The 55,910-nt window shown below is 42.1% G+C and overlaps 1 protein-coding gene across 1 annotated transcript; it reads left to right on the top strand.

Annotated features, from left to right (window-relative positions):
- The first annotated feature begins 11,142 nt into the window (after positions 1 to 11,142).
- On the top strand, positions 11,143 to 24,462 carry LOC104596214 (homeobox protein knotted-1-like 7). The gene is made up of 5 exons (XM_010257282.3): positions 11,143 to 12,095; positions 12,216 to 12,336; positions 20,748 to 20,938; positions 21,061 to 21,192; positions 24,066 to 24,462. Exons 1-5 carry the CDS (start codon positions 11,763 to 11,765, stop codon positions 24,204 to 24,206), a joined length of 918 nt encoding a protein of 305 aa, XP_010255584.1. The 5' UTR covers positions 11,143 to 11,762; the 3' UTR covers positions 24,207 to 24,462.
- Positions 24,463 to 55,910: the final 31,448 nt, after the last annotated feature.

Raw genomic sequence — 55,910 nt, 5'->3', positions numbered from 1 at the left:
CAAATGGGTTCTAACAATATGGCATTCATGACTCACTCATGAGAGCGCGCTCACCAAATCATAACTCGTAAAAAGGAATATAAATTAGATATGGTTTACTTTGAAGGTTGTTAAAATAGATGTTACAAACAAGAAAAATCTGTAAGCAACCGAATGTCAACGGGGCGGAGTTGGGTTTGGCATGCCTTTTCTCTGAATCCAAACTCAAATATCACACACCCTGTATCTAAATGGAGTTAAAAATCTCAATCAGTTTTACTTGTAAACTTATTTATTATTTATTTTTAAACTTACCTACAAATATATAATATAATAGAGTTATCCGAACTATTTTGGATTAAATATACAAATATTGTTTTGCTATTCCACTACATCTTTGAGATAGTGACTTGTGTGCCCTTGGGTGTTTTTTCAGCAATACAACCAATGCTCTTTTCACTCAGTTGTTTGTAAGACTTGTTAAAAGCAAGGCTATACCAAATACAGCAAACATCTTTCTCCATTTCTCACATACTGATTGCTTATTTATTAACAAGAACTAATCATGCATAGAAGGAAGAGACCCACTTTAATATAACGACTTTAGGCTATAATAATTAGCCTAGCTAGTATAATGTAGCGTCTTATCAGCGCTATATAGGAAAAAAATGGTGTTCCAGAAAACAGTCATATGTTTGGAATCGTTTTTCTAAAGAAAACGGTGTTTTAAGCCATGTTTTGAAAATCAGAAAGGCATGGCTTAGAGTAAAGTAAATTTAGCATTTCTTGGAGCTGCATCTTGTTGTTGCCAACAGGGCATTGATGTGGCATTGGTACCAAACAAAAAAAGTTGCTGTTGCTCTAAGAAACCTCCTACCTGACAGCAACGATTCCAAACAAAAAAAAAAGGCACTGTTTTTTGAGAAAACAATGCTTCAAGCCACACATCAGCAGCATGCTACAACTGCAACATCGATGCCAAACATATACATAATCAATGAAGAGGGTCAAACTCATAACAATGGCTATAGATGGTTGTCTGAGATGACACTGAATCTATTCCTCACACATGGCATCTCACACCGACTTGTACATCCCATCGTGTATTGGAAATATATTTTGTATTTATGTGTTATTATTTACGGGAGATATTCCCAATGCATGGTGGGATGTGCTTGTGAGGTCGTTGTGAGGTGCCCTATGTGAGGAGCATATTCCAATTCGTCACAGATTTCCTTGTCCATCGTTATTATATACAGGGTAAATTTCTTAAACTACTCTTATGGTTTACTTAATTGACTAAGTGTACCTTACTACTTGAAAAATGACTGATGCTACTCCTACTATTTCTAACAATTGACTAGTTCTACCCTTAACGTTCGCATCATTAATAAAATATTAACAAAAGACTGAAATGTTTGTTTTACCCTTGAAAGCTCCTCCAATTCTTCTTTTGTCTGGTCTTCGCTGCCCAAGTCGAGTCTAGTCATCATTGATCAAAATCAACGGGGCCCATGCAACTTCTGGCAGTGATCTTCTTCCTCCACTCCCTTCGCCTCTTCGTTTTCTCCCTCCACCTCCCTTGTATACAATCCCATCTCAGGTGAGGTTTTATCAGTAGCAGATCTGAGCGGATCTGGACAAGTAACAAGATGATTCAAAAGATTAAAGAAAATGGACGGGAAGGAGACTTGGATGAGCAGGACCTATGAATGGATTCAAAGGATCTTTGAACAGTAGCAAATATGAGTGGATCTAATTGCAGACTTAGATGGACGAGACCTTTGAATGGATTCGACGGAACCATCTCCATCAGCTTTCTTCCCCAACCTCCAATACTAACTACAGAAGGAAATACAAAAGGAATGGATCGTGGATCTGGTCATAGATTTGAACGGTGGTGACCGGTAAAGAGATGTTTGAGCAACACTCAACTCGACACTAGCAACATAATTGTTTGTTCCATTTTGACGAAACCATCTCCGTTAGCCTTCTTCCCCAACCTTGAATACTAACTACAGAAGGAAATACAAAAGGAATGGATTGCGAATTTGGTCATAGGCTTGAACGGTGGTGACTGGTAAGGAGATGTTCGAGCGGCACTGAATTTGGGAACATGGTTGTTTGTTCCATTTCTTCTTCCCTTTACAAAGATGGCCGATTGTGATGAAGGGTGATTTGGCCCGACCTAGTAAGAGGGGGACACGTGGACACGACCTAACTAGCAGGATAATAGCTCATCCTGACACGCCAACGGATCGAGCTCGGATAACCAGACCACCTCGGGACAAGTCTACCTCGGGACGAGTATACCTCGGCGCAAGGTCACATCAGGACCACCTCGGTCCCAAGGCACTTTGGCATTCATATAAGGTCGGATCTAAAGAGCACGAGCTCAGGCAATGCTGACCGACCACCGCATGGCAACCCCAGAGATCTCATCACCGTACTCCGCGTCTTACGGGATCGTACCTTGTAACGGCTAAATATCATCTCCCCACTCCCCAATTCAGGCGGAAATGGTCAGCCTTACCAGTTGGTAGCGTTATCCCCAACTAACACGGAAACGGATCCTGTCGCAGCGAGAATTCTGAAACTACTCCACCGAACCCACAAGGACTCTAGTATATAAAGGCTTCACCCCCCAGGGGTGAAGAGGACGCGTAATCTCTGCTCTCTAGCTCTCTCACAATCTAATATCATTTTCAGCTCGCAAACCAAGTGCTAACTTAAGCATCAGAGCGACCCCGCCGGGTAAACAACCCCGAGTTCTCTGATTCATCTCTTGCAGGTTCATCGAGCCCGTCGTTGCCGGTAGCCAGTTCATCTCCTGCAGGGAGCAGCTAGATTGCGCTACATCAGATTGAAAAGTCGATGGAGTTCCCATTAGTTATGTGAACCTACCTTTTTTTTTTATGAAGAAACAAAACCTACCTTAGTTGTGTGAACCTTGTTTTTGATAATGGAGATCCCATTTATCAAATCAAAGATTACCGGAGGAGTCGTCTGGTGCAGATCGAGATTGAACAGAGGTCTCTCTCAATCAAATCCAGGGGTCTCTCTCAATCAATGGATTATCGGAGTAGTCATCTGGCGCAGATCGAGCTTTTCTGGATTATCGGAGGATTTCTTTATTATTGCAGAATGAAGATTGGAATAGATGATGAGCGAATCAAAATGGGTGGTTCATCACTGGTATTAAAGCCAGATTTAGCGCTGATTATACTTGAGAAAGAGGAGAGAGAGATAGAGAACTCCGCTACCGTCGATCTCTCCGGTGGCGTTGCTTACACATCAATGGCTTCTGCTATTGAATCGAAGAGAGCTTGGAGCCAGGCCATGATTTGCAAGGTTCGAAACCGATAGTGATCTGGCGTTGATGGGGACAGTTGGAGGAAAACCATAAGAATTGGATTTTTAAAAAATTGGAGGGTAAAATTGGATTTTTAAAAAATTATGTCATGTGCCTATGAATTTTGATGAAATTTTAACAGAATCTAATGATAAGGGTAGAGTTAGTCAATTATCAAAAACAGTAAAGATAGTATTAATCAATTTTCAAACAATAAACGCATACTTAATCAATTAGCTAAACCATAAGAATAATTTAAGGAATTTACCCAAATATATGTCACCCCAACTCCCAATGCCCGTGAAAGTTTAATTCAGATAGATTCGTATTTGGTGGTTATGGGATGTCGGGCCCAGGTGTGGTTACCCACCACTACATATACGTCAAAGTCCTAAATTCCCCCTAGGACGAAGATATACAAGAAGTTGATCCAAATGCCCGATTACAGGGCCCACAAAACCCATTCTTTTTCTGTAGGAGGGGGGAGGGTGTTGAGCAGCTGGGTTAGAGAGAGAGAGAGAGATTTCCTGCTCTTTTTCTTTGTGGGCCTTGGACCTTTCTTGGATTGAACTAATCATTTGTTCCAAGTTACAAGTGATGTTGCAATCAATAGTAGGAGTTTGATGTGCTGATTTACTTTGCAGCTTTTAAGTATCAAGAGAACTTATCAGATATCAAATGAATAGGATATCATAACTGGGCATGTGAGGACAGGATCAACTAAGCTCTGTGGTCATCATGACCACAGGCTTTTCCTTTAATGGTTGTGCCTGTTGCCATCTTTGCAGTGGTAATAGGATTAGTTCAAGTTCAAATTTAGTTCCATATCAAAAGTAAAAGAAGAATAACTATATAGTCATGGTGGGTGGGACTGGGATATACTACAAAACAATATTCACAATTTTGACATGCATCCCATCCTGTCTGTGGTCTGTGGGGAGAAGCACTTTGTATCTAAGAGTTGCATAAACTCGTTGTTTACTAGCATTCCTCAAAAGAAAACATACAAGCTATAGTCACCAACTGTTTTCACTACAGTTGCATATATATGGTGATAGTGCAAGTGCAGAATCGAAAGGATTTTGTACTCTGGTTCAGTTTATTTTTGCAGTTGTTTGATAAGAATAGGTCTTTGTATATTGAAAATGAAAGAAATTTTGTTTTACTTGACATTTTTTTTGCATTCAAAACATGACTCGAAGTTGGTCATTGTAAAACAGGTAGATTCCAGCCTTGAAATTCGTTTTTTGTACTCATTACAACCAAACACAATACATAGTTTATCAATGCAAAACCAAATCGAGTCTGAATTTGTACTTTTGTGCAAAATTGCATTTACATCAATGCATATGCCTTTTGTATTCTACAAAATTTGTATTTACATCCACACATACCTTTTGCACCCATTCTCTTGCCAAATGTTGCCTACATGTCAATGCGGATACCATAATAGTAAGGGATGTGTTTTGAATGAGTTTACTTATGCTGCGGCCATCACCACAGCAAATTTTGAATTTAAAAAGCAGACCTCCCAATATTTTCAATTTAAAACTTTTAGTCCATGTTTTATTGTCGGTCACAAGAAAATGCTACGGTGATGGTTACAGCAAACCGGACTGGATAAAGAACCCTTACGGGAACTGGTTCTCGTATTGAACAGTCTGATCATTCAGTTCGAATGGACAGTCCGTTTTGACTTAAAAAAATTAAAAAAAATGTACAAAAATTATTATACAGGTTGACAGCCCAGATCAGTGGATCGCTGATCAAATCAATAGTTTTTGACCAAAAAACAATTTTAAAATGAAACGGAACTGATTACTTAACCAGTTCCCAAATTTTCCAGTCCGATCGTCCCGTGGCCTTGAAAATCATGGTTACAGTAGGATATAAATGAATCATTTTATGGGGTGCTCGCCAATATTTATGAATTTTCTTTTCAAGACAAAAATAATTGCCATGTCAGCAAAAAACAATAAGATTTTGCTGATGTCGTATTTTGGCCATACCCAATATCTCAACTGTGGGGGCACACAGACGTACAGAAAATAAGAAAATGATAACTGAAACATTTGGATACTTACATTTTTTTTTTTTTTGCTTAAAAGGACTATATTTTTTTTACTATTATTAGGGGTGTGTACCATTTACCCAAAAAAAAAGGGCCCAAATCATCACCTTTTTGAGATGCAAGTGAAAATCCCTTTTAACTGTCCAACAAAAGGAAAAAAAAAAAACAAATCAAATTCCTAGATTTGGAGTTTGATATGAAGAAGACAGAACCTTACACCTTTTAAGTGATTCCACAATAAATTTCATTGAGGAGAATCAATCATGATTAAGACAGTGAAGAAAAAAGCTGGTGGGCATAATACCCAAGAGGACCAAAGTTGTTTGGCCCATTCGAATTTTAGAATGAATCAAAATTGACAAAATATGTCAAGCTCGTTCTTCCTTTTTACACGATAATTAGTATTCCGAGGACAACCGTGGCTAATGGCACCACCATTGTTTCTCAACAATTATTAAAGGATCGGATCCTCTTGGAGTTATCTAACCATATTCCTGAAAGCTAAATATCAATATGGCTTTTCTCTTCTTCCTTTCAAACGCATCCTCCCCTATAACCTCTATCACTGTTTGAGTTAATCTAATTTAATACCCATTGGGAAGGGCTTTCCTGTGATAGATCTTCGACTTCCATGGATCTAAATGCATGGAAAGCTGAACAACTATGTTTGGTGAAAGCAGTAAAAGCCATCCAGCCCCAGCCTCTCAAACACTATTTCTAGTAGGAATATGGCAATGGGGCGGAGAGGGGACGGGAAGTCTCTCTCCATCCTGTTTCTACAAAAATCTCCATCCCTGTCTCCGCTAATGGAGACAAGGTTATTCCCATCTCTGTCCCCACGAGGATTCCCATCCCCGTGGGGATCCTTATTCCCCGTAATTTTTTATAATGTTAATCATTTTACTTTTTATTTTATTTTATTTAAAAAAAATAAAAATAAAATAATTAAAATTTATAATCCTATTAAAAAAAATTTAAACATATTCAACCATATATAACGTATATATATATATATATATATATATATATATATATATATATATATATATATATATATATATATGTATATATTAATGGGAATCACACGGGTCCGGGATCAAGGTCCCCTGGAGTGGGGAGTGCTCTCCTTGTCCCTACCCCATCCCTGCTAATTATGGGATAAAAATTTCCCCATCTCTGTCTCTATGAGGGAAATCATCCCCATCTCTGCCCTATTCGGAGTGAATCCCTACATGAATCGAAGAATAGGAAAAATTACCCTCCCTAATTTCTAGTTTTAAGCTAAGCCATTAGCTATACTTGATTAATTGAATATGCTCATCATTCTATTTCACTAAAATTATGTCCGTAGTCTGTATTTGTCTTCAGGCAAAAGCTTTGGGGTGTGGGGCTATAAATGCAGTCTAAAGCCCTGTCACCTGCCACATGTCTTGTCCAACAAACTGAGTTAGCATTTGGTAACTTTTTTAAAAGAAAAAAAAATGATTATGTTGTATTAATTTTCAAAACGAAAAAATCTTCTGAAACTTACACCTTCCATGTGCAAGGAACGTAGAGGGCCTCATAATAATTTTTTGTGTTATACTAGATTACTAATGTATCGGATCACTACTGTTCATTCTATAGGATATAGATTATAGAAACATCTAAGCCTCTCATTTCATAGGAGCTGAGGTCATAAGGTGGCATGTATACCAATACAAGAGGGGGTTGTGGGGTTACAACCACCTTAATAATTTATTAAGTTGGGCCATAGTAATAAAAATATAGATTCCTATCTATAGGTCTAAATCGGGCCGGGCCGCATTTGGACCAGCCTGGCTCAGCCTGGCATGACGGCTAATGGGCCATGCCAAGCTCGACATGGAGGTTCGTGCTATGTTGGGCCAGGGATTCAAGGCCCATGGGCTGACATGGCATGGCACGATAGTACGTGTCATGCCGCCTGTAGCCCGCATGCCGGCATGGCACGAACTATAGCTCGCTACGGGCCGGTATGGCATGGCTTTCCAGGCTCGTAATGGGCCACGCTCGGCCCGCCCGAGAATATAACCGTTGGGCCCAACTTTTGGGGGGGGGGGTTTACAGAAATACTCCCCTCCCCCCACCCAACAACTATAAACAGCCATATTAGGGGGGTATTTCTGCATTTTGCTTATGGGGACTTGAAAAAAATGACATAAATGACCCCCCAACAACTATATAACAACTAGTTTAGGGGGCATTTTGAGTGAAGTTATAAATAACTTTACAATGACAAAAATACCCCTCCCAACCTGGCACGGTCCAAGCCCACGACACGGCCTACAGCTCGGCCCGGGCCAGGACCGCGTGTCGGGACAGCACGACACAGGCCCGCTTGGACCTGGGTTATGGGCCGTGCCGAGCCGACCCCCAAAATTTCCACTGGGGAGGATGGCACGGCCCATGGCAGCCCACAGGCCAGCATGACACGGCCCACCTTTAGGGCGGGCTGCTCACGGGCCACGCCGTGACGGCTCGGCATGGCCCACTTTACACCTCTATTCTTATCTCATATCAAATTGATTTCATCAACAACCATTTTATTTCACGTGTGATTTATAGTTAATCATCATCATCATCATATTAGCCATGTCCTAATTATATAGAATCAGATATATGAATTCTATTTCACTATTTCATTTTGTTTAAAATCATATTTATTGTTAAATTATGAGCATTATTTAAATAATTTCTTACTACTTTTACATGATTGAGAATCTCATGGTCTATTTGGTTCGTGAGAATGGAGGTTTGGAATAAGAATTAGATTGGGCCATTTTAATTCCAATTCCAATTGTTTGGTTGGGTGGGATTAGAATCTCATTCTCATTCCTAGTAGAATGGCACTCCCCAATTTGAGGGAATGAGCATTCCCTCTCTCTCCCTTGATAATGAAATCTCATTCTAGCTGATTCTAATTCCTACATGAACCAATTAGACTATAGGAATAGACCATTTCAATTTCAATTCCGATTTAGCCCTAATATCTATGAGCTTAGGGATGCAAACGAATTGGATCGGATTTGAATTAGGGTATACTTGAATCCAGTTCGATGTGAAAACAGTAGACCTGATCTGATTAGATCTCACAAACATTGAATTGAATTCAAATCCGACAAGGAAGTCGGATATGATCTGGTCAATTTATTTATTTTTAAATAAATTATTAAAAGAAAAACAAAATATAACAACTTAAATAAAGGAAAACAAAAATGCAGGTATCTTTTCAATTATTTTAATCACATATATACATATTTTTATGAAAAAATAAATAATATAACAAATTTACAAAAATACAATATAAATAACATATATATTGGATCGAATAGGGGATTGATCCAAATTTGATCCGATTTCTGTTTGAATCCTATTATCCAATCCAAAGATTCGAAATAGGAATATTCGAATATGATAGAATAGGAGCGGACTTCGGATATCCATTTGTATAAAGCTTCTTACTGCATTTTAGGGTCTTTTTGGTTCGCAATCGGATTCAGAACCAAAATCCTTTAGAATTGGAATAGGAATGGTCTATTCTTATAGTCTGTTTGGTTCAGATAGGAATGAAAATGAAAATTAAAATCACTAGGGATAGAATTAGAGGTGGCAATTTTCCCCATCCCCGACGGGTACTCGGGCTCCCCGACCTAATGGGTTGCATATGGGGGACACTTTGGCAGGGTCGAGGTCGGGGATGGGGCGGTCCTTGAATCCTCGATTGGGTTCGGGGACGGGGATGGGGATTGCAATCCCCGCCCCGCCCCGCCCTGCCCCCGATTAATATTATAATTGTATAATATATATATATATACATATATATATTATATTATATAATTATAATAATTATTAATTTATTTGTAAAACAGTAAAACATAAACACTCGAAGAAAACCCTTCGACTAAAATTCTAAAATTTGACTGAGTCTTCAACAGAGAGAAGAGACAAGAGAGGCGATTGAACCAATAAACCCTACCTTCGTCTTCGTCGCCAATTCACCGACCACCAACTGTCGTCATTGACTGTCACCACTGCCCACTCGCCCGTCGGACATCGAACAGAGGGGAGGAAGAGATACTTGAGTCTCGACAGAGACCAGAGAACTGAGAGAAGAGATACTCAAAGAACAAAGATCTTCCTTCAACCTTCATCAACGTCGCCGACCGCCATTACCCTTCGGACTCTCTCTCATCGTCGACCTAAACTCTCGCAACAGTCTTCTCTCTCTCTCTCTTAGTTTCAGTCTTTCATACTCTCAGTCAATCGAACCCAAATGAAATGCTGAGAGTATGAGCCGAACCCAAAGGGAGAAACTTGAATGGGAACTCAAGGATGATGGTGAGCTTCAATGGGAAGGGAAGGTTTGGTGTAATAGATGGGGAATTTGGGGATTCGGGTCTCCGATGGGGAATTCATCCCCGTTGAGGTCGGGGATGGAGGGGGGATTCCTTTCCCCATCGGGGATCGGGGATGGGGATGGGGGGTGATTTGGGGGTCAGGGTCGGGGATGGGGATTGTAATCCTCACTTCGAACCCGCCCCGTTGCCATTCCTAGATAGAATTTCATTCCCAAGAGAAGGGCAGGGAATAGCCATTCCCTCAAACGGGGGAATGCCATTCTAGCAATAATGAAAATGAGATTTTGATTCCACCCAACCAAACAGTTGCCAATTGAGATCGGAATAATTCATTTTGGTTCCGATTCCATACCCTATTCCTGCGAACCAAACAGGGCCTTATAAAATAAATCAAAGTTTTTTATTTTTTTAAATTCTGGGGCGGGGGCCCGGTCGAGGGGTGTCCACAAGGCTTTACAGCCGCACATCCGATTGTGCACAGGGTGTAGTCAGCAGATCCGAGCTCATGGGAGGTGCAGTATTATGATCGAGTAATACACTGGATCTTGCTTGTTGGGTACTCAACCACCTTTCTGGTGATTTGTTGGAGATTCTAGATGATCCTTTCCTTTGTGTTTTTTATATATTTATAATAAATATGAATAAATGCTTCCTTGCTTGTACCGCAACTCCACGTAGAAGTTAGATGTTAGAACAAAAGGATTAAAACAAAGAAGAAGAAAATAAAATAAACAAAAAAAAAAGTGTAAATTCTATCTTTATTCTTTAATAAAGGTTTGTTTACGCCTCAAATTAAACAATTTTAGGTGTGGTATGGGCCCACCAACTGGAAGGAAGAAAAGTACCAAAATGCACATTGTGCACGTGCAGGGACTGCAAGGATCTAATATTCAACCAGTCCTTATTCCTTTTAACCGTTTGCTCTTAATCCTGCCACGACTTTTTAAATGTGATGTATCAAATGGTTTGGATCATTCGCACAACTGGGTCCCATCCCAGCCACGTCGGAAGGTATAAAGTTGGTGGTGAGTCATTTAATAAGTTCCAACAAACGATATTTCCTATTGCTTTCCTTGAGATATCAAAATTTCAGACTTTGAGAGAGAGAGAGAAGCATCATACGCCAGCCAAAGAGAGATAGCTCAACCCTCAGCCGACTCTCATTTTTCTTCTTTCTTGTTTGGTAATGAGCCGACTGTTGATAATAGATGTAAAATAAATAAAAGGAAGAGAAAGAGAGAGACCCACATAGACTTACGAAGGCCTGATCAATTAAAGAGGCGTGTAGCTAAGCATAGGTTGGGTTAAGGTTAAGAGATACCCAGCACCAGATCCTATAAAGAAAAAGAAGGAAATATATAGGAAGCAATCAAAATGTCAGGACTGAGAATGGGGACAGCCTTGTCTGCTTAGCTCGACTCATCTTCTTTCTTCTTACTAATAATCATTCAGCTTCATTCTAGTTTCTCTTTCTCTCACCCTTTTGTTCTTCTCCTAGACCTCCCCCTCTTCCTCCTTTTCCCAGCCCCCCCCCCCCTCTCTCTCTCTATCTTGTGTTGGTTTGCGTCAGGTTTGATCTGTGTCCTGAGTTCTGAGACGAAACAAAAACAATAAAAAAATTGAGAACCCAATTCAATCAAGCCCTCTCTCTCTCTCTCCACTGTATAAGTGTCCAGAGTCCAGAGGTTGTACAGAAAGTCGTGTGCTCGGATCCCAATACAGGGTCTCTGGTGAGATCGCCAATAACGAGAAAACTGCCTGCTTTTTCTCCCCACTCACGCTCAAGTATAAAGGGCTGTGGTCCTTCAAACCCATCTTTCCTTTTAGCTTTCGTAATAATATTTTCTCAGTCCCTTCCAACCCTTTTTCCTTCTCCCTTTGTTTCCCTTTCAGCTGTTGCATTACACAGCTTTTGTACAAAGAAAAGCTCCATACTCCCCATACACAGCAGATTGCTGGGTTTGAGCTTGGGCTTCTACTAATGCAACAACCGGGTTTAGGAATGTTGGGTCATGGGGTTGGTGGTGGAAGCATTGGTGGGTTACACGACGACGTTTCTGTGTCGGTCTCGGTAGCTGTTCCCGCCGATCAACAGCGGCAGCTCAAGGCCGAGATCGCTACACATCCTCTCTATGAGCAGCTATTAGCCGCTCATGTCGGGTGTCTCCGCGTTGCTACACCAATCGATCACTTACCTCTCATCGATGCACAGCTCGCTCAGTCTCACCATATCCTTCGATCCTATGCTTCCCGACATCAACAGCAACACCATGTCCTCTCTCCCCACGAGAGACAGGAGCTTGACAACTTCTTGGTAGGTTATTCTCGAAAGTGATATTCCAGTTTCCTTTTCTTCATATTCAACTGTTATTTTTTACTCTCCCCCCTAATCTCCCCTTACCCTTAACACGGTTTCATCTGGTATTATTTACAGGCTCAATATTTGTTAGTTTTGTGTTCATTCAAAGAACAGCTCCAAAACCATGTTCGGGTCCATGCCGTCGAAGCTGTTATGGCTTGCCGTGAAATAGAACAGTCCTTCCAAGCTCTCACCGGTATGCCCTCTCTCTCACTCTCAGGGTCTCTGTCTTTCTGTCTCATAATATTATTAGAAGTTTAATTTTAGAGATAAAGAAGTCTGATGGGTTCTTTTTTTTTTAGTTGCTGTTTTCTTGTTTAATCTGTTTGTTCTTTTAATGTTGGATGGATTTGGTGGGTGGAAAGATAAGGGGGAAAGCTATATGGGTTACTTGTAAGTCTGTGTTTCCGTGGGAGAGAGGTGGGTGGAGTGGGACCACGGAGGAAATAGTTTATAGTTAGGAGAGGTTTAGTTAGTTGGGTGATGGAGGGAGGGAACAAAGAATGACAACAGCCGGTGATGTTTCATTTGAATATTTAGCCTTTCTAGAGGGTACTTGTATTCTGATTGTTTTTTATTTGTTTTGTTAGATAACCCATGAACCTTCTTGCTTACATTCCTCTTGATTTGCTGAGTTTGGAATCTTTGGACATGTACTGGAGTGCTTGGGAAACAACCAAAGTTGTTGATAACTTTATATTTCAAATATTATTTTTTTAATATCTTTCTTATTTAGTGCTACAAAGTTATGAGATAATCAGCTGCCATTACATGGATATTCATGTAAAAAAGTTCACAAATATGGAAAGTGAATGATGTATAATAATAATAATAACCGTGTTCATTTTTTTGGGATTTTGGTACGGAAAGCTAGTAAGTACTAGTTAATGCAGGTGGCAGCTTCTTAGACTGGTTTTAAGGTCTGGACTTGCGGATAGAATTAGTGCAATTCCTTTCGGCAGATGCATATCACATGCCAGAAAGAAGGCAAAATAATCAAAAAGTTCTGGGCAGGAAATGTTGAATGAGATTCCCCAAACATTGACTGATAATATCAAGGTAGATCGAACACTTTTGATCAGACCAACAAACGTCAAGTCTTCCCATTACATTATTTGGTTGCAAACGATTATTTCATATATAAAGGGAATTTTTTCAACTGTTAAAAGTTCCATGCATGTATAAATAAAATTTCACACATAAATCTGAGGAAAAATTCTTTTTCCCCTTGAAAATCCCCTCCATTTGGTTTGGGGTGGTCTCTTTTCTTATGGAGGGATGCTCATTTTCTATAACCATAGGTGTACTCAGTATTTCCTTTTTGAGCCACAACTCCAAGCTAACAAGACAGTAGAAAGTGAAATATAACGCTCAAATGATGAGCTTTTTATTCTACCAAAAACAAAACAAGTATGCATCCATCTTTTGAAATTGAAGGCTTCCTTTGACTAGAGATTAATTTGTATTGTGAACAAACTGGATTAGTTATTACTTTGGCAATTTCCCATGCCACTATACCACACACTATTTTTTTCCAACTCTTGCGAAGAGAAAAAAAAAAAAAATTAGCAAAAGCTTTTTCAAGTTGTAAAACTGAGGCAGAATAAGAATAATGACGGTTGGATAAATTAAAAAAAAAGGAGAAAACAAAAGAATATTGACGGTTGGGGAGAATGATGATGAAATTATCTGAACATGAACACTTTATTTGATATATATAGCTAGTTTGAAAAATATGAAATTTCAATTGCAACAAATCTTTACCTTCTCTAAGATTATAAAACAACAGTTGTCGACTAGCTATAATTTATCCAACAGAATCTTCAACTAACAAACCACTATTATTCAATTCCCAATATATATATATGATTGGATGTAAACAATGAATATGTAAGAATTGAGTCTTCTATCAATAGTTGGATTTCCTCTCTTCATCCGTCACCCTGAAACCACTAATTTCATAGAAGAGAGGAAATCCAACTATTGATAGAAGACTCAATTCTTACATATTCATTATTTACATCCAATCATATATACGTGCACTTAATTGTAGTGCTAACTTCTAGTTCTATATGTACTAGATAAACCATTAGGCATAAAATAATAGGTTTGGCTGATTGATTTAGATCTTATGACATAATTATTAACCAATAGAAAATGTGCATCATTCATGACATTTAGCATGTAAATTTCTTTATCTACAAGTATCTCCGAACTCCAACTCTTCAAATTTCTTATTATTTTTATTCTAGCTTTTAGCTTCATTGCTAGTTGGTAAATAATGTTCTTAATTAGTAATAACCAAAATGCATTTAGGACCAAGATCAAAGACTAAAAGCCACTCCTTAACATATATGGATAGCCCTTAGGAAGGGATAAAACATTCGCCCATCTAGAGGAAATGGCTAAAATACAATAAGCCCTTTATGTCTTTCAGAACAATGCCAAAGGTTAACTCGTTAACATCTGGGTAACCCTTAGGTCTGTATCCAGTTCATCCCTCCCACTCCCAAACATCTGGATATATAGCTCTTATATGAAGGGATAAACCATTTTTCAATAAAATATTCATCTTGACATATATGATATGGATTACAAGTACACTCTTACAGCATTATGTTTTTATGTATTGCAAAAATACAAACAACAGAAATGATTGTGAGTTAACTCATTCAACTAAAAAAATCATACTACCCAACTTCCTTCAGGATCTTAGGCCTAACAGCCAAAGTACAAGGAACCCATTTCGGATTTGGTCCTCACAAGACCGTGTTCACATTGTTTGCACAGTCCCTTGAGAATATCTTCCCATGAACAAAAAAGCAGACAAATACGGAGATATTCTCAATACAAGGCTGTAAGGGGCTGCGCGAATGGTGTGAGCAGTCTTGTAAGCACTGAAGCCGATCTCTTGTTATTGTTTGTTTAAATTGTAAGAAACTGGAGATTGTAAACTATGATTATTCCTACTATTTTCAGCAAGTATTTTAAAGTTATTTAGTAGTATAAATTATTCATATTGGTTAGATGGATTTTTAAGTGAATAGATCCAGAATCTTCAGCATTGGAGTTCGGTAGCTAGACTAGTTTTTACTTGTTTGCAAACTTAGTTAATTACCTGTTTTTTTTTTAATTTTTTTACTTTTGGTAAACAAACGTACCTGATTCTTATGTAGTAGTTTTCAATCCATCCAATAACCCCTTCTACATACAATATTCCCTTTAGCAATACATACATACAGAGAAGGGGGGGGGGGAGGAGGTAGATAGATAGATGGATAATATACAAAGAATGGACCTATTGCTGCATTTGTTCCAAGATCTTTCAGCCCATCTATTGATAGTTTAGTATGAGTTGTCTTAAAGACGGTTGTATTGGGTATTTTATTATTGAGCTGAGCATCATTTTTGTAGAATTTGTCAGGGGCCATCGATGAGCATTTGTCCTATTCTATTGAGTCTTTGGGTTCTTTCTATTTACTCATTCAATGACTTTGAAATATATGTTTATAGTTATCAATCTACAAATGTACATTTAACTTAAATATCATGTATTATGGCAAGAGAAATCCAATAATAGTTTATAGGGCTTATCTGGACTAGAGCACTGAAAACTTGTCAAATGCAACTTATTACATGGAAACTTGACCCTATTGGCCATGTCATCCCTCAAAATGATCATATATATCTGTATGCACAAACATGTGTATATATGTATCTATATTCCTAAGGTGATTACATCAGGAAATTAAAGAAGTTTTCCTTGGACAAGCTAAGGATCACTTTAGAATGATTCTGGCGTTTCCTTGTGACAATAATTCCTTGGCAAAATAATATGCTTGGAAGACAAGAGATCATATTTCTCCTTAGAAACAAGTTGTTCCTTGTTTTGATTTTAGGAGGGGAAAATTTTGCCTTTTAACATGCCAAATTCATAGCCTTTTGAGTTCATAGTTCATACAACATCTTTTCCATACATAAGAATATTTTCATGAATATAAAGAGCAATTTAACATTTCTGCTTCATAAAAATTAAGTGCATGCAAGTCCGACCTTTAAGGATGATTAGAATAACTCTTTATTGCATATTTGTTGATGAAAATTATGGTTACATTGCAAAAATGTCAGAACAGGTTATTCCTAATAAAGAATTATTTTTCCTTAATTTTGGGAATGAAAAATAGATGGTTTTGGAAAGCAAAGAACGAGGACTGCTTTTTTTTTTTTTTCTTTTGGAAACTTACATTCTCTCCCATGAAGAAACATAGGCTCGAGAGGCACTTTCTCGCTTTCAATTTTCTTATTTATGCCTATATATATATATATATATATCCAAATTTCATTTTATATAAATATAATTCTATTATTAAATAATAATTATCGGAATAGTCAAATTTAACAATTTTTAGATAGCACCATATCTTCTGTCACTTTCCATTTAAAATGATGTTTATTCAAGGATAAAAGCTATTAAAAAACAAGACTTAATGGTCTTTTGAAAAGCTTTATTTTTTCCATAAAATTACAATTTTCTTGAAGTCAAGTTTATGAAAATAAATATCAGATTGTTAGAGATGTAAACAAGAATATCATAGGGGAGAATATGTGTTGCAGGTCTGCTGTGTTGGAAAGAACAAAATCTACCCATATTTTTATAACTAAAATTTGGTCAACAGACCTATTTTACTAGTTTAGTTCCAAGAATGGAAGGGTAGAAACCAGGGGTGAGCATGGGTCAGTTCGGTTCCATGGCAGAACCTGGAACCTACCTTGTAGGGGTCAGTTCTAGGTTTTTGGAACTGGAACTTATCCTGTGAAGGTCGGTTCTGGCCTTGGTGGTTCTGGGGTCAATTCCAGGGTCTACCCCCCATGGAACCTATTCTTTCTTTACTCCCTCCTCCCCTAAAGAAAAAAGAAAAGAAAAAGAAACATGCTCATTGAAAACTTGATTTTTAATAAATATAATATATTGTTTAAAACTTATATTAACTTCATTGATTAAATTGAGAAACTTAATGCATAGATTATCATTATATGGTTTAAAACTTATAATTTAAATTTAAATTTTGTAAATATTACTTTTTACATTACTTATTGCACACATTCAAACATTAACATGAAAACAAATGATCAAATAACTTAACTCAATGGTTAGGTGAAACCATGGCCTTTGTAACTATGAGTTTTTTGGTTCAAATCTTCACATCCCCAAAAGTATTTTGGGATTTATTTCAAGGCAAGTTCAGTTCTAAGGCAGGTTCCACCGAGGCCAATTAAGGTCAATTCATCAAGTTGGTTCAGGCACGGTAAACCCCTAGACCTTGAAACCAACCTGGGTTGGGGCCAGTTTCAATAATTTTTGGAACCAGACTGTACCTATAACAGATTGGATAGATCGGTTCAAGGCCAATTTGAGGTCGTTCCATTTGATTCTGGGTAGAACCTACCCATTTGCTCATCCCTGGTAGAAGCATAATAAGAATTGACTGAACATATTGATAGTAAACTTTAATTTCAAGAGTTGTAGACAGTGATTCTATAGGGAAGAAAAGTTCCCTCCTTACATTTTAACCTTTAGTTTATAATTTGCGCTGATTTAAGGACTTATTGTGCTCAAATGACATCTTTTGTATGTGTGAGGAACAATGTTGAGGAATTGGTATAGCATGGATGATTCTTTTTTTTTTTTCCTACAAAAAAATAAAAACATTCAACCTCAGCTTAAAAGGTTGATTTTCCCCCGTGAGGATCTGCCCCATTCCCCCAATCCCCGTGGGGATCCGCCCCGAATGGGGATGATTTTCCCCACGTGGGGATAGGGATGGGGAAATTTTCATCCTCATTAGTAGGGATGGAGAAATTTTCATCCTCATTAGTAGGGACGGGGAGAACACTCCCCGCCCTGTGGGATCCCCACTAATATATATGTATGCATACGTTATATATGTACACATATGTCTATATATTAATATTTTTAAAAATATGGTTCAACATGTTTGAATCATTTCTAATAGGTTATAAATTTTAATTATTTCATTTTTATTTTTTTAAATAAAATAAAAAATAAAAACAAAATGATTAACATTATAAAAAATTACGGGGAATGGGAATCCCGTAGAGACGGGAATGGAAATAACCTTGTCCCCGTTAGCAGGGACAGGGATGGGGATGGGAATGGGAATGGGGATTTTCACAGGAACAGGAATGGGGAGAGGCTCCCCGTCCCCGCCCCGTTGCCATTCCTACACATTCCCTTGTATCTATTTGCGTTAGTTACTAACCCAGTGTCAATTCCACTATTAGGTTCTTTGAATTCTGAAGGCTATTAATTAAAGATCATGCCAATAACCAGCAAGGGGCAACAATGGTTGCAACAAGCTTTTAATTATGTTTTGTTTTAAGCTTTTTGTTTTTGCTAGACCAAGGTTGGAAATGGGCTGGATCTTCCTAAATCCTAATAATGTGTTAAAGTCTAAAAATGGCCCCGGCCATTTTCTTTAATTGTTAGCCCCAGTCAAACTTTTGAATTCGTTATTTACCAGTTAACACTTTTGAAATGTTTCCATGTTAATGTATAAGAAAAACTCAAGGGATGGCTCTTGATGTTTTGAACCAAAATAGACTTTTTTCTTGGTCTATGTTTGGTTTGAAGGAAAATGCAGGGAAAGGTAGAGAAACCTTTTATAGATTTCCCTGTCTTTCCTTTCCTTTCCCTACCTTTTCCTTCAAACCAAACATAGCGTTAATGTAAAGGATAAGGGTTATCTTATTTATTTTTGAACCAAACTTGATGGGCCATCAGGTGTTCTGGACAGCTTTAGCTTGTTGAAACGAATTTGAGAAATTGGAACACCACAGGTGATAAAATGTTTCTTGATGCATCGGAGCACAACCTAGCGGCCAGAAAACAAAATAAAATAAAATAAAATCTTTTTCTTTCTTTACATGAAAGATAAGAAATAAACAGGATTTAAATTATACATGGTTCTTTCTTTATTTCTTAAATTGTGGTAGGCTAGAAAGATTGTTAAGTTAGGCCTAGCCTACATTTTTGAGAGAAAGTAAGGTACCCAAAACACTAAGGATTTCGTGTATCAGTGACAAAAATTGTGCTCCTTGAAATGAGATATATTGGACTTGGGCTGTTATGTCCTAACTCACCCCATTCCATATACAAATGGCATAACAGAGCTCAATTAGATGACATCATTGGAGATGGACCAACCTTTTGGATGGATGACATGGTTTGTCACACCATTCTCTATGTGGCTAAAAATGATTAGATACTAGGAGCTACTTTGATCCATGTATCATTCTTCTATATCTTCCCAAATTACTTCCATCCAAATAATTATGCAATAAGAATTTTATCTATGTAGGTCCCTTGAAAATTCTTCTGAGAATGCTGTTTGAATCAATGGTAAAAAGCACCTTCTTGTAATCGCATCCTATTTGATTGCTGAGAATTAGAGAACTTGAGGCTTTGAATGATTTAAGTCCAAGTTGTAGAATCAGACGAAGAAACAGATGATAATTAAGAAAAACGATGCAGTTACATTTATGACTGAAAGTTATGGTCAAGATAAAGTCAAATCAGATGATAATGATGAAGATCATGATTTTTTTTTTTTTATCTCAAACCAGACCGTAGGTTATACTGATTTTGACCAAAGTGAAGAGTTTTTTTCATTAAAGATTGGTAATAGTCATGAACTCTTGGAATGCACAGAAGCGTAGAACCATAGACCAAGAGCTGCCACTCTGGCCATGTTATATTTCAATTGATTGTCTGTGGTTGTATATTTACTTCTAGATCAGTTTCTATCCATTTTATCATTATCTAAATTTACTTCATCTTTTATATGGTTTCCTAGAGTTTATATAAGCTTCACAGTACATAGTCTGCATTCCATTATTTTAGCTCCTTATGGCCTACACATTTGCATTTTAAGATCCCATGTCTTTTTCAGTTCTGGTTAGTTGTTTAAACTCGAACATTTTTTTTGGCAGAAAGTATTCTGTTGTTCAAAACTGTGTATAAATTTGACATGCAGTCTTGGTGTTAACCACAATCACTTGAGGCAGTGGAAGAAACAAGAAGAAAAAAAAGAAACAAGAAAAATATCTATAAGGGAAAGCTTGTGTTGCTTTTGCATTAGATATTTTAAGATCCCATGTCTTTTCTAGGCAACTGTCATGAAATCTACTCTGAACTGCCTTGTGTTGCTTTTGCATTAGACATATCTATAAGGGAAAGCTTAAATTAAACTGGTATAAAGAGAGCATAATTAAAATGGATGTAGGAAATTAATAGTTCAATCAAGGTTCAAAATATTGATACTACTGGCGTATTGGCCTGTACCGGTACTGTTTTTTGTGTTTTTTTTTTCCAAAACTGGTTCAGAGGGGCCAGTTTAAGGCCGGTCTACCCTCTGAACCACAGCTCTGATACGATACCTATCGGCTGTGATGAAATTTTGATCCATGAGTTCAATCTTCAATGTAACATTTTCCCATCCATGACTGTTCACAAGTTACAGTGGCAGCTTGGTTTACCATTTAATTCTATGTACAAGATTTGACAGTCACATCTGCTCATTATTCCAGGAGTAACTCTTGGGGAAGGAACAGGTGCTACAATGTCCGATGATGAAGATGAACTACAGATGGATTCTGCATTAGATCAACCAGGTTCTGATGGGCATGACATGATGTCATTTGGTCCACTGCTTCCAACTGAATCTGAAAGATCTCTGATGGAGAGGGTTAGGCAGGAGTTGAAGATAGAGCTGAAGCAGGTAAAGTACTTGATAGTTGCTGGAAATCTCCCAATTCTTTCGTTTTTCTGAAGCTCCCAATTCTTTTAGTAGACATGACCAACAAAACAGCAAGCTGATGTGTCATATTTCCTGCCTTTCAGGGCTTTAGGTCAAGAATTGAAGATGTAAGAGAGGAAATCTTAAGAAAAAGAAGGGCAGGGAAATTGCCTGGTGATACAACTACGATCTTGAAAAATTGGTGGCAACAACACTCAAAGTGGCCCTACCCTACAGTAAGCAATTGCAACTTTTTGTTTCAAATTCTTAGCATACTCATAAATATAATTTACAATACTGTGCTGTGGCTTATTTCACTTCTATTTCTTTTTCTTTCAAATGTATTACATGTGGAAAAAGCAATAAAAGCTTCCTAAGTTCTTTAGTTTTCATTGTTATAATATAAGTTTGTCGAGGGCATGATTTTTTACTTGTCAAAGAAGTCAATGTCTAGTGAAAGATGACAATCATAAACAATAACTGAAATATTCTAAAATATTATATGCCAAATGAAAACCAAAACATAGTCTGAAAGAAGATCGATCCTCCTGGACGTTTCTCTAGTGTTTTTTTTTTTATTATTATCAAGTCTATCAGCAAGGGGATCCTCTTAGGTTGTTGATATCTTCATAATCTATTAGTCTCATTTTCTAGTTATTTATAAAATTTCATTACTTCTTGATCTCTTGCTCTCCAATAAGGATGTGCTATTCATGATCTTTTTTTGTCATTTCAAGTAGTTTGTCATTGATCAAAGATCTTGGAGTTGTGCCAAAATGCTGACCCAGTTTGTTGTATAGACATATGCTTCATGAAAAAAAAAATGGAAGATTGATCTCAAAATAGAAGCCTCAAAAGCTAGTTGTTCTTCTATTCCAAGAATTTCCTAGTGGAGTCCATGTTTTTTTCTATCAGTAACTGATCAATTTTATTAAAGTTTAGATAAAGAATGATGTACAATCAGTATATGCTAGGTATCCCTGATAATGGGCTAACCCTGCTACTTACTCCTATTTACACCCGTTTATGACTCTTAATTTACGTTACATGTTTCCTCCTCAAGAAGACACCCCCAAGAAAATAAAAAAGTTGGATACTACTATTCCCTTCTTGCCAAGGTATCATCCATGCCATTGGCTGACCTCTGAGTCCATCTAAAAGGTAGCTCTTAACTCCCTATCCAGCAGTTTTACCTCTCCTTATGGCATGTCTATGCTTCCAAGGCCCAATGCAATTAAACTTAGTCACCCCACAACCACCCATGAATCCCCTTCTGCCTCCAATCATAGAAATATAGAACTTTCCCCAATCTAAGTCCTTAATTCCCTAGTGAAATTCATGTTGTCTACTCCCTCTGAAATCCTCCTTATATTCTTCTTACCAAGACCTCCTGCAACTTATGTTTTTGGGTGCATTACAATTCTAAACAAGTGCCAAACAACTAAGAATCAATGGTAGAACGAGTTGATGCAGTTTGATCAGAATCGCATCTAATAAATACTTCTTTTGATTGGTGAAACTAACAAACACTTGGCAACTTAAGATTCAATTACATCCTGAAGTTTGAGCTATACACCCCTAAAAAGAGCAAAAAATTTAGGAACTTCACCATGCAATGGAACCCAAAGGGAATGGTGACAAAGAATTCAGAAACAATGAAGAAAGCTGCCAAGTAAAGGAGAGAGAAGGAGATGAGCAAAAAGAAAAAGAAGAATGATAGGAAGAAGACGCAATTGCAAACTCCATAAGATAACCTTTTAACTCATTCTTGTATCCTTCTTATATGAACTTACATTCTTAGATCCCTTATTTGATTTACCCCAGTTGGTTCTAGATTCAAGAGCCTAGACTCCTTACTTCATCCTTCAGTATTACTGAAGAAAACACTTTCAAGACATGAGTTTGAATATTTGTGAAGGAGAGGAAGAGTAGGCAACAGTTTCTGCCAAGGAACCAACACTGGGACAGCAATAGACTTATCCTTCTTAAAGTTATTGGCTTTGAAAAACAGCAATTTGACATGCATGAAGACTGGAATAAAGGGATAAGGTGAAGGTTGGAAATTATATAATTTGAAATGCTATGAAGATAAATGATGCCAAAGTTTTTCCCTTTGTGAATGTTTTCCCTATTCATATGCATTTTCTGATTTGGAAAAGGAAAGTGGTTTTAAACATTTTCAAAGTTAAGGGATTATAACATACATTGGGGCCTAGAAGAATCTCAATGATCAGTAGCTAGCAGACAAGCTTTGCAAGCCCCATTAACATTTTCTTTTTATTATTTAGGAAGACAATAAGTAATAGTAATGGAACAGTTTTTAGTTTAATCAGATCCCTAAGAAAGCTGGGCAGGTGAAAACAATTTTTTCTTCACTCTAATTTAGTGTGGAGCATGTATGGAAACACTTTGCAGAGCTGTTTGTGCTGCATTGTTTAGTTCCCAAGGTTGATAGACTTCTATTTACTCGAGTGTTGTTTTGCAGTCACTTCTTTTTGTTAAGCAGTCTGGTAGCCACTTAAGTGCAAGAAGTATACAATTTGGAAATTAATCCCATTCACCATTCTATGTAGCATTTTGGAGAGATGTCCATACCTTTGAGGATATTAACCTTATTTTGATCAATTTTGAGGATGTTAACCTTCAAGAGGAAGTGAAGTACTATGTCTATTCATCAAAAAAAAAAAAAGAGGAAGTACTATGTCAGCTAAGAACCATCTATGCATAGCAAAAACAAGTAGTTTAAATTTCACTTGGCAGTGAAATTTTACTGAGAAAACAGAGACGAAAGAACCATACGAATAGCTACCTGTTCAAACAAGTACCAGAAAGCAGAATACCTACCTGTGTTTTCTTATTTTACCTACACTTCTGAGGAATGCCTTTTCCTCACAAAGGCACAGGAAAAGTATATCTTATTATATGTTGCAAAGACAACATCATTTTTTTACACTAAAATGAAAATGTATTTCTCATAAAATCTGCACTTCTCTGAACTGACAAGCCTGCTTTTTGCCATCCAGTTAAATTAGGACTAATGATTCTACTCTTTTATGTAATTAGAGTCCCAGTTTAATTGTTTACACATGTACCTGTATGACATTTACAGGAAGATGATAAGGCCAAACTTGTGGAGGAGACAGGCTTACAGCTAAAACAAATTAACAATTGGTTCATCAACCAAAGAAAACGGAATTGGCACAGCAATTCTCAATCAGTGACAACTTTAAAATCCAAGCGCAAAAGGTAGACACATTGATCTCATTTGTTGCAAAAGATGAGCCGTAAGTGAAAATACTTTATGGAGATAATGTCTTCTATGTAAGTTCAAAATTAGTTGGTTCTAGTCAAACATCTCTGACAAAAGGGAAAGAAGTCTTAGCAGAGTAGCAGTTAGGTAACTTTTGAATTCAAGTATGTAATATAAGCAGTTGATGATGCACCATTCATATAGGTGCAGGTTTTTGTTTCACTATCACGTTTTCATAACCAGATCTTTGTCAACACATTCTTTTACCATTTGATGGCTGTTGCTTTTGTGAAAATTAGAAAAAAGGACATAATAACACCTGAAATATGCAAATTGCATTTTATAGAATAAATATGATTTTTTTGTGCTCACTGGACAGTATAGTTGAAATTATATAATACATGTCACAGGCGAGCAAATAGAACTTGGCCCTGAGAACAAATTTTTAAGAATGCTACTGCATTTCATGGCAGTGAAGTCAGTAACCAAACCCATTACCTTTCTAATGTTAAAAATTAAAAAATTTCTTTTAGTTTCAAAAAAAAAAATGCATGGTGAAAAAAAATCATAAATTGATGATTTTCCAGATTCCAGATGAACAAGTTTTCACCTTGTATTTATTGACAACCACCTGTATCTGTACCCTTTCTTTTGTTGCCATATGGATAACTTTGACATATTTTCACCTCAAACAAGTTACCATCTGGATAAAAAAGAACCAGAAACATAGACCTCAACAAAGCTGAATGCAGATCATTGCATACAGTTTACTTCATCTATTATGTGAAATATGCCAAATTACCTTGTGGAAGTTTGCAATGTAAAAAAGGATGCTCTTTGAATATGATTTACATGACAACTATGTAACTACAAAATTATTGCTAAAAGAAAAAGATACATGTTTTTCCAACAAAACAGTTTAAAGAACAAGAGAAAAAGTTATATGGAAGATTATATTTTGTTTAAGGGTCTGACTATAATGTGGGAAAGACATGATACTGGAAAACTTACAACCAATCAATCGGCATTATAAAAGTGGTAACGAATCAGGTGGGTATTCATCAAAATTAACAGGGGGTTTTGATTGGTCAAAACTCCTGGTATCATGTCTTTCTGGCATCATAGATTTTCCTTTGTTTAATAGTAGAACTGGTATGTCTATAACGCATGTACATGACATGTCTGGTAGTCAAATTCTTGAAAATTATCTTTTATCACTTAGTGAAAATGTATCTACATAACTAAATAAATGGAAACTTCTGTATGTATCTCAATTTGTTTCTCCAGGATTTCTGGAAAAATAAGGATTTACGACCTCACAAAAGTGAAAAGGGATTCTTTGGTTAAATGATTTTTTGACTTATTTGATTCTGCTATTCAGGGATGGGACCATATTGCAAGATTGACATGTTTTTGATCAATAACAGAATTGCAAGATTGATATTATAATTTTAAAATGATCATGGAATTGTAATTCTCCAAATAATACGAGTTCTTTTTTCTTTTTTCTTTTTTGAGGGTGATTATCTTTGACTTAATTATAGGCATACAAATGAAAATTGCCAAATGATAATGATCATCAGACAATAATGGCAAAAATATGTGTTCCAATCACAGAAAAAAGAAAAGGAAGCCTGAAATGGTTTATTCTTGGTACAGAGGCAATATGATGGCTGGAACAGAGATGGTCCAAAATGGATGAGAATCATGAGATTGATGCCTAAAAATGACTAACAAAGTTGTACTCTCATGCTAATAATGTTGAGTAAGACAAGGCATATAAATCTACCACAACTTTATAGGTAAATCTTTTTTTTTTTTTTATTCCACTCCAAATCCAAGATTTATCTATAAACATTTTTGAACTTTATAGATAAATCTTAGATGTGGAGTTTTATAAAGAATTATTCACTGATTAACCTGATCTACAAATAATCATTTAAGCTAAAAGAATTCAAAGAACAAAATCATAGTGGTGCATGCACGACAAAATTTATGATTAGCCCCATATAAGAAACAAATTCATAGAAGATGAGATGCAAAAAGAAAAGGTAACACTTCCATATACTACAAAAAAGGGATTTAGATTTCTTGGTGCTACCCATGCACTTTAGCTACAAATTACAAAAGTTTATGGTGACATTTCCCATTTGCTTCAGATGGCACGCTTATCAAGGATGACCATTATCTATGTGAGTTGTAGATCCATATTTTCGTCTATCAATAATTATGTAAATGTTTCTCATTGTCTTGTTAGTAGAGTTAGTATGCTCTGATTCTGAAGAGATCGTTTTGTTCAGGTTGGATCTAGGTTTCTATTTTTTTCCCATTTTCTTACTTTATGTGCACTCTTATTCCAACAAGATTCCATTAGATTACTGGAAATTCAATAGGCCTTATTTTCTCCTTATTCTAACAGTAAAGAAGCATAGAAATCAAATAGTTCAGAACTTTCTAACCCTAATTTCCGCTAAAAAGTGTAATTAGAACTAATATAAGATTCCACACCGCATATGTATATTAATGATAAAGGCATCAGCGAGCAGCCCAACGGAAGAATGCATTTTTAGTTTTTTACCCAGTTGAGATACCAAATCTTTATGAACATACGCTTTACCTGTTCTACTTCCAATTTTCCCCTGCAGAGTGTAGTGGAGATAGAACGAATAAAAAAAAAAAAAAAGAAAAAGAAAACTCTCTGTTGCGTTAGTCTGCTCTGCTCAGTATGATATGCTTGAAATCTGATTAAGGGTTCAATATAAGATTTGCGATATTTGGTCTGAGATACAAAGGGGCAAAGACGATTCGAGAACTTCTACACAAAGGACTTGGTTGTTTCCATTTATTAAAGATTAATGGAAAAAAATGTAGAACACTTCAGCATCAGTACTCCCGAGGAACCAAGAGAGTTGCATTCGTTACCAACGATAAACAAAGCAAATCCATAACTAAAACTGAGCCAAAGATATGGCAATCGATAATAAATACTCAAAACAGAGAACCAACCTAAGCAAGTCTACTTGTTTACAGTCACAGATATACCAATCCGGTTGTCAAAACAAGATCATTAAAGTACTGTAATCGCTCTTGTCGCATATTTGATACCCACGGCAGAAGAAACTAACAGAAACATATCATTTCAATACAGATAAAGAAACGCAGAAAAATTTAAAAAAAAAATGGAAATACATTTGCCTGATATCGTCGCAGGAAAAAGGAGGGAGACTGGAGAGTTGGACAGAGACTGTTTTGTTTTCTTTACTCCTGTTCCTGACTTCCTCATTCCAGTTGCCTCTTCTCTTCTTCCTTCTTCCTTCTTCTCTCCTATCGGTATGGTACCATGGGTCCACCTTGCTCGTTCACGGTCAACCCAAAGTTCAAATCCAAAGATAAAACAACTTCAGTGGTTTAGTACTTGGCGCCTCACAGACACATCCTATTATACATTTGGAACATCTCCCGTATTTATTGGTTTTTATTCAAGGGAAATGTTCCCAATTCAAGGGAGATGTTCCCATTGAGGGAGTTCGGATTTGATCTCACGGAACCGTGCTCACACCCTTCTCACAGCCTACGGACCAAATTTGATCACGGTGTGAGGATCAAATCGGAACTTCATGAGACCGGATGATCTGCTCTCACACCACCACTTAATTACATCTCAGCCGTGCATTTGGGAACAACATATAAATGAGTCCGGATCTGCTCCTCGCAGCCTGGCGCCTCAAAACATCCTCACAAAACGTGATGATGCCACGTGTCCCCAAAGCCTCTGCCTCTCCTCTTTTCTCTCCGCCAGGTGACAACGAAAGAATGAAACCCTAGCGCCCTCCATCGGTTGAAGTGCTCTCCCCAGAAGCCAGCGATCTCACCGGCCAGAATAGATTCCAATGACAGTACGAGAGCTTCCTCCGTTGGGGTTTTTTATTTTTTTCACATGCAAGCTATGGCACCGATGACCATTACCAAGTTCAAGATTTTTCCCATTTCATTTTTCTTTTCCTTTCAAACATTTCAAATTCTTATTGGACTGATTTTTACTTGGTTCGTGAAGCCAAAACTTCTAATTGGAGTGATTATAATCTCTCGTAGTTTGAATAACTATTTTTGACGCTATGAACAATTAGTTTGCTTCTAGATTGTATTTTTTACTAGTTCAAGAACAACTATTGAGCCTTTGTTCATCTTCTTAGTGTTGCATAATTACTAGTTCATGAACAACTGCTCTTGGGTTATCAGATTTCTCTTGGGTTATTTTCTATTAGTTTGATGAGAAGTTGTAAGTGACTCAGTAGCAAAATCTTTTCTAATGTATAATTGTTAACCAGAGACTTAATTGAGAGGCACAATGTATGATTAGATTAGTTATGTTAGACAGTTTTTGTATGCCCTTAGCTTCAATCAGAATGATGTACATTATGAGTTTATTGTAAATGAATAAAGTACATATTTGATTCATGTTCCTTTGGTGTGTTTCTGTGAAATCCCCTTAAACTAGACACATAATGAGACTCGTGTTAGTTTAGAATGTTCACAGCCAGTGGGTCGGTCTGGGGAGACCTATCCTGATAAGGCTGACACTGATGTGCCACCAAGTCAATTGGGGTGACCTGTCTCAGCTGCCAGGGTGAGACCCTAGGCACATGCAATGTAGGATTAATTGAATCTTTCAACCGGATCATATTTCTAGTATTGCCCTAAACCTTGGAGATTAATGGGCAAAACTGGAAAGTTACACCCGACCCCTAGACTCGATTATGATACTGCACTAGGTGTCGGATTGGGCTGTCTTTGATGTACCAATCAGTGAGATCCTTAGCGGGGGAAAACCTGGGTATGTTGGGACAATCTGAGAATTCATCTGAGTGGGTGATCATAGTGACAGGATCAGCCCCTTTGTCGGACAAAGGTAATGATCGGGGATGCACTCTCACTGATGGAAACCAAGACTGCCGACAGCTGATTTCAATCATTGAGATTTGTTTTTGCAAAATATATTTTATATGAGATATAAAAGTATATATATGTTATGGTTTCCAAAATGTTTGCAAAAGGTTTTAATTCCCAGGATCCATATAAGCAGAGAGTGCAACACTGTTCCTTGCAGCCGAGGGAGAGGTCCTCTCTTGTCGGGCAATGTTTGATCATTATGGGCTGAGAGGTTAAGTGTAAAACCATTGAGGATAATACCTGATGGGCTAATCTTGCATCTGCCCACAGTCCCTGGGTGTTACAAGGTGGCTTGGCCCAGGGACCACTTAGGGTAAGTGTTGGGCCCATAGAGCCCATGTGATGGGTTTCAGGGGGTGCAATGTCCATAACAGTGTATTCGGCCATGTCTTGTAACAAAGGCTAGGCTGAACCCATGTGGTTGATGTGTAGATCAATGCTTGGGTCCCACGCCATACAAGGAAGCCCGACTGGGCAGCAGTTAGGAAGGCTAAGTGAGCACATGACCTCAATGGGCCTAAAGCCCATTTCGAACTGGGTTATTTTAATTAGTTAAATATGGGGCAAATTCTGGGATGGATGAGCAGATAGGAGAGTCCATATCTGAATGTGATTCAGATATGGAAACCTCCTAATGAGATTAGGAGAAGGCTGATCTAATCTGCAGATAAGATAACACAAGAATATCATATCACTGCAAGTCTTGAGAGCTGAAATCACAGAAGAGAGAATTCAGCATACCTGCGAAAATTCTCTCTTGTCGCCTCCTTCCTGTCACCGCCTCACTTGCCAGTTCGACCTCCTTTTCAGTGGGAGAAATCAAGATTCGATCTTGATATCAGTTCCTTGTGAACGGACTGATAGGAAGCTATGCTCATGTGCCATCCTGCTACTTCTTGCGAAGGATTAGGTTCTTGGAGAGAACACTGTTGATTCTGCTCGACCTTACACTGTGCCATCTTCAGTGGGAGCAGTTTTTGGATCCTTCATTGGGCGTGAACACCTTCGTTGGGAGATATTATTTCTCCTTATCAGGTATAATCCTCTCCTATTGCTTTTGTTCAGATCTGGTTCAGTTTATGGTTCAAGATTGCTCATTGAAAATATGATTTTCTAAATAGGGAATGCGATTCCCAATTGAAGGGAGAGAATTTTTTTTGAAATTCGCCCACCTTATTCCGCAAGATTTGGGCGTCCATACGATGGATCTCTCATCCCTTCAGTGGTATCAGAGCCATGGTTTAAATCATGAACCAATTCTTTTCAGATCTGAACCTGCGCAAATGGGCAGAAGGCGTTCTACCCGATTTGCGCAGATAAGGGTTTTGGGAAATTGTTCCCAAAATTATGGGCGAATAATCTGAAATTAATTTTTATATAAATTTGATTATTGTTTAGAATTGTTCTTTATGATTTTCTTGATTTATGGGTTGTTCATACAAAAGGAGATCAAAATCTTGATTTGCGTAGGGAACCTGCGATTTTGCAGTTTCTGGATTATTTTTATTACATTTGGTCTATAAAATAATTTTTTTTTTATTTTTTAGACTGAATGTATAGGTATTCAATTTGATGTAATTATTAATAGAAATTAGGTTTTCTATTTATTTTATTTTGAATCGAAGATGGTGGCGCAGAGAAGGAGATTTCGCAGATGGGAGAATCGCAATCTGCGATTTGCAGTTTATGAAACTGCAAACTGTGATCTAACCTCTGTTTTGTAGGATGGATTGTGCGAACAGCCCTGTTTGACTGATTCTTGATTTTCTTTTATCAGTATTTAATTTCATATTATTTTCTTGAATTAAAGATTTAATTAAAGATCAAACCCTATACCCATTCGAACCAAGATTGGTTCAAATTGTTTGGACCGAATCTAGGGTTCGATCAAGGCTGAATGTCAGCCCTAATTTTTTCCCAAAATGGGCTTGAGGATTGATAATTAATTGAATGCTTAATTCAGCCCAACCTGTAAAAGCCCAATTTTAAATAGTTAAAACTGCTAAAAGCCCACTTAACAAATAAAGCTATATGGGCCGAACCCATCAACCCTAATTCGGCCCATATACCTAGATAATAGTAATGGTTAATATTATGGATTAAAAATAGGCTTCAAATGGGCTTTACAGATATTTAATTGATTGGATCAATTTATCCTTGCATGTGATGTGTGGATGTGTGATGTGCTACGTACATGGGCCATAAGTGCTTGGCCCATGCTGAATCGATAGTGGCTCTTGTGCACACCATGGCTGAATGCACATCATTGTCATGGTGTCCCTTTTGGTCATTGGATGACCTCCCTCAGTGGTGGGCCCCACACCTCATGGAGAGGTTACGTGCGAAACCCTAGCCGATTTGGGCCCACCAAAATCTGGCTTCATGAAAGTCAGTAGGAGCCACTTTGGTTTGACCTAGATCAAACTAGGGTGTAATTTACTGTTCCCTCCGACTAATATGAGTGCATGTGATAGGGAGATTCATATGATGAACTCTCTAAAGGCCTTCCATCATTAGCATGAGGATGGGTCCTTCAGTAATGAGGAAAGGCACCAGAAAATGGGCTATCCATTTGTTGTTGTGCTTGTCTGAGTGTTTCATAAGATGATAGGGGCGTCATAGACCGATGTGGGAGGGGCTTCACCAGAAAATGGGAACTCTCTCACGGTACCTTGGCGTTCACGAATATGATGGGTAAGCACTCACTAGACAGAAAGGTTTACCTGAAAACGACTCTGAACCTTGCCTGACAGAGGCCAAAGGGAAAACTTATATGATGAGTGGATATGATCCTTCATAGAAAGGTGGTGGGGTTATGCAGCTGAAACAGTTGGCTCCATGCACCCTATGTGATTTCCCACATTTCTAGAGACAACTCACAGTCTCTGTCATTGAGCAGGGAGGGAAATCTCAGAGATGAATAAATGTGAATGGAACGTAAATTAAAAGCCATATCTATGTAATGAACATGAATCAAATTAGGTTGTAGACTGATGTTTGCTCTTTTATCAAAAAATGGCAAATGGACAATTTGCAAAGCTTCTTGATGGCAACAATCTGAAAGGCCCAAACTATGCCGACTGGTACAGGAACCTTATGCTGGTCCTAACTTCTGAGAAGTTGGACAAAGTGGCTAAAAAACCCTTGCCCGGTGTTACATCATTGCCTCCTTGGACAATCCAATACAGAGGCAGTTCGATCAGATCGAACTTGCCAAGGACATATTGGACAGTCTCAAGATGATGTACGAAGAGCAGAATCGTTCTACTCGGCAAGTTCGATCTGATCGACCATTGTCCAAGGGCCAACAAGTTCACGACCATTGTCTTCAGATGATGGGTTACATCAACGAACTGGAGGCTCTTGGATCCAGGCTGGACCTTGCGACTTAGATAGACGCTATCCTCAATTCTTTGCCTCCTTCCTTTAATCTGTTCATCATGAACTATAACATGAACAAGCTAAATGTCAGCTTGCAAGAGCTCAGCAATATGTTGCAACGAGCAGAAGAACTGATTAAAAAGGATGAGCCTATAGCTATGCTTGTTGAAGCTAGCAAGACAGGCAAGAGAAAGAGGAAGGCAAAGAAACCTCAGAAAAAAGCCACTAAGGGTAAGAAGCAGAAGAAAGATAAAGCATCGGATGCCTGTCACTTCTGTAAGAAGACTGGCCACTGGAAAAGGAGCTGTCCTGCCTACCTGGAATCCAAGAAAGGTAATTTCGAATCTTGTGTTATAGAAAACAATTTATTGGTTGCTTCTGCGTCCTGGTGTATTGACTCCAGGGCTTCAACTTACGCGTGTAATTCACTGCAGGGGTTCAAGGTAAGCAGAAGGCTGAGTGAAGGAGAAGTTACGCTATACTTGGGGACTTCTGCAAGTGTTGCAGCCGCGGCCATAGAAACCGTGGAGTTAATTTTTAGAGAATGAACTATTGTACTGAAAGATTGTCTTTATGTACAAAATTTAAGAAGAAATTTGATTTCTGTCTCAAAACTGTGTGCAGATGGTTATTCTGTCTTCTTTAGTAATACGATTACTATTAAAAGAAACAACATATTCATCGCATACGAATAACTGGAGAATGGTCTCTATGTTCTACATCCTTCTCTAGAAACTAACATAACCGAAACTACGTTGGCTGAAATCCCTAAGAAAAGAGTCCGTGATACAGTTAACCCCACGTGCTTGTGGCATTACTGACTTAGCCATATCGGTGTTGACCGAATCACAATGTTGGTAAAGGATGGTCCTTTGGATTTTCTAACTGTAGAAGATCTTCCCACTTGTGAGCCTTGCCTACAAGGTAAGATGACGAAACGGCCATTTAACGGTAAGCCTGAAAGATGTACAGGCACACTTGACCTTATACATACTGATGTATGTGGTCCCCTGAATGTTAGGACACGGAATCAACACGTGTATTCCATCTCCTTTACAGATGATTTCTCACGATATGGTTACGTGTACCTAATGAGACACAAGTCTGAATCCTTTGAAAAGTTCAAAGAGTTCAGACAAAAGGTCAAGAAACAGTTAGGGAGAGAAATTAAAGCCCTTCAATCAGATCGATGTGGTGAGTATCTCTCTGACGAATTCAGGGACTACCTAAAGGACAGTGGGATAGTATCACAATTGGCTCATCCTGCTGCACCACAACTTAACGGTGTTTCAAAGAGGAGGAATATGACCTTATTAGATATGGTCCGGTCACTTCTCATACACTTAGAATTACCCACATCCTTTTGGGGTAACGAATTAGAGACTGCGATTTACGTGCTGAATCGGGTTCCAAACACTCCATATGAACTTTGGACTGGAAAGAAACCAAGTGTTAGACATTTGAAGATTTGGGGTTGTCCAGCACACGTTAAAAAAACAAGTGCAGACAAGTTGGAATCCAATACCAGTTGTTGCCTATTTGTAGGCTACCCAAAAGGCTCTGTGGGTTACCTATTCTATGACCCAAGAGAGCAGAAGGTGTTCTGCAGCCGAAATGCACAATTCTTGGAAATCGATTACATCCTAGACACCCATCGTCAAGAAATAGTTCTTGATGATGAGAGCTCAGGAGCAGTGGGAGATGTCCCACAAATTCCAAGTAGTGACCAACCTAGAAGATCCACTCGGGTATCCATGCCACCAGTCCGTTATGGTTATGACCAGGATAGTTACCTGGTGGAAACCTTGACTAGTGAGGAGGATCCCATGACTTATGCAGAAGCTATGTTGGACATAGATTTCCAGAAGTGGGTGGAGGCCATGAGAGCTGAGATGAACTCAATGTCTAGCTCTCTAGCTCTCTAGCTCTCTAGCTCTCTAGAATTCGAGGTACGCGCATGCCTATTTGCTCTCTAGCTCTCTAGAATTCAATCTCTAGCTCGCACATCCGAATACTAACTTAAGCATCAGAGCGACCTCGTTGGGTTAGCCACCCCCGGGTTCTCTGATTTGTTTGTCTTGCAAATTGATCATCCTACTAAGTAAGTGACATCGACAGTACTCTCTAGCTAGGAGCATCCAACTCATGCACCATCATTTGGCGCCGTCTGTGGGAACCGCTACATAAAAGCCAAGTCCCTACTCACTCTCAATTTCTACTGTACTCGATGGCATCATCAAGCAATACCGGCAAGGCCATTGACATGAGTGTTACTAGGGCCAAGACCACACTACCATTCACTTTGAGGAGCCCTCAATAACCATCGGCCAGATCATTATTCCCCTGACCATCTCGGGAGGTCAAGTGAATCAGACCTTTACTACTCAACCATTGCACGCTCCACTGCCCAGACCATTACCTTCTCCATCAAGGAGCCCTCTGTGGTCCCTCTGTGCTCCACTGGTCCAGAGCGCCCAAGTTATGCAGCTTCAGATGCAACAGATGCATCAGTATCATCAGTTCCAATAATACTTACCTCTACCAGCAATACCAGCAACAATATTCGCAGCAGTTCCCTCCGCTACCACAGCCCAACCAGAATCAGAGTCAGCACCCGCAAGGCATACGCTGATCTCCTCCCCGGGGTGTAGAAGCATCTCGGGTCCCAACACCTTCACGAGTCCAGACCCTACCTCGGGACAGAGTTGAGGGTCAGCGCACGCCCCCACCATCTTAGGGGGAAAATCCAAGAAACCGGCCTAAGAATAGTATGCGAACCAAGACCAATCAGCAACAACACTCACACCTTGAGAACCGTGACCTCCAGAACAACAACCACTAGCCCGGGGTATGAGTTGCGGGCTCACACCGAGATCCCTCTGCCCCCCCCGTAATGACCAGCATATCGTCTGTGATAGGGACGATATGAGCAACATGAACCAACTTCCTCCGCGCGACAGTATCCGAGAACGATAGCACACCAGAGTCGAGGTGCCTGACAACACTGAAGTAAACAACACCAACGCCGAAACACTAAAGAAGTGACGTTGCGACAAAGTCCGCCAAACAATAGTGAAAAATAGTCTGCCAAAGAGTAACATCCTTCCAGAACCAAGTAGGTTGAGGGAGGAAGTGAGCTCAGTAGCTGCGCAGCCGACCCTCCCCCCTGGTGCTAGAGATCCTTGCGGCCCCGAGGCCAAAAGACTTCAAGACACCCACGATGGAGACGTACGATGGGAAGTTCGATCCTGACGACCACGTTGATGCATTCTAGTCTCAAATGCTCCTTGTCGGGGGTAGATGAGGTGAGCATGTGCGTGGCCTTCTCCACCACCTTTAGAGGGTTAGCCAGATCATGGTATAGAAACATAGCACCAGGCTTGATCCAGAGCTGGGCTCAATTTGCCGACATTTTTACTACTCATTTCATTACTAGTAAGAAGTGCCTGAAGTCCATGTTGAGCCTTTTGAATGTCGTGCAAAAGGATAATGAGTCAATTAGAAGCTACATCGCGCGTTTCAACGAAGAGTGTCTATAGATACCTGATCTCGACCTAGTTGTATGCCTCACTACAATTCAGAAAGGAGTGAAGCATCTCGAGTTCGCGTGTTACCTCAGAGTATATCCACTGAAGATGATCGAGAAGTTCCTTTCTGATGCCAAGAAGTTCATGAAGACAGAAGAGGCCCTAGGCTCCAAGGCAGAGATCCAACAGGGGGAGAAGAAGAAAAGAGAAGATGAAGGGACAAGTAGTGGCAAGCACCGATGGAAGAAGAGCAAGTCACTGAGAAGAACTAAGTCTCCACACAAGAGAAGTAAATCACCACCTCGGGGTTCTAGGTCAGGTCGGCGATCTAGAACCCCTCTAGTTGAAAGAATCACCTACACTCCCCTCAACGCAAAATGAGGTGAGATTCTGATGGCTATCAAGGATTTTGGCTACGTCAAGTGACCACTCGGGATGCGGGGAGATCCAACAACCAGGAACCCAAATGTCTATTGCCATTTTCACCATGACATCGAGCACAACACTGAGAATTGTTGGAACCTCCATGACAAGATCGAAGAATTGATTCGCTATGGGTACTTGAAGAAATTCATCCAACATGAGGACAAGGAAATGGTGGACCGGCAGGCCGGCCAAAGAAGAGAAGCCCTAGAGTCGAGCAGAAGAGACGATCAGCCACCTCGACAACAGTCACTACTAGAAGACAAGCCGATCCACGGGGTGATCAATGTGATCACCAGCAGATTCATCGTTGTGGGGTGCAGCACAACGATAAGGAAGATCTTGATCCAAGAATTGGACACGAAGTAGAGAATCCGCCCAAATGACCTCGGGTAGAAGAGCCTATCTACTTTACCGAGGATGATACGCGTGGAGTATAGTATCCACATGATGATGCCATTGTCATCAAGCTCGTAATCAACGACTTTGAGGTAAAGCAGGTACTGGTAGACTCTAGGAGTTCGGCAGATATTTTGTTACTGGAAGCATTTGACAAACTACATATAAGTTGGAAGGACTTGAAGCCAGTAAACACGCCCTTAGTTAGGTTCAGTTGCGAAGTGGTAAAACCCCTTAGCAGAATCACAGTTCCAGTTTTAGCAGGAGCTTGGCCCAATTCGGTCCACCTTGAGCACACATTCATGGTGGTCACAACCCTGTCCCCCTACAATGCAATTTTAGGACAGCCCATCCTACACGCCCTCTGCACGGTGGTGTCGACTTATTATTTGTTCATGAAGTTTCCTATGGACTACGGAGTAGGGGTAGTATGAGGTGACCAGCTCGAATCATGTAAGTGCTACATGGCTGCATTGAAGGGCAAGGCAAAGTTGGCAGAAGATATCGAGCTATAGCCCCCTCCCGAACATAAGGAAGAGCAAGCCGCACCAATGAAGGAAACTGTCCAGGTTCAAGTCTCCGACACCGAACTGAAGAAGACGCTCCAGATCGGCGCACTACTAAGCAAACCATTTCAGTCACAACTAGCAAATTTCTTACTTGGTAACTTAGATGTGTTTGTCTGGTCCGCATCAGAAATTCCTAATATAGACCTTGATATCATAACTCACAAACTTAATCTGGAACCAACTATCAGGCCAGTTAGACAAAGAAAACAAAACCTCACCCTAGAACGGTGGAGGGTAGCCGATGAGAAGGTCGAGAAGCTCCTCATAGCAGACTTCATTAAGGAGGTCCAATATCTGAGATGGGTAGCCAACCCCGTGCTGGTGAAGAAGGCCAACGAGTGGTGCATGTGCGTCGACTACACTGACCTCAACAAAGCCTGCCCGAAGGACTGCTTCCTGTCCCCTATAATAGACCGCCTGGTAGACGCGACCTCGGGGCACGAGTTGCTTAGCTTCATGGACGCCTACTCCGGCTACAACAAAATTAGGATGGACGTAGTTGACCAGGACAAAACCGCTTTTGTAACCGAACTAGGGCTATACTATTATAAAGTAATGCCCTTCGGACTAAAAAACGCTGGAGCGACCTTCTAGCGCCTTGTAAATAAAGTCTTCGAACCATTAATTGGCAACAAAGTTGAGTGTTACGTTGATGACATGGTCGGAAGACCCCATTTTCAAATTCTTTAGTTGATGATTTAAATTGCGTTTTCCAAATTTTAAGAAAATTTAACACGAAGCCCATCCCGAACAAATGTGTCTTCGGGGTCACATCGGGCAAATTGCTTGGTTATATAGTAAACCGACATGGCATCGAAGCTAATCCAGATAAGATAAAACCATACTAGATATGAGACCGCCCTAGAAAGTAAAGGAAGTTCAAAGACTTACTGACCGGGTAGTCGCCCTAAGCCAATTCATGTCTAAATCAGTAGGTCGATGCTTACCCTTTTTTAAAGCCATGAAAAAGAATGAAAACTTTGAATGGACCAAAGAATGTTAGCTCGCATTCGATGAGCTAAAAAGGTAACTAAGCACCCTACCGATTCTTACCAAACCTGAAGGAGACAAGTTGAGGTTGTACCTCTTGGAAAGTGATGAGGTGGTCGGCTCGGTACTAATCAGAGAAGTAGACCGGGTCCAATGACCCATCTACTATGTAAGCAAAGTGTTGTAGGCAGTTGAGACTAAATATCCCGATGTCGAAAAGTTAGTGTACGCATTAGTAATAGCAGCTTGGAAACTGCGCCCATACTTTCAAGCTCACATGATCGTCGTCCTCACTAATAAACCCTTAAGGCACGTTCTACTGAAGCCCGAGGTGTTAGGAAGGTTGACGAAGTGGGCTATTGAGCTGAGCGAATACGACATCCGGTTCGAGCCGCATCCAATGATCAAAGCTCAGGCCTTGGTGGATTTCATTACGGAATGCACATTCAGCACGCCGACCCCCTGAGGTGATTGAGCTTGCGGGCACGTCGGAATCATCAACCAGCACGGCACCCGTCCTGGTTGAGGAAGCCTCAATCTGGGATGAGGAGCCCTGGATCCTCCACATGGATGGCTCATCCAATCAGTGAGGAAGCGGTGCTAGACTCTTCCTATATGGGCCGAGCGAGGTGAAACTGGAGTACGCTCTCCGATTCGGATTTGAGGCATCGAACAACGAGGCAGAGTATGAGACACTAATAGTCGGGCTGAACTTAGCAAAGGATGTCAGCGCGAAGCACATAATAGTATGTAGCGACTCCCAGCTTGTTGTGAACCAGGTAAACGGTGAGTATGAAGCCCAGGACTCTACCATGGCGGCTTATTTGACTAAAGTAAGAGAAATCCTGCCAACCTTCCTCTCTTGGTTTACCCGACAAATACCTAGGTCCGAGAATGCTGAGGCTGATGCCTTATCATGTTTAGCAAGCACCTGTGACAACACCATGAGAACAGTGTACATAAAAGACCTGCCTATGTTGTTAACAGCCTTCAAAAGCAGACCGGGTACTCCACGAGATCCACGAAGGCCTTTGTGGAGGACACCTGGGGGGCAGGGTACTCGCCCAAAAGGCGCTAAGGCAATGATATTATTGGCCTACCATGAAAACAAATGCATTCAAGCTCGTCAAGAAATGCGACAAATGCCAAAGGCACGCCAACATCCTTCATCAACCTACTGCCAATCTAAAATATTTGACTAGCCCGTGGCCTTTTGCTTAGTGGGGGATACACATCCTTGGGTCATTCCTGCCGGAAACTAGGTAGAGGAGAACTTTAGTCGTAGTAGTGGACTATTTCATGAAGTGCGTGGAAGCCGAACCGCTAGTAACAATCACAGCTCGAAACGTGCATAACTTCTTTTGGAAGAACATAATTTGCCACTTTGGACTACCCAAGGTGTTGATATTGGACAACGAGAAGCTGTTTAAAGATATTAAGTTCCAAAACTGGTGTGCCGAGATGGAGATCTAATAGAATTTCACTTCGGTTGTACACCCTCAAGTGAACGGATAGGCTGAGGTGTGCCCGTATCGGCCGATACGTAATGATGATGCACAATCTGGCCGGTCTTAGCTGTCAATGATCTTGCCTATGAACTGAGTAACAGGGACCTGAAACGGAAGGAGAAGAGAAGCTCCGGGGAGAACCCGGCGTAAGGGCTCCGAAGCTCAAGTTAGAATACTTCAAAGGCAAGATAAACCAGACAGCGCAAAGTTAGCATACCTCGTTCCTGGGGGGTAGGAGCCTTTTATAACTACCTCGCGCACTCACTTCCAGGCTTCCGTCAGATCGGGCATGATTACTTCTGAACCCTTTGCCAGTTCGGATGTCATTTCCTCTGGCCGGACAGAACTGCCACTGCTCCTTTTGTCGGAGCCGTCTCTGTGGCTGGTGACGACGGTTGCAGGTGGCGGTAGCAGGAAGCCGTTTGAAGTGCGGCTGTCAAGCGTCAGATCCCAAATCAGTTAGGTGTGCCGCCCTTGGATATGGACGTCCTTGGTGTCGGGTATGTTTGGTCAGCCTGGTGTTTCGGAAGCGAAGTGTTGGAGTGGCGAACGAGGTGTCTTGAGTTCGGTTTGGAGTGTTCCGAGCTGCCATGGGCCAACTCGGGTCAGCTTTGTGAGGCTTGGGCCCAGTATAGTTCGTGCTCCTTGCAGGGAGCTCGGGATCTCAGTAGGGAGCTCGCTCTTAATAGGGAGCTCGGACTCCCAATAGGGAGCCAGCTCTGAATAGGGAGCTCGGACTCAGTAGGGGGCTCGGGCTCCCAGTAGGGAGCTCGGGGTCTTATTTAGGGAGCTTGGACCCTCAACAGGGAGCTCGCTCTCAACAGGGAGCTCGGGCTCCTAGTAGGGAGCTCAGACTCAGTAGAGCGGTCTGAAGTTCGGGCTCGCTAGTGAGCTTGGACTTGCTTCCGATGTTCGTTTCGGGCGCTCTACTATCCCGAGTTGCTTGTCTTTGCCACGTGTCGGACGATTGCGAGGTCGGGCCAAATTTCCCTTCATCAATTGCCCCCTACTCCCTGCGACAACGGTCTTGTCTTGGCGCGGGGAGTTCGTAAGGTAGCAGGAGGGTTTTGGTCCGTGTTGAGGGCGCTCGATTTAATTTGACTTTCAAAAAAGGGCGTGCGTTTGGGAGACGTGACGGCAGTCGTTCGAGAGTTGGGCTGCAGACGCTTTTATTGCGAGGAGACGTGCTCCGACACCCCGTCAGTTTCGAGAAGGTGCGTGCTGACACCCGTCCTATGACAGGACGTGCACGACGCTCCGTCAGTTTCGGAAAGACGTGCGCTGATTGGTCTCGGAAGACGTGCGGTTTAGCGCGGCTGTGGGCCGTTGGATTGGCTTCGATATGGGCCGTCGCTTTCCGGCCGCTGTGGATATAAATAGCGCGCGGGGGGGGGGGGGGGGCGTCCTTGCTACTATTGTACATCTTGAGCTCGCGCCTAAGATTCAGCTCGCATCCCAGGTTCCTTGCTTGTTCGAGCTTTCGTGGTCTGCTCCAGTCTTCTTCCCGGGTGAGTGCTTTTGGAATCCCATTCCGTTTCCCGATGTCTAGTTTGGAGGGTTCAGACTGTTCAAGTGGGTCTGATGTAGGTTCTACGAACCAGTTTGCGTCCCCCGGTAGTTCAAGTGAGCCCGATGTAGGTCCTGAGGAAGGGGTCGGGCCTACAGCCCGAGGTGCTTCGGGTAGGTCAGCGTCCACCTCCCGTCGTGGCCGGGTTATAGATCAGTTCGGCCCTTCGACTATGACGCCGGAGGAACTTCAATCCCTCGTAGACTACTACGACTTGCCCGGGGAGCACGGTTACTTCATCCCTACGGGCAGCTTCCCTTGGGAACATGGTCCTAATGAGATCGTGATTTTCCGGGAACAGCTTGCTGCGGGGCTGCGACTGCCCTTTCATCCTCTTCTCGTCGAGATTCTAAACCACTTCGGTGTGACGGTCGACCAACTTCACCCGAACTCTATTAGAAATTTAGTGGGGACGATCTCCTTATTTTGTGACGAGAACTTTCCTTTGGATCTGGCGATTTTCTCCTCTATTTTAATGCTGAAAAAACAAGTGGGTCCCCTTCCTGGGCGTAGGCGGGCATACTACCTGTCTCCTCGCCCGGGCTTCAAGCTCTTACACGGACTCCCCAATAAGGTCCCGACGTGGAAGCGGGACTATTTCGGGGTGCAAAGTGCACTGGGGTGGCCGTTTCAGACCGGCTGGGGGATGGCCGCTCTTGATTTCGGCATCACACTTGATAAGGAGACGGCAAAGGGCCTCCGGCAATGGGCGCAGCTTGGGCTGGATTGTCAATGGTATCTGACGGAGGCCAAGTTTATTGCTGCGGGCCTGAGTTCGGGTAGGTTCTTTCCCTAGTGATCCTGTCATGCTCTTCTCTTACGTGTCTTACTGATGCCGAACTCCTTTTCGCAGGTACGATGGACTCTCGAGGGACCCGAGGTGGGCACTTGTTCCAGGGCATGAAGAGGAGAAAACGGGTGGCTAAGCGAGCTCGCGCCGAGCCATCCCAGGGTGCGGAGCCCGAGGTGCCGGACTATCCGGCAGAGGAGCCCGAGATGGTTCCTCCTATGCAGGAGCTGGCGAGGGCTCCTTATGCCGAAACCACACACACGGGGGCTCCCGCCTACTCCGAGTCTGCCCATATGCGAGCTGGGCCGTCGGGCTCGGAGGCCCCGGGGGACTTCAGGAGCGTGCTGTCGCCTGTTCATGCTCTCCAAGTGGCCTGTCGTGTTGTTACTCATGCCATGGTAGTAAGTGCTCCCTTCTTTAGAGTTCGGCTTTTATTCTTCTATTCGTTCCTTTGATCTCGTTTTCCTTTGATAGGTGAACTCTTCCATTCACGCCTTGGTGAACCAGGTGGAGAGATGCTCGAGGCAGGCGCGAGCTGCCGAGGAGGCTGCTCGAACTGCCGAGGAGAATGCTCGTGCTGCTGAGGCTGCTGCTCGCCGTGCGCGGTCTAGGCAGGTGAGGTCTCAGAGAGATGCCGAGGCCATGGGAGTGGTGGTGAAGCATATGGCGGAATTAAAGCTGGACCTGGAGCACCAGGTCGAGTATCTTCAGGAGGATATTAGGGAGAGGACTCAAATCTTCTCTCAAGGCATCGAGGACGCGAAGAAGAAAGCTGTCAATGATTACATTGCTTCGCCGAATTTCGATGATCTGATGGTGGACTCCTACAGGAGGGGTTTCAAGCTAAGCCGGTGGATGATCCGGAATACGTACCATGACCTCGATACCAGCGCCATATCCACTTCGTGCATTACTCAAGAGATGGCTAATGCTGAGGATGCCGAACCGGACTCCGAGGGGGAGGCAGGTCCTTCGGGCGTTGTCGAAGTGGCTTCTGATAATGATGAAGTGGCCCCTGGCTTGTAATGGCTTTTTTTTTTTTGAATGTACACATCTATCTGAAATGAAATGGCTTTTGTTCAAGTCTGGTTGTCTTCGAGCAGCATTTTTTGCCGAACTGACCATTTCGATCCTTCAGTTCGTTTTCTGACGGCTGTTTTTCTGGTCGTCGTCGAGCTGCGTTTTTTGTCGAACTGACCATTTCGGTCCTTCAGTCTGTTTTCTACCTAGGCTTCGGGGTGCTTGCCTTGGTGGTTTATAGGTAGTATCTTCTTAAGTTGACGACGTTCCATGCTCGGGGTACTTGTTTTCCTTCTAGGGTTCCGAGCTCGTATGCTCCCCCACCGAGCGCTTTTTTTACTCTGTAGGGTCCTTCCCAGTTTGGTCCAAGTTTCCCTACGCCGGGCTCAGGCACCATGACCTTACGGAGAACCAGGTCGCCGACGCGGAAGTTCCTCTTTTTTACTCGCGTGTTATAATACCGAGCTACCTTTTGTTGGTAGAACGTAGTTCGGATGTGCGCAAGGTCTCTCACTTCGTCCAGTAGGTCGAGGTTGGTGCATAACTCGCCCTCGTTTGTTTGTTCGTCGTACGCTTCTAGTCGCAACGTAGGTACTTCGATTTCCGCCGGGATTACTGCCTCGGTGCCGTATGTGAGGTTAAAGGGGGTCTCGCCTGTGGCGGTTTTTTCCGTGGTTCGGTGTGCCCATAGAACACTCGGTAGTTCGTCTGCCCACAAACCTTTGGCTCAGTCCAATCGCGCTTTCAGTCCGCGGAGGATGGCTCTATTCATTACTTCTGTTTGGCCATTTGCCTGCGGGTGTGCGACCGATGTGAAGTTCTGATTAATTCCCATACTTCGGCACCATTCTTGGAACTTGATATCTTCGAACTGTTTGCCGTTGTCGGAGATCAGTACCTGAGGTAGCCCGAAGCGACATACAATGTTCTTCCAAAAGAAGTTTTGTATGTTTCGGGCTGTAACTATTGCCAGGGGTTCAGCTTCTATCCACTTTGTGAAGTAATCTACTGCCACCACTAGGAATTTTCTCCCGCCTGTTGCTGGTGGGAATGGCCCCAGGAGGTCGATGCCCCATTGGGCGAAGGGCCATGGGCTGGTGAGGTATTTGAGGTCGACAGCGGGCTGATGGTGGATGCTGGCATGCTTCTGGCACTTGTCGCATTTTCTGACGAGCTCGATTGCCTCTGCCTTCATCGTTGGCCAGTAGTATCCTTGTCGAAGTGTTTTTTGGGCGAGGGCTCTGCCCCCCAGGTGTCTGCCGCACAAGCCTTCATGGGTGTCGCGGAGTACCAACTCGGCTTCGGTCGGGCATAAGCATCACAGGTAGGGGAGCGTGTAGGATCGTCGGTACAACCGTTCGTCTATCATGACGTATTTGGCTGCCTGGCGCTGCACCCTCATGGCTGCGTTGCGGTCCGTGGGGAGGGTTCCATCTAGCAGGAAGCTCGCGAGTGGGTCAATCCAGCTCGGTTCTGCTTCAGTGACGGGAGCGACCTCTTCTGCCCCATCGAGAATGCTGGGCCGGGGTAAGTCCTCTACGTACACGGTTCTCTTAGCGTTGTGGCTCGTGCTTGCTAGTCGGGACAGGGCGTCGGCCTCAGCGTTCTCTGACCTTGGGATTTGCTTGATGAAGTGTGACTGGAAGTTGAGCAGAGCTTCCTTTACTTTTGCCAAGTATGCAATCATAGTGAGCTCGCGTGCTTCATACTCGCCTGTAACTTGGTTGACTACGAGCTGGGAATCACTGCAGATAACCATGTGCTTTGCTCCGACCTTGTGCGCTAGGTTTAGCCCGACTATCAGTGCCTCGTACTCCGCCTCGTTGTTGGATGCCGCGAACTCAAAGCGTAGTGCGTATTCCAGTTTTGTTCCGCTCGGGCCGTGAAGCACTATTCCAGCCCCGCTGCCTTGTTGGTTCGAGGAGCCATCTACGTGAAGGATCCAAGGCTCCTCATCCCACTTCGCGCTTGGTCTAACCAGGAGGGATGCCACATTGGCTGCTACTTCACGGGGTTCGGACTCGTTTGGCTTGGGAGCTCCGAGTTCGCCCAAACTAGGGATCTCGGGCTCGACCGGCTCAGGGGCTTCGAGGCTAAACGTGCATTCTGCGATAAAATCTGCCAAGGCTTGGGCCTTAATGGCAGTTCTTGGCTTGTACTGGAGATCGTACTCGCTGAGTTCGGTGGCCCACTTCGTCAGCCGGCCGGAAACCTCGGGTTTGAGTAAAACTTGTCTCAAAGGTTTGTCGGTCAGGACGATGACGGTGTGAGCCTGGAAGTACGGGCGGAGTTTCCGTGCTACTACCACCAGGGCATACGCTAGCTTTTCTATCTGCGGGTACCTTGTCTCTGCTCCCTGCAAGATTTTACTAACATAATATATGGGTCGTTGGACCCAGTCTGCTTCCTTTACTAGTACCGAACTGACCACCTTGTCGCTAGCCGAGAGGTACAGTTCTAAGATTTCGCCTTCCTCGGGCCTTGCTAAGGTTGGCACACTGGCGAGGTAGCCTTTTAGCTCGTCAAACGTGAGCTGACAGTCTTGGGTCCATTCGAACCCTTTGCCTTTTATTGCTTTGAAGAAGGGTAGGCAGCGATCTGCCGACTTGGACATGAAGCGGCTTAGAGCGGCTATGTGGCCGTTTAGCCTCTGGACTTCTTTTATTTTCTGAGGTGGTCTCATATCTAGGATGGCTTTTATTTTGTCCGGGTTGGCCTCGATGCCGCGTCGATTGACAACGTAGCCCAGGAATTTGCCCGAGGTGACGCCAAAGACACATTTGTTGGGGTTCAGTTTCATGTTATACTGACGCAGGATTTGGAAGACAGAATCTAAGTCTTGTATTAATTCTTGTGAAAACTGTGTTTTGACGACCATGTCGTCTACATAGCACTCTATCTTTGTGCCGATCAGGGGCCGAAACAGCCTATTTACAAGTCTTTGGAAGGTCGCCCCCGGCATTTTTTAACCCGAAGGGCATGACTTTGTAACAGTATAGGCCGAACTCGGTTATGAAGCTGGTTTTTTCCTCGTCGGATTGGTCCATCCGGATTTGGTTGTAGCCTGAGTAGGCATCCAGGAAGCTTAGCAATTCATGTCCCGAGGTCGCGTCCACTAGGCGGTCAATCCTAGGAAGGGGGAAGCAGTCTTTCGGGCAGGCTCGGTTCAGGTCGGTGTAGTCGACGCACATGCGCCACTTGCCGTTCGCCTTTTTCACCAGCACAGGGTTGGCCACCCAGCTCGGGTAATGGACTTCCCTTATGAAGTCTGCTGCGAGGAGCTTCTCGACTTCCTCGTCGACCGCTTTCCAGCGCTCTGGGGCTAAGTTCCGTTTCTTCTGTCTAACGGGTCTGACTAAAGGGTCAGTATTAAGTTTGTGAGTTATAAGACCAGGGTCAATACCGGGCATATCGGCCGCGGACCATGCAAAAATATCTAAATTTTGGAGTAAAAAACTTACCAGTTCGGTCCGTAGGGGTTCTTTGACAGAAGCACCGATCTGGAGTGCGCGAGCTGGGTCCGTAGGCGAGGTCGGGATCGCGACTGTTTCTTCTGTGGGCGAGGCTCGTTCTTCGCCTTGCTCTGCGGGCCGCTCCAGATCGAGATCGCCGGCCGCCTTGGTCTTTCCCTTTAGGGCGGCAACGTAGCACTTGCGGGACTCGAGCTGGTCACCCCGCACTACCCCCACACCGAAGTCCGTAGGGAATTTCATGGCCAAATAGTAGGTGGAGACCACCGCCCACAGAATATGCGTGATTGGCCGCCCTATTATGGCATTGTATGGGGAGGGGGTCGTGACCACCAGGAAGTCGTGGTTGAGTCTGACCGCACAAGACCACGTGCCGACTTCCACAGGCACCGTTATTTTTCCAAGGGGCCTGACTTCCTCTCCGCTGAAGCCCACCAGGGGAGTGCTTGCGGGCCTTAGTTCGCTCCTCGGCAGCTGTAGCCGATCAAACGCCAATTTGAAGAGGATGTCCGCCGAGCTGCCTGAATCTACAAGTACGCGCCTAACCTCGAAGTCGCTGATCCTTAGTTTAATGACAAGCGCGTCATCGTGAGGGTAGCGAACTCCTCGTGCGTCGTCTTCTGTGAAAAGGATTGGCTCCTCGGTCTTTGGTCTTTTCGGAGGGTTCTGCTCCTCGAGGATCGCTTCGCGAACTGAAGTCCGGGCTGCCATCGATGTGCATCCCGCTACCACCGAACCTCCCACAATTACATGGATGGTTCCCCGAACTGGCCTTTCTGCCGGAGGCTGTCGCTGCATCGGTTCGGCAGGCCTGCTGCTAGTTTCGGGGGCGTCCTTTAAGTGTTCGCCTGGCTGATCTGCTTTATTGCTATTATTGCTGTGCTGTACAAAGTTTCTTAAGTATCCGCGACGGATGAGCCCCTCTATCTCGTCTCGGAGGTTATTGCACTGCTCGGTACTGTGACCATGGTCCCTATGGAAACTACAATACAAATTCTTGTTTCTTTCGTTCAGATTTCCCTTTAGGCGAGGTGGCCATTTCACGTATGGGGCGTCTTTGATCGTCATTAGGATCTCGGTCCGCCTCGTGTTCAGTGGCATGTAATCTGTCCGAACTGGCAGGGGAGCTCGGAACGACTGGTTCGGTTTTGGGTCCCGGGCCGGGTTTTTTTGGTCGGCCGAGCTAGAGGGCTCGTCGTCCCTCTTTCTTTTCTCGTTTCCACCCTCGGTTCTTTGGTTGATTTCCTCCTCGGTCCTCATGAACTTGTCCACGAGCTTGAGGAACTCGGCCACGGTCGCGGGCTGGTTAGCTATCATGTGCCACTTGAATTCCTTGTGCGTCACCCCTCTTTTTGCTGCGGCGAGCTGAACCGCGGGGTCTAACCGCAGTATCTGTAAGCATGCCTCATTGAATCGTTTGATGTAGCCCCGTATGGGTTGTCCTTCCCTTTGGACTACCCCGAAGATGCTTTCCTCTGCTTTGAGGCACCGTTTGCTGGTGACAAAGTGTGCAGTGAAGACCTGCACGAACTGAGCCCAACACTTTATCGATCCGGGGGCCAGGTTCCTTTACCAAGTGCGGGCTACCCCCTTGAGGGTGGTGGTGAAAGCCACGCACATGCATGATTCGCTGGCTCTGGCGAGGTACATTTGGGACTGGAAAGCGTCCACGTGGTCGTTGGGGTCGAAGGACCCATCATACTTGTCTAGGGGCGGGAGCTTGAAATCTCTGGGCAAGGGGACTGCCAGGAGTTCTGATGCGAGGGGGGAAGGAACTGAGAGAATCGGGGCAACTCCTACCTCGTCCGAGCTCGTCTCGCCTTTGCCTCTGAGCTCTGACAGGACGCGGGTGGCGGTTTGTCGACCTCGACGGCGCCTTCGCTGCTGAGTGGGCCTTGTACTGGCGCTGTTGGCCTCCGTGTTGCCGAGCTCGATGGGCCCAGAGTGCTGGTAGTCTGCTGCTGCCAGTGCGCCGAATCGGTTTTCCGCGAGTGGGAACTCCGGTTTGGAGTCCCGAGGTGCCGATCTCACGGGCGAGGTTCCTGACCTGCCTACGAGCTACGAGGTGGGGATGACTTTTCTCTCTCTCCGGCCTGGGGACGAGGCCTGACTGTTTGGGGGGATCTGGGGCCTGGAGGCCTTTCCTTGGTGGAAGCATCCATCCTACGGAGAGGCCTTGACCGGCTTCGAAGCAAGGTGGCGAGGTGGAAGTAATGGTTGGTTCGGTGGCAGTTGGGGAAACTGCTGTTGATAGTGATATTGGGAGAGGTTGTGCAACACTTGGTGCTGGTGAAGCTGGTGTTGCTGGAATTGTTGCATCTGGGCTTGCATTGCCCGCATGCACTGCATTAGGTCGTCCAACCGATTTTGGCTAGCTGCCAGGGGGATGGCGGTTGGTTCAGTAAGGGTAGTTTCGATGGGAAGAGGGAAGGGGATGTTTGCGGCAGGTAGGCTTGTGGCGTAGTCAGATTGGGGATTCCATCCACCGAGAGGGGGATGGTGAACTGCCCAACACACACCACGGGAACTTGGGGCTGTTCCCCGGTGGTGTTTGTCTCTGTGCCGCGTCCGGCGTTGCTGGATGAGGCCATGAGTATTGAATTTTTCAAGGAAGAAGAAAAGGGTATGAAAGTTTTGGAGGGAGGCCTTTTGAAGCGTTCCCACAGACGGCGCCAATTGACGGTGCACAATCTGGCCGGTCTTAGCTGTCAATGATCTTGCCTCTGAACTGAGTAGCAGGGACCTGAAACGGAAGGAGAAGAGAAGCTCCGGGGAGAACCCGGCGTAAGGGCTCCGAAGCTCAAGTTAGAATACTTCAAAGGCAAGATAAACCAGATAGCGCAAAGTTAGCATACCTCGTTCCTGGGGGTAGGAGCCTTTTATAACCACCTCGCGCACTCACTTCCAGGCTTCCGTCAGATCGGGCATGATTACTTCTGAACCCCTGCCAGTTCGGATGCCATTTCCTCTGGCCGGACAGAACCGCCACTGCTCCTTTTGTCGGAGCTGTCTCTGCGGCTAGTGATGACGGTTGCAGGTGGCGGTAGTAGGAAGCCGTTTGAAGTGCGGCTGTCAGGCGTCAGATCCCAAATCAGTCAGGTGCGCTGCCCTTGGATACGGACGTCCTTGGTGTCGGGTATGTTTGGTCAGCCTGGTGTTTCGGAAGCAAAGTGTTGGAGTGGCGAGCGAGGTGTCTTGAGTTCGATTTGGAGTGTTCCGAGCTGCCATGGGCCAGCTCGGGTCAGCTTTGTGAGGCTTGGGGCCCAGTATAGTTCGTGCTCCTTGCAGGGAGCTCGGGTTCTCAGTAGGGAGCTCGCTCTTAATAGGGAGCTCGGACTCCCAATAGGGAGCCTGCTCTGAATAGGGAGCTCGGACTCAGTAGGGGGCTCGGGCTCCCAGTAGGGAGCTCGGGTTCTTATTTAGGGAGCTCGGACCCTCAACAGGGAGCTCGGGCTCCTAGTAGGGATCTCAGACTCAGTAGAGCGGTCTGGAGTTCGGGCTCGCTAGTGAGCTTGGACTTGCTTCCGATGTTCGCTTCGGGCGCTCTACTGTCCCGAGTTGCTTGTCTTTGCCACGTGTCGGACGATTGCGAGGTCGGGCCAAATTTCCCTTCATCACGTATCGTTTTGAGAGCTCCTTGATATGCCCCTACAAGAGGGTGTATCAGGGTTCTGACTGGTTCAGGGGATAGAGGAGCCTTAAATCGGTCCCCCCTAAACCGGTTTAAAAAGTAATAATAAAAAAGTACCGATATAGCCCAATACACCCCTACCGGTGTATCGGTATTTTGAACCTTGAGGGTACTATGGGATTAGTGACAAATACCCACTATATATGGGCTTCAACCACCCGAAATCGAGGTACACACATGCCTATCTGCTCTCTAGCTCTCTAGCTCTCTAGCATTCAATCTCTAACTCGCACATCTGAATACTAACTTAAGCATTGGAGCGACCTCGCCGGATTAGCCACCCCGGGTTCTCTGATCTATTTGTCTTGTAGATTGATCATCCTACTAACTAAGTGACATCGACAGTACTCTCCAGCTAGGACCATCCAGGTCGTGCACCATCAGAACTAAACCCCCGAATTGGAATATGGTGTTTTTATGTATTTTTATCATGGTTTTGAAAACCATAGCAGATCAAGCGGTCAGATCAGTTGACCAAAAAATTGGTCATGGCTACAGGTCTGGTTTTGGCCCCTAAAACTGTACGATCGATCTTCGGACTGGACGATCAAACCATTTGGCATAGGAACCACTAGCTGAAATGGTTTTATTTTTGGTATAATTTTTAAAACCGTTTTTTTTTTGGTAGAGTTAAAATGAGCTACACAAGGTGGGTGTATCTCGGCCCCAAACAAGTTTATCTCACTATCTGTGTCATTGCCCCATGCGCAAAGAAAATTGAAAAAAAAGGGTAAATTACAAGGGGGTACTCAAGGTTCAAATTATCGACACGTATCGGCCGATACGTATCGTTTTGGGAGCTCCTTGATATGCCCATACAAGGGGGTGTATCGGGGTTCTGACTGGTTCAGGGGATAGAGGAGCCCTAAACCGGTCCCCCCTAAACTGGTTTAAAAAAAAATAATAAAAAAGTAACGATATGGCCCAATACACCCCTACCGGTGTATCGATATTTTGAATCTTAAGGGTACTATGGGATTAGTGACAAAGACCCACCTATATATGGGCTTCAACTACCCGAAATCAAGGTACACGCACGCCTATTTGCTCTCTAGCTTTCAATCTCGAACTCGCACATCCGAATACTGACTTAAGCATTGGAGCGACCTCGCTGGATTAGCCACCCCGGGTTCTCTGATCTATTTGTCTTACAGATTGATCATCCTACTAACTAAGTGACATCGACAGTACTCTCCAGCTAGGACCATCCAGGTCGTGCACCATCAGAACTAAACCCCCGAATTGGAATATGGTATTTTTATGTATTTTTATCACGGTTTTGAAAACTAGAGCAGATCAAGCGGTCAGACCAGTTGACCCGAAAATTAGTCATGGCTACAGGTCTGGTTTTGGGCCCTAAAACTGCACGATCGATCTTCGGACTGGATGATCAAACCATTTGACATAGGAACCACTGGCTGAAATGGTTTTATTTCGGGTATAATTTTTAAAACCGTGTTTTTTTTTTTTGGTAGAGTTAAAATGAGCTATACAAGGTGGGTGTATCTCGGCCCCAAACAAGTTTACCTCACTATCTGTGTCATTGCCCCATGCGCAAAGAAAATTGAAAAAAAATGATAAATTACAAGGGGGTACTCAATGTTCAAAGTATCGACACGTATCGGCCGGTATCGACCGATACGTATCATTTTGGGAACTCCTTGATATGCCCCTACAAGGGGGTGTATCGGGGTTCTGATTGGTTCAGGGGATAGAGGAGCCTTAAACTGGTCCCCCCTGAATCGATTTTAAAAAAATAATAAAAAAGTACCGTATGGCCCAATACACCCCTACCGGTGTATCGATATTTTAAACATTGAGGGTACTATGCGATTAGTGACAAAGACCCCTACACATTTTTTTTGCCACGAACTTTGATACTTTGGTTATTAGACAAAGATCTCCTCGATTAGCATTCCACCAATTAATTTCGAAAGAAAGATGTTCATCTAATTGTTTAGAGTTTTCTAAATGTCCAAAATACCTTCTTCTAATTTATTTTACTCTTTAATTTACGAAATCATCTTATTTTTTAAAATAAACAAAGCCACTGAAATGCATCAGTTACGAGTGGTTATGGCGATGGACATCTTTGATGATAAACCTAATATTCCATGACAAGCGTTGAGTCTCCTTTATAGCCAAAGCATCTATCCAATACGTTCCTTAAATACTCGTCTTGTTGCCAATGCCTTAGCTAAAGTAGTGGAAATTGGACCACTATAGCTTTGTTTAATGAAAATTTGTCCAGACTCTAGGGGGCTCTGAATGGACTAAAATAAATAGAAACCTAAACCCTGCTCAGAAGTGAGAAGCATATTTCTGTTTCAACATTTATCTTGAAATAGAAATTGAGATGGATACAGAGTCTGAGCCTCCGTCAATTCATTAAATGCAAAAATATATTTATGATGGGCCCACTTTCTCTCCTTAAACAAAGGATGCTTTGATCCTAAATATATTTATGATGGGCCCACGTCACTTCTAGTGCCAAGTAAGTTTAATGAAAGTAGATAAACTACTGTGCAAACGGACTGAATTGTACAATAAATGAAGTTAGATTGCTTTTTCAATTTTTAAACAAAACCCTAAAAATGGTAAAACAAAATCCCACTTTCCAACACCGGAGAATTCCAAGAAGGTTTTGACTTCAAAAATATAAATAAATAAAAGGAAAAATCCATTATCAATATCCTAAACTTTAAGGATTGTCTCAAGTTAGTCTTAGAACTTTAAATCATGTCTTTGTAATAGGTCTCTGTCGTTAAGGTAATGTCAAAACCATCACTCGATAGAACTGTTCATTATCTTCTACATTGAGACTGAAGATAAAAATGTTGTAGATTATTATCAATCTAACAAGTTCTATCGTTTTGTCTATGTTCCGGACCTTGCAGTGGCTAAGAGTGTCGGGACGAGAAGGCTTGGATTGTACGAGGCATTGCCGACGACGGATTTGAATCATTTCCAGATGAAGGCATTGTTAGGAATCTTGATTTCCTTCTTTTCATCTTCCTTCACTAGCGTCGGTGGCGGTGAAATGAATTCGTGAATCTAAAGGTCTTGTTTACTTGAACTCCTCAAAACCCTTCTTTTCATTCTCAGGAAGATCCGAAGATCAACAACCACGTTTTGTCTCCTTGAACGAAACAGACTAAGCAAGCATTCCCTCCTCAGCGGGGTTCGCTTTCTCCACCTCCACAACCTCTTTCATTGCCGTATCCAAGGGTATCAATGGACCGGTTTTGGATTAGACCCCATCCAGTCTAAAATCAATTTGGATGGATTGGACGGACCAACAAGACATATTAGATTAGACCTGGTCCGTCTAAAATAAATTTATATTGGATTGAATTGGATTAAACCAATATCTAATCCATTAATATAAGTTAAGAAAATAAGTGTCAATGAATCAGGTTTGGATTGAAACCAATCTAAATTAAAACAAATTTGAACAGATTGAACGATCCAAACATTGAATTGGACCAATCCAAAATGGTCCAAAATATTTATTGGATTGAATTGGACTGGTCCATTTGTAATAGACTCACATTGGACTAGATCGGATTAGACCAAATCCAGTCCAATCGACACCCCTAGCCGCAGCAGCCTTCACCGGCTCCTCTACCGCTCGTGCCAGTGGCGCCTCCTCCCATTCGTTCACCCCAAAAAGGATGAAGTCATTACAGAATATAATGACTCGACTGACAATTGCCCCTTAAATGACACACAACTCAAATCAAAATCAAAGTATTCAAGAGTGAAAGTGGAAACCAAATAAAGAATAAAGAAAAATAGATAATAATGATTACAAATAGGGGTAATAACATATAAGGGCAACTTTTGGGGTTTAATATCAATAAAAGTAATATATTTAAAAAAATTTCAAAAATAGGTTAACTTTTTAAAAATAATATCAATAAAGTGCCAAAACACTGTTCATCATCTTCTTCTTCCCATTTATTCAATGTTGCCATCTCTATCTCCACCCATCTCCGATAACATTGCCGGAGGTGGAGGTGGCAGCGGTAGTGGGCAGAGGAATGACCACCAGCGCTGCCGCTGCCACCTCTGGTGAATAAATGGGAAGAAGAAGAAAATGAACAGTATTTTTACCCTTTATTGATATTATTTTTAAAATGGTTAACCTATTTTTAAAATTTTTTAAATATATTACTTTTATTGATATTAAACCCCAAAAGTTGCCCTTATATGCTATTACCCCTTACAAATAAAATAAAACTAGAAGTGCAAACCCAAGAACAGCCTATACAGGATAGAAAGTTTAAACACATAAGAAACTGAACGCCAAACTTACTGTGAAAGGGATGAAATTCCTATTCCTTGGCTGACACCTTAGTCATAATGTTCTAGCTCTGGTTTCTAAGAATGTGCTTGGTTGCAATGTAAATAAATTTATACTAATACAAAATTATGGAAGTGCAAATGATTTGAGTATAAATTCAGACCTATTTTTGTTTTAAATTTTAGTTTATTTTGTTTGATTACAATATAAATGGAGTAAACTAAAACATGAAGCAAAATAAAGTAAAACCCAAAACAAAATTAAACGAAAATTTGCATTTTCTTTCATTTGAATTTCCATGCATTTGTACTAGTGCAAATAAAATTGCACTGCAACCAAGCACAGCCTAAGGTACATAAATTTCATGCCAATATTCAGAAAATTAAGCTTAGTTTTTTTGAGTTCATGGACAAAATTTCAGTGTGTTGGTGCAAACACTGAAAATAAGACTTACAGTGACACAATGGGAACACAAATACAACAGGGAAAAAAAGCAGTGGGTGGGCGGCATTTGCTCACCCAAACAAAAATAGGAGCAAACCTATAAACTTAAAGGTGGTTCTTTAACCGTTACATTCACATCACTTGCTTGCACTGCCCACAAACCCAAATTGATTTCTGTAATCGGTAAAGTTACAATAAGTTGTCTGTAAGGCGCAACAACAACAGCCTGCCCTCAATCATCTAAACAAGCAAAGAACTCGTATTTCTAGATAATGCTTCTATGGCTAAATACTCAAAATTTAATGAGAAATGGCTACACAGGAGCAAAATTGAACAATGATCCGGAATGGGTACTTTAGACTTGAAGGTTACCTAATGGAATCGAGTCAATAAGTTTGAGAGCGAGATCTGCTTCGCTTTGTAATCTTGAGTTTTTCTCTCCTGGGTTATCAAGAAAATATGTACGTATCTCTCAAGTAGTAGAGATCTTCAGCTGCCTTGGCAGCTTTCGCCATTAAATCTCGATCTTCAGCTTTTGTTTGACTGCTCATTTCTGCAAGAAATATCAGAAGAAAGCACACTAAGCGAGAGAAAATTTTGAGTTTTGTTTCACGGAGCGCTACTAATTTACAGGAAAATTTCTGCTGAATCCTGGTGGGTTTGGGTATA

The sequence above is a fragment of the Nelumbo nucifera genome, chromosome 1, assembly GCF_055504915.1.
Source record: "Nelumbo nucifera cultivar China Antique chromosome 1, China Antique-T2T, whole genome shotgun sequence".
NCBI lineage: Eukaryota > Viridiplantae > Streptophyta > Magnoliopsida > Proteales > Nelumbonaceae > Nelumbo > Nelumbo nucifera.
The sequence above is the reverse complement of the archived record's forward strand: the minus strand, read 5'-3'. Positions and strand labels throughout refer to the sequence as shown.

Bases quoted from the DNA above. Each gene is read 5' to 3' on its own strand.
- LOC104596214 (XM_010257282.3), top strand. From the start codon at position 11,763: ATGCAACAACCGGGTTTAGGAATGTTGGGTCATGGGGTTGGTGGTGGA. The intron at 12,337-20,747 runs GTATGCCCTCTC...TCATTATTCCAG, and splicing joins GTCCTTCCAAGCTCTCACCG to GAGTAACTCTTGGGGAAGGA. The intron at 21,193-24,065 runs GTAAGCAATTGC...TGACATTTACAG, and splicing joins CAAAGTGGCCCTACCCTACA to GAAGATGATAAGGCCAAACT.